The sequence below is a fragment of the Nuphar pumila genome, chromosome 2 (genome assembly GCF_984573655.1).
Source record: "Nuphar pumila chromosome 2, dmNupPumi1.hap1.1, whole genome shotgun sequence".
In the NCBI taxonomy this organism is placed as follows: Eukaryota; Viridiplantae; Streptophyta; class Magnoliopsida; order Nymphaeales; family Nymphaeaceae; genus Nuphar; species Nuphar pumila.
This window is the reverse complement of record NC_143250.1, coordinates 146731257-146803345: the sequence shown is the minus strand read 5'-3', so window position 1 is coordinate 146803345 and position 72089 is coordinate 146731257. Positions and strand designations below refer to the sequence as shown.

Here is a 72089-nt window from a genome sequence, read left to right as displayed (position 1 = left end):
GGAAGAAGCTGCTGGAGAATGAACGACACCAGGAAGCTCCACCGGAACGGGCAACCACTACGGGCAGCTCGGGCAGACCATCCGAACCCACCTTCACTCCTTGCTCAAAAAATAAAACCAAAAAAATCAGAAAAAAATACAGAGAAAATCGAGACCCCAATTTCCCCTTCGGTTTTGCTCTTTCTTTCCATCTCTCTACCCTCAATTTACACTTCTTTAGTGCCCAATTGGTTATTTTCCCCCAAAAAATCGGTTTTCTAGTGTTTTCTGGTCCAAATTGGGGGATTTTCTAGGGTTTTTTGGTGCAGTATTAGTTTTTTTCCCCTTCTGGTTCGTTGTAGAAATTTTCTGTCTTGATTGTAGAAGAAACGATTGCGCGCTGATTCCCTTCTAGGGTTTCTGCTTCGTATTACCCTCAACACGAACTCGTTTCAGTAGAAATTTTGATCGGATGGCTTCTTCTTCTTCTCAATTCCACGTCCTTGGCGGCTGCGTCTTTCCTTCTCCGGCGAAGAAATCCTCGTCTTCGAGCACCGTCTTCTTCGGACAGAGGCTTTCGGTAAATTCCTTCTTGAATTCCTCGCGCTCGGCGTTTTTGAAGCTCAGGCGGGACGGGAGGGATGCCCGAGTTGGTCCGGTGAAGGTGGCGAGCGAGAAAGTGGTCGGCATCGACCTCGGGACGACGAACTCGGCGGTCTCGGCGATGGAGGGAGGGAAGCCCACCATCGTGACGAACGCCGAGGGGGCAGAGGACGACTCCGTCCGTGGTGGCGTATACGAAGAACGGGGATCGGTTCGTGGGTCAGATTGCGAAGCGCCAGGCCGTGGTGAATCCGGAGAATACGTTCTTCTCGGTGAAGAGGTTCATAGGGAGGAAGATGTCAGAGGTGGACGAGGAGTCGAAGCAAGTGTCCTACAAGGTTGTTGGGGACGAGAACGGGAACGTTAAGCTCGACTGCCCGGCAATTGGGAAGCAGTTCGCCGCGGAAGAAATCTCTGCTCAGGTTCGTCTTTCCCCAAATTTCTGGTCTTACGCTTCTTTCATTGTATACTTAATTTAATTTATGGAGTGTTTGTGTGGGAAGAGAGTGAGTATATGGTTCTATTAAGAAATAATTCATGAATGTTGTGCGGGGGAATGCTGTAAAGTTATTAAAATTATTCTTGTATCGCGGTTTCTTTAATTACTATCCTGCTAATTTTGTGAGTGATAGAGACTTATCTTAGGAAGCGTAGCGCATAGCGCAAGCGATGTTGGTCGAAATTTCATTTGTGTTTTTCTCTTGTTTCTGTAATTTTTGTCGATTCATAGTTGGTGTAGGTTGGTACTTTTTAAACTCTTTACAGATTTTGTTGTGAACCATATTTGTTTTGAAGGATTAAGTAACGGAATTATCAGGCAAATAGACCATTACCATTCTTTTAGCTGCAGACAAGTTATATTAATTTGGTCATTCCACATGGTTCTTGGTGTACCAATGGAGAAACATGTATTTTTTCACTTTTCTAAATTGTCAACACCACACCGGAGGGTGGTGTTTTTGATATGTCCTTCGGGAAAGTATGCGAAGAAGATGTTTCCCTCTTTAACTTGTTCTGGTGGTTCTTTTAGAATTCTCAGTTTGCTGCATTTTACACCACATGTAGAGGAAGAACTTAAGCATGTGCTGATTAATGTGTAAGGCACACAACGTAGAATTCCCTTTTTTTTATGACTATTGGTTATTTATATAGTTGAATTGTTCCATTTCTTTAGGTTTTGAGGAAGCTTGTGGACGATGTATCAAAATTCTTAAACGATAAAGTTGAGAAAGCAGTGGTCACAGTGCCTGCTTACTTCAACGACTCCTACAGAACAGCTACCAAGGATGCTGGGCGAATTGCTGGCTTGGAAGTTCTTCGTATCATTAATGAACCAACTGCTGCTTCTTTGGCATACGGATTTGAGAAGAAGAACAATGAGACTATCCTAGTTTTTGATCTTGGTGGAGGGACATTTGATGTGTCAGGTAGTCCCATTGCACTGTAGATGTTGCTTACCACCATATTTGCATTTCATTCACTGATAGATCTTTTTGTTGAATATTACCTATCAAACGATTGATGTTTGCCATTGTAAAGAAGAGGCACTATCTGCTTCTTGGTTGGTTGACATTGTGTTTCTATCATTTCATCATGCATTAGGGCTAGGTCCCTTCTCTTTGATTAGCTGTCTCTTTGGTCATTCCCTGATCACATAGTTAACTGACCCTACTCTTTGTTGAAACTGTGTTGAGCTGTGCTGGAATTAACTAAGTTGGTCAAATTCTTCTCATGTTTTGTCATGATTTCCCCCTTTTTGAGCCATCGAGTTATTTTCTATGGGCTGGGACCACTGATAATGATTCATTTGAGATAAACTTTGATCTTTCTATGTTTCCTTTCCTTTTTCTCTTATGTCTATTCGTTTTTTTATCAGTTATATTTGTTTCAACATAAATGCAGTTCTTGAGGTTGGAGATGGCGTGTTTGAGGTGCTTTCAACTTCTGGAGATACTCATTTGGGTGGTGATGACTTTGATAAGGTTCAATCATTTGCATTGCTGAGATGACTTTTGTTGTTTGCAGCATAGTGAATTATATATGTATATTAGTTGTTATTGACTAATATGAATGCTTTGAACCTCACCGAGGACATGGCATTGGATAGAAATGATTGGAGGAGAAGGATTCATGTGGAAGACCCAGAATGATTTTCTTTTTTGGTTCATATCGCCGACCCCAATTGTTTTGGGATGAAGGCCTAGTTGTTGTTGTTGTATTAGTTGTTATTGACTACAATTTCTAATACTTAATAAAACAGAGAATTGTAGATTGGCTCGCCTCTAACTTCAAGAGGGATGAGGGTATAGACCTATTGAAGGATAAGCAAGCTTTACAGCGTCTGACTGAAACAGCGGAGAAGGCAAAGATGGAGCTCTCATCATTGACTCAAACAAATATAAGGTTTTGTTATATGTTAGAGTTCCTTATTCTGCTTTCCTCCCCCCACTTTTAGTTCTTTCGATTGACTGACACTGATTTCTTGTACTGCTTGCCTTTTATAACTGCGACTGCTGAAGGTCCCAAACATATCGAGACAACCCTCACAAGGGCCAAGTTCGAAGAGCTGTGCTCAGATTTGCTTGATCGGTAAATATTTTTGGTTCTTTCGGATTCTCAATTCACGTGTTTGCAAATCTATGATCATGTTGGATAGAATTTAGCGCCAATAATGGCAAGTTCAGATTGGACTTTGTGGAAGATTAATCTCCTTTGCAGGTGTAAGAGTTCTTCTAGTAATTTGTAGAATGGGAAAACTTCAGTGAGATAGTTAATGCGTGGTTGATATTTTCTAGATTGTGTTGTCTGGGTCTGAAAGAAATGTATACGTAGGTGGGCTGCATGCTGAGTTACTGTTGACTAATCTTATCTTATTTCCTTCAAGTTGTTACGGGGTTTTGTGGGGCCTACTTCATCCTGATCATGCTGTGCAACTGGCATGCTTATCCCACGGACATTTAGAAGTTGATTGTAATGTATGTAGATCGGATACCTAACAACGAGTTGAAATAAGAGGAAAAAATTATTACTCGACTTGGTTTTTACACTTGGGGGGCAAAAGAGGTTTTCTATAGCTGTATACTTTTTGCTAAGAATTTCTGCTATCCTTGTTTCATTATTTGAGTAATCTGGGTGCACCTCTTAGGTTGAAAACACCTGTGGAAAATGCACTGAGGGATGCAAAACTTTCATTCAAAGATTTGGATGAGGTGATTCTTGTTGGTGGATCGACAAGGATGCCAGCTGTGCAGGAGCTCGTGAAGAAGATGACTGGCAAAGAGCCTAATGTGACTGTCAACCCTGATGAAGTTGTTGCTCTTGGAGCTGCAGTGCAGGTCAGTCTACGGTCCATGCATTTGTGCTATGATACTCTTTGGCATCTCACACCTCTTATGTTAATGGAGTGAGGAGGTTCTTTGTTCTGCAACCAAATTACCTGGCTTCATTTCAGCACTTGGTTCAGAGGGTTGCCATGAAGTTCTTTGGTCAGTTTTATATTTCAGACTCGATTGAACTGATAGTGCTCTATATGTCAGGCTGGTGTTTTGGCTGGTGATGTCAGTGACATTGTTCTTTTGGATGTGACACCCTTATCTCTCGGACTAGAAACACTGGGTGGTGTTATGACAAAGATCATCCCTCGAAACACTACGCTTCCAACCTCAAAGTCAGAAGTCTTCTCCACAGCTGCTGATTCACAAACTAGCGTGGAGATCAACGTGTTGCAGGGGGAGAGAGAGTTTGTGAAGGACAATAAGTCCCTTGGTAGCTTCCGGCTCGATGGTATCCCTCCAGCACCTCGTGGAGTTCCTCAGATAGAAGTCAAGTTCGACATCGACGCCAATGGCATCCTTTCAGTTACCGCCATTGATAAGGGCACAGGGAAGAAGCAGGATATTACCATCACTGGTGCTAGTACCCTGCCTAGTGATGAGGTATGCATAAAGCTCCCATTTTTGGCACTTCTCAATTGTTTACTCCTCAGCCTTTACCAGATCATTAGCCTATCCTAGCTTGGAAACTAGTGCCTGTGGGTTCTTGGTTATCTTTGGTGAACTGTTGGATTTGTTTGTGTACTCTTCGGTGATCGATCTCTAAAAGGACCCTTCTCCAGGTTTTTGTGGCTTTATATTCGGGGAATTTGATTGTCATCCTGTTTTGCGAGTTAGATGGTTTGCCTTCCCAGTTTATTAATTTTGATCATTATGGGGGTTCAAGCTGTTGGTTGGTGTTGATCTCCCTGTTCCGTGACCGGGCATTGTATCTTCTTTGATTCTCTCGGTTGTGTTGCCCATTGTTTGTTTCTTTATGAGGTTTTGATTGCTTCAGATCAATACTTTTAGTCCTTTTTGCTTTTGAGCATACTGTGCTGCAAAGTAGGCTCTGCTTCTCTGTTCCTTTTCTCAGTCTTGTTTCCACGAACCGTGGTGTTTTGTTTGATGTGTTGCACATTTTATTGTATTTGTATGTACTGTAGACTCGGCAAACATCAAATTCTTTGTGGCTGGTTGTGGTTTCTGGTCCTCTTCTTTTATCTAGCTTTAAAGTTTTTCATTGTCAAAGAAACGGGTTTCATGATCGTCTTTGCTTACACTGGAATGGGTTGTTGCAGGTGGAAAGAATGGTTAAGGAGGCCGAGAAGTTCGCCAAGGAAGACAAGGACAAGAGAGACACCATCGACACGAAGAACCAAACCGAGTCCATTGTGTACCAGACAGAGAAACAGCTCAAGGAGCTAGGGGACAAGGTTCCTGCTCAAGTGAAGGAGAAGGTGGAGGCCAAGCTCGGGGAGCTCATGAGCACCATCTCGGGTGGCTCGTCGCAGGAGATAAAGGACAAGATGGCTGCACTGAACCAGGAGGTGATGCAGTTGGGTCAGTCCCTTTACAACCAACCGGGTGCGGCTGCAGGCGGACCAGCCCCAGGTGCTGGTGCTGGGCCTGGCAGCAAGGGCCCAGCTGATGGTGGTGATGTCATAGATGCAGATTTCACCGACAGCAAGTGATGAGTTAAACAGAGTTTTGGGAAACCATACACGATCTTTGCCTTTATTTCTTTTTCTTTTTTCTTTTTTTGGTTTGTGGGTGTGGGGAGCGTTTTGTGGTTTTGGGTGAGATGGGTTGTAGATAAAGTTTTATTTTTGCTAGTGTAAGATATGGTTTTGGCTGAAAGTAAGAACCTGTTTGTTTACTGGATCCAGTATCACCATATAAAATTCGGATGTGATTCTTCACTGGATCTTCGTCAAATCCAAAATCAAGTTTGGATCTGTTTCTTAAAGTTTGAGTTCAGATTCTGATCAGACATTCCTATCGGATCAGTTTGTACGCCCGACTACTTTCCATATTCTTGGAATGGATACCTGACCCACATCTTGTCCTTGTTTCAGCTGTAGTAGTAGGACTGGAGCTTCTGTAGAGTGGAGAGAAAATGAACCAAGAGGGGGCACCAAGGGGTTTGTAATAGTGGGATGGGACTAGGCTGCTAGGTTCAAAACCCATGATCATCACTTTCTTTGTGCAAACTGAAGCAAGACTCATGGAATTTTACGCTATCAGGACAGCGACTGTAAGTACATGGCAGGCAGAGTCAGTCGACGAAAAAAGCTCCACCAAAACGGGCAATCGCTATTGGCAACTGGGGCGGATGATCCAAACCAGTGGGAAGGGGACCCTTTTCTTTTCCTATATGTTTTAGAAACGAACCTTCACTTCCTCGTGCTAAAAAATAATACCTAAAAACTCAAAAAAACAAACAAACAACGTTTTTATGGTATCAAGATTTTTTTACTAACGGGGGCCTCCGCTTTTCTGGTAGGAGCAGCTAGTGGACGCTACCTTGTATTGAGACGCTGTAAGTTTAAATCCCCAATGGTATCGTTGTGTAACTGGTAGAGGTCTGCCTAATCCCAGTTTGCCTTAAAAAACATATAATTCACGATTTTTTCACGAGAAATTTGTATTACGCCCAATATTTTTCACAATCGTGTGTGCATCAATGTCTGTCGTATTATTCACATCAATCTGGCAGCAGATTCGGTGACCAACCGAGGTGTAATAGAAAGAAGATCAGACCAATGTTGGCAGTCTCAGTATCGGCCATGAATCGTTTAGCCACCGATTCAGCTGTCTCAGACTGACACCGATACTCAAGTGAATCGTTCTGTATCGGCTAAAAAATAATAAAAAATTATTACATGTCAATCATAATGTGACACGTGCTAAAATAGTTAAAATAAAGCACCACACATTGCACGCGAGGAGAAGCTGGCTTACAAGTAAACAGGCACATGGTCACCGCTTGCATTTATTGTCTCGTCCTATCGTGTTTACATTTTTTTTTTAATAAAATTGATGTTTCCTTGTGTTTGGTTCGACCCTGAAAATGTATTTTTTAATAAAATTGAGCATAAAATTTACCATGGGATGTAAGCTTTACTGTCTCTTTGCATTTGCTCAGACCCAGACCCAGGTGAAACCAGCGTTGGACCAGATTTTTGGATATGGTATCAGATTCAGACCCGGGTCTAATCATGTCCACTACAAGAAAAATCATACCTTGACCCGATAAGAACTACATGAACCAAACCCGGACAATAACCAGTAAAAAACATCTTTTTTTTTTATCATTTTTACATTGAAAATTTGCGGGCTTTAATCAGAACTCAGGTCGGGTCCAGGTTTTACAAACTATACCTGGGTCCATGTATTAATCGGACCTTTAGGTTCAGACCCGGGCCTTAATCGGGTCCTCTTATTTATCACCATACCCGGACCCTAAAGGGTTTGGTTTGGGTCAAATCCGGGTAAACCAGGCCCCTTGACACACCTACTCATGATAGGCCTTAGAGGTTTTATCAGTAGCAGCCTACACCAGGGCTGGCTGGGTTCACGCTCACCTCAATTGCAGCCAATGCATGAGAATCAGGTTTTCGTCTTAACCTTTTTTTTTTCTTTTTCGGGAAGGCAAGGTGGGGTTAGGCAGACCCACACCAGATACTATTCAACGTACCACTGGGGTTTGAACCTGCAACGTCCCACCACAAGGAGACGTGCACCAACAGCTCCTACCAACCACTCGGAGCCCCAGTTGGTTGGTTTTTCTCTTAACCTAACAAAAAAAAAAGTTGCAGCCAACGAGAACCTGGTTTTCTTTTAGGGTATTAAAACAAAATCATTACTTATACATGTTAGTTGGGGGCAGTCTTTTCGAAGCCAAATTCACAAATCAACTGGTCAAATATAACATATTTGAGCTCCTCATAATTTATGGGCATCAATGAGTTAGGTTTGATCCGAATCCAACCCATACCAAACCCTATAGGGTCAGGGTTTGTTCATAAAGAAGGAGGTTCAACTAGAATCCAGTTTATACCCAAAGAATCCCAATTAGTATATAGAGTCGGATATAGATTGTGAAATTTTATACTAAAGCTGGGTCTGACTCGAGTTACAAATAAGACCCATGATTTTTTAATGTAAAAAGAAGAATTATTTTAGTAAGTATGAAACGGGTCTGGTTCTTGTAATCTTTATACAATCCGGGTATGGGTTTTCTTACGGTAGAGACCGATCAGATACTGTACCAGTTCCACAAAGTCAAATTCAGGTTCGGACCCATTTTAGTCTGAACCAAGTCCGACCGATTAACACCCTAATCTACGCACCAAGAAGGGATGGTTTGGACTTGAATGTTGTATATGTTTTTCTTGATAACCTTTTCTAAACAATAGCTAGAAAACGATTTCAGCGTGTGCTTTACTCCAACTCCAAGTTTCGAAAGTCAACGTTTGGAAGTTGGGTTTGAAGGAAATCCATGGGCAGGCATTCTCTGCCTCGCTTTTTCAAAGCTCTATTCAGGCGTGACTTTCGGAAGACGGAATTTAGGCTCTGTTTGGGAGGCCGAGTGGAAAGCGGCGATGGGGATTTACCAAATCCCTGTCAGTTTCTGCCGTTTGGTGATGCCGATTTGAGATGAGTAGCCCTAAAATTCTTCTAAAAAACATGTAATAATTTTAAAAAACAAAACCCTGTTGTAACTAAAACTAAGCATGTAAAATCAAGTTTAATGTTACTAAAATGAGAAAACACAGAAATACCTAAATGATAATTAAAACAATACAAAGAACCCTAAAACCTAATGAAATTTAATAGTTCATGCTATTTAAAAAATAAAAAACCTAAATCCTAGACAAAAGTCATTCACATATATAAGCTAATTGAAGAAAACCCTAAAACCTAATTAAATACACATGCTTTTAAAAAACCTAAATAAAACCCCTCAATTCTAACAAATATCATTTACAGTTTTATAAATACGTCAATTGAAACAAAAAAATAACAAAAACCCCCAAAATTCTAACTAAAATCAAGCATGTAGTATCATGTCTAACGTTGATGGAAGAAAAATACAAAATAACTAATAAATATCTATCTTATTAAAAAAACAAAATGTTAATTGAAAAAAAAAAAGAGCCTTAAAACCTAATTATTGATATGCAACTATTTAAGAAAAAGTAAATAAAAACCTAAAATCTAAATCTTAACAAACACTAGTATTAATTTCATATGATAATTGAAAAAAACCAAAATAAAAACCTTAATCAAATGATAATTGAAAAAAAAATCACAAAAATCCCAAACACTAAAAAAAAACACAAGTAGAAATCTCACCGTCTACTATGCCAGAGAGACCGTTAGATAGCGGATGACCGAATGCAACCACACACAGGCCACTGGTACATGCATCACACATGACCCCGAGCAAAAATTCAAAGAGAGAGGACATGCGAAGTCGTGCCTTGTAGCAGCAAATGGCCAGAACCATCCTCTGGTAAGATGACGTTCCGAGAGATAGGCGAAGTCAGGGTCAGTTGAGAGAGAGAGAGGGAGAGCGTGGTGAGGCCGGGGTCAGTTGAGAGAGAGAGAGAGAGATCAACATTACCACTCATGAAGATCAACAAAATGTTGAACCCATGAACCAAACAATATAGAAAACATAACTAAAATATAGAGAAATAAAAAGCTAAAGAAAAAGAAACTACAAACAGATATCAACAAACAACAAAGCCAAGATCAACCAGGATCCGATGAATTAGAATAAACCACCGATGAGTGAACGTTGTTCAGAGGGAAGGAGAGGTCTCTAAGATGCATACGTAGAATCACATATACATCAACCAGGATTTTATGGACAAGAATATTAAGGACGATCGGAATTTGACGGAAAGTAGCATCATTGCGTGCTATCCAAACAAACCACCAAGTAGTAAGCAACCACATCTTCCAAATCAGTCTCCACCGCTTGCATCGTCTAATTCCAATAGGGCCCAGGAGCAAATCAAGCCCAAAAGACTCCTCTTTGACAATTACGTCCAGAGATCTTCACGTCCTATTAAATAGGGCCACAAAGATTAGGTAGAACCAGAATAAATAAAAAGTAGTTCCTTCAACAGCTTGACAAAACACACACCAGCTAGGTAACTGAAAACCCAACTTCTTTAAATAATTGTGAGTCTGAACCCTGTCATGCAAAATTAACCAAGCCAAGACCCGAAATCTTGAGGAAGGACCCTTAGCCCATAACACACACTCAAGTAACCAATCAGCCCCCGGGAGGAGCAACGATCTATACACTTTGTGGGTGAGAAACTCACCATTTGATGCAATCGCCCATTGCAATCACACACACATAGAGAGAGAGAGAGAGAGAGAGAGAGACGTGGGGTCAAGGTCGAGATGGGCGAGAGATAGACAATAGAGGGTGAGAATTGGGGTTGGGGCAGGGCACACATTGTACCCTGAACTTTGGTCAGGCTGGTGCTCACATTCTTCTTTTAGAGACCATGCTTTCAAAAATTTGAAAGTCGTTTTTGGGCTTTAAAGTTGGAATAACTAAAATCAGTAACTCAGTGATCAGAGATTGACTTTGGGATAAGGAATCCTGATGAATTGGGGAAAATATCTACCTAGTGCTTATTAACTAAACATTTGTCGAATCACCCTACCTTAAATTTGGCTTCAACTTGCTTGTTATACCAGGTAAACATTCAGCTCCTACAGCTCGCATTGATTAATCATAGAGTTGAAGAGAGCACTACCAGTATGCTCAAATTGAGAGCCAAATCTTTTTATCACACTTCTGGTACAATTTCAATCACTTGAACATCCAAGAAAATTCTTGCGGATGCACTAAAATTTGAGACCATAGAGAGGTGTGATTTCAGAGCTCATTATTCCCATAGACACTTAAGACTAAGCATAAAGAATTACCCTTCTCTACAAGCGCTATGAGCATTTGGAGAGATTTGTGCCTAACATAAACTTTGATCAAGGTTGGATCCCAAACACAAACGATTCTTGTTTTAGGGTCCTCTCCATGGTTTCCCTGCAACTTCATTCAAACAAAGTCGCGCTCATCTTCTCAATTTTAAAGCCGACAGATTTAGTTTCCAAAATGAATGGTAAATTAACATTGTTTCTTCTCATGATTTTTGAAATTTGAGGTCGAGCCCATACACGACCTAGATCTCTAATGTTTCAAAAAAGAAACTTCATTGAAAATAGATGGAGGATAAGAAAAAGGAGCCCAACTCACTTGGCTTCACTGCTTTCGGTCCCGCCTTTACCAAAGGTCGAGTCTGTGTCATGTGGCTTGGGACTTTGAGAATCCAGGGGAATTCTATAGATGAGAAAAAAAAAAAGAAAAATCCTTACTCGAAAGAGATCTTAAAAATGCCTCTGTTGCCTGTACAACCAAATTCTCGAACAACAGTTTATACCAGAGAAGAGCTACAGAACTAAACAAGATTCATAAAAGAAAATACATTGTATAACATCGCTAAGCCGAATATTGAGCATCAAATACATCAACTAACAAATTACAACTCAAAATTAGTTGTAACCTAAAAGAGAACTAAGACATCACATCACACAAATCCTTAGCTGCCTAGGAAAGCAAAACAGTACTACCTGGAAATGGCATTGTCTCCCCTATGTTATTCCCCAGAATACTTACTCAATAACCTCTTTTCTTCATCATCAGTTTCACCTTCACCACGGCTATCAACCTCATCTGCCTGTTTTGTAGCCACTGTCCCATGCTGTGGAGGAGGGGCTCCAGTAACAGACTGCTGGTAAAGAACTCCACCAACAAGCGTGAAAAGCAAGCATAGCAAACCAAATGAACTAGCATGCTTGTCCCAGATCAAAACGTTAATAGCCACTGTAAGGAACTTATTGACAACACCTGTGACAGTAAATGCAGTAGCTGAAATTGCCTTCCTTGCGGCAAACCCAAAGAAGCTGATGGCCAACCCAAATGCACAAGACAGTGGGACCGCAAAAAATGCGCCAGGTTTGATCCAGTGGCCCTTCTCCAACCCATTAACAGCCAAATACACATCGTTATACTCTCCAGTTATGAACCAAAACAGTGGTGCCATCATCAACGACAACAAATTGTTGTAGAAAACAAAACCCCAAGTGTTCAACCCAAGATTTGTGACCATGTGCTTGATGTACACCATCTCTGTGGTGATCGTAACCAAATAAGCAACTGCCCATGAGTATGCGGTAAGGGTGAAGCCCGAATCTGTGGCAACATACCCCACTGCACCCGCCAAGATTATCACCAACGATGCGAAGGTAAACTTAGATGGCAATGGCTGTCTCCTAAAGACAGTGTCAGCAACGGCAACCAAGAGAGGCGTTAACGATCGGAAGACAATGAATGTATCCACATTCGCATGGCGGAGAAGATTTGTGTTTGTGAAGATTGCCAAGTAGAAAACGAGCGCAGCAGGGAGGTATCTTTTGGCAGTCTCAATGGAGAAAGGATCATGGTAAAGAAGCCCCAATTTCCCCAGGATCCAAACACCCAATGCAGATGTGAGGTACTGGAGGGCTGTCAATAGTCCAGGGAAATCAAACTTTGTGATGGCATACTTGTTGATCACAGCAAGGAGGCTAGAGCAAACAGCATAACCAATAACAAGACTACTTGTGGCATAATACTGCTTGGAAGCCTCAAATTTTGATGTCACCATTGTCCGAGTTCCCACCTCCAAACTTGCAACCACCAAACCCTAACCTTAACCCTGAAAAACCAACATCATGAGGCAGCAACAAAACTCAAGTTTACCGATAGTGGGGGGAGGGGGGCAAAAATGGACCCAAAATCATGTACCCAACCAAAACTGCAGGTAATAAGAGATGGTACCCAAAAAATGTCAATGATTAAAAAAACCCCAAATCAAAATCACGAATACTAACCCCACCAAAACCCAAAAAACCATGTAACGCACCCAAATTCAAGCTAATCTAAAGATGGGTGTCTCCAGATTTGGCAGGTGTTCACCATTGGTGCAGATTCCTATCATAAACGTATCAGAAATCTTCATCAACAGAACAGAATCTCTACAAAATACCCACATAAAGCTGAATCAGAATCCTACACCAAAAGAATGGAAGAATGGATATCTGAAAATTGGAAAATGGGTAAATTTAATCCCACGATTTCAGCTAGATGAGACATCAATATATACACAAAAATTGAGTGGAAATTCAGATGGGGTAGATTAGATGCTTACCCCCACTGTTGCTTAGGTTGAGTCTTTTCCCTTACCCATCTAAGAAAAAAGACAAAAAAATCGATTCTCTTTTTTTTCCCACCACCACCTCAATTTCGATTGGAAGGTGCACTCTTAGTCTCTTCTCTCTGCTTCCGTCGGTGGATTTCTGGTACCTGGTGAAAGGAAACTACGAAAATGCACATGGATTACTGTCTGTGAGACATCAAGGGGCCTCATCTATTCTCTTTTTTGACCAGCAGACTGCTTGAGTTCTGACTTCTGAGGGTTGCTATGAATGGGTCGGACCCTGTGGAGACAAGTTCCCAGGACCACATTTATTTTGCTGTGCCTTAACCTGTCCCGGATTAAGACATCCAGTATGGTTGAACATGGGTCTAGTCTTTTTTTTTGGGGGGGGGTGGGGGCGGTCTAATTCAATGAAAAAAAACCCATCAATGACTGGTTGGTAAAACTCTTTAAGGTCTCCCCTCCACACTGAGTACACCCAGCTTCACCCTTGTGATAAGGGTTTCCATCAATGGGTTTCGAATTTGTCACGTCTCATCAACTTGGCGACATTAACAAGTCGTCACTGTGAGATGAGCAAGCCCTAGTGAGTAACTACATGGTCTAGTTTTTTTTTTTTTTTTAAAGACAAGCTGAGGTTAGGTAGACTCCTAATAGATATCTCTTAAGCTTCATGTTGCAGAGGATTCGAACCTGGGTCTTCAGCATGGCACATGATCCCGCTTACCACATGGGATACCACCTCAGTGGTAATACGGGTTTAGTTTGTATGTGATGCAAATATCTCTTTTTTTAAAGCATGTTATTCGCTAGTAGGGATGGCAGTGGGGCTCCACCCCCGCCCCGCCTCAAGATTTTATCCTCCATCCCGGGCGGGGATGGATTTTATCCTCCACCCCGGCCGTCATCCACGTTTCATGTCCTCCATCCCTGGTTCAAACGGGGATGAGGCGGGGCGGGATATTGCGGGGAAAAGTGGTCGGAGCGGGGTTGGGGTGGGGATCGTGGCGGGGAAAAGTGCACGTTCATCCCCACCTCCATCCCCGGATGGGGATGAATTTTAACCTTCGTCCCCGCCTCCATCCCCGTTTCATACCCTTCATCCCCGGTCCAAACAGGGCGAGGCGGGCCCGCTTTCCCCCAGTCCACTGCCATCCCTATTCGCTATCGTCTTCATTGGGAAAATGTGTAGCCCTGACTACATCTGCCGGCACTTGACAGAAGTTTGTAATTCTAAATTAATTAAAATATAAAAAGAATACAATAAATAAAGTGATAAAAAAATATATGAAAAACAATGTAAATGTTTTTTCTTTATAATTTATTATAAAAAACATAAATGTTGGAGCTATCAAAAAAATTTTTTTTTTCCTTTGTGATGATGAAGCTTCCTGCTGAAGTGGGTAATCTTGGGGTAAGGTCAATGACACCCACGCCCTTACAGTGCTCACTAGTGAAAGGCAGGTGTACACCCGGTAGGAGTAGAATCTGAGATAAAGGAGTCAGCACCTTCTCCAAAAGTGCACCACCACTTGGGTGACGCTGGCAGGTGTAATGTTTGTACTATCAAAGGGCAGAGGCTAGAATCTGAACTAGGGTGGGAATAAATTCTAAGGCTGGGAAATGACATGAACAACTTGTCATTTGGCTTGGCTCTGCTTGACTCATAAATTTAGCATAGTGAGCCAAGCTATTAGCTAGCTTATTTTGGTAAATGAGCCGAGCATGAACATGTCCAACTCGATTGGCTTGACTCTTATAAGTCATTTTACATATTATATATTTATATATATTTTTATATTATATATTTATACATATATTATACATGAATTAAATATATATATTATATATTATTCAGATTTAAATAATGCCTAAAAATATTTATTTTTTAGGCTCTCAAAGAGCAAGGGTGTAGCCTTAACTAGCCAAGCTCTAACAATCCAAGCTCGACAGCCTAGCAAACCCCTTCATGAAGGGATTCTTGGGTTTAGAGAGAAAAAGAAACAGAGAGAGAGAGAGAGCAAAGAGAGAGAAAAAGAAAGAGAAAAAGAAAAAGAGCACGTAAAGATCAGGGTGAGCACTACCCACCCCTGACCTGATATGAGTGTGTGTTTTGGTCAGGGTGGGCACTGGGCTCACCCATCTGGTGCTTATGCTGTTTTGACATAAAAGAGTAGGGGTGTAATGGTGTCAGGTTTTATGGGACCTGATTTTGAATTGGGTCTAAAAGTAAGACCCAAACCCAATCCAATTTAATTCGGGTTTGGGTACAGCTAAAAATTGTAGACCCATATGAGTTATTGGGTTTGAGTATGTATTATGTTGGGTCTTTAATAAACCCGTTTTGATTTGGGTCGGGTTTGAGTATGGGCATGACTGAAAAAAGCAAACCCATATGGGTTAACGGGTTTGGGTTTCAACTTGGGTCTTAATATGATTGGTATTCTAGACCTCATTACATGTCAATAAAAAATTATTTAAATTAATGAAATCGAATGTTCATTAAAAAAATATATGCTAACAAATGAGAAGATTATTAATTATTCTTAATAATGCTAATTTAAATATAAAAAGAATATTTCTATAATAACCAATCATTTCTACTTGAAATAAAAATACATCAATGATATATCTTATTCAAAATGTATCAAATTCAATAGCTTTTGAGTATTATTCTTTAGAATTAGGATTCACTTTAACCAAACAATTTTCACGATAGAAGGAAAATAAGAATTATATGCAAAAAAATAAATTAAAGCTTTGATTACTAAAATATTTATTAGATTATATAGCATAATATCTATCATCTGTTCTAGTTATTTCTTCTTACTACCAATCATAAAACGGCTTTGGGTACATAATCGGATTGGGTTTGGTTATGAAGCCAGTTTGGGTTCAGGTACATAATCGGTTCGGGTCGGTTCTACAATATGGGAAACCATTTGGGTTGGGTATAAAAAGCGGGTCATGTCCAATTGGGTTCAAGTCTTCAATTGCAAAACCCAAGACCCAACCTGTTTTCATTATGGGTTTATATTTTGGACCTCACTCAAACCCATGGGTCCACTAAAATTTGATATAATCGGTTCAGACATCCTGTCGGGTATACCCGACCCAGTTACACCCCTAATAAAGAGTCGTCTAAACATATTATTTTTTATATTTTCCTTTTGCAAGTGACTATAAATGAGGGAATGTTTGTTTCACCACAAAACATGGGAAACAGGGGCTCCCTGTTTCCTAAGGGTGGTGAAATAGTCGCCTTGTTGTAGGACTGCAAGCAGATTGAATATGGTTGGATATCCTAACCAAATTTGACATTATTTTTGGCTTTGGATCCTTTCAGTAAATTCCAAATGTGAATTGGGATTGGATTAGGATCTGTTCAATTGGATTATTTCTGGATTTGTATTACTTTTTATGTTGGATTAGGAATTGATCCGAATCAAAATCCTACCAGATTGCAAATTTTTTATTGTAAATAGCTTGTTTGTGTCTTATTTTTTCAGGATCCAGTATTAATTACCACATGTATTTCAATTTTGAATTCAAACTTACCATATTGGATCTTATTTGAATCTGGATCTTATTCAGGTTTATTGCTTAGATTTTTTATTGTGATTTGGATGTAGCAAGATCTGGACTGAATCCGACCCGTTTGCACCCCTACCTTGTAGGTAACGTGTCACAAAAACCATCTTATTGATATGAAAGCCGCATCACGCCCCTCCTCTTGGGAAGTGTTTTCCCATGCTGAGGCTTTCACACGAAATGTCATTTCTTTTGCTGTAAATAGCTTGTTTGTGTCTTATTTTTTCCAGATCCAGTATTACCACATGTATTTCAATTTTGAATTCAATTGGATTATTTCTGGATTTGTATCACTTTTTATGTTGGATTAGGAATTGATCCGAATCAAAATCCTACCAGATTGCATTTTTTTAATGTAAATAGCTTGCTTGTGTCTTATTTTTTCCGGATCCAGTATTACCACAAGTATTTCAATTTTGAATTCAAACTTACCATATTGGATCATATTCAGGTTTATTGTTTACATTTTTTATTGTGATTTGGATGTAGCAAGATCTGGACTGAATCCGACCCGTTTGCACCCCTACCTTGTAGGTGTGTCACAAAAACCATCTTATTGATACGAAAATCGCATCACATCCCTCCTCTTGGGAAGTGTTTTCCCATGCCGAGGCTTTCACACGAAACGGCATTTCTACATCCTCTACTATAACAAACGCCCCCTTCAAGAAAATGCTTAGTCATGCATAGAGGTCACAGGGGTTCCTCCTTAAAAATAAGAGAAAAAATTGAGGGCTTCAAACGGTTGCATATCCCATCCAATTCTGACATGTTTTTTGGGATATGGATCCTTTAAGTAAGATCTTCATCTACATTCGGATCAGTATTTTAAGTTGAATCTAGAATTGATCTGATTCAAAATCAGTCCCGATTGCATTTTTTACACGTAAATAACTTGTTTTTGTTCAAGTTTTTTTATGGACATGCATTTCAGATTTGGATTCAACCTTACTTCCTTGCATCTGATTGGGATCTACTAATTACATTTTGGATTCGAATCTAACAAGATCCGGCACAAGTTTGACCCGTTTGCACCCTTAGAAAAAGAAGGATGTCACAGGTAAGGCTAGTAAACTAACAGATCTGCTCGTGACTCGGCTCGGTTCAGCTCATCACACAAACTCGTTAGTGATCCGTTCGTATAGTTGGTGAGCCAAGCCATGAGCAGCTCGTTTAGCTTAAACGAGTCAGCCCAAACACAAGGTGTTCATCTCGGCTCAACTTGATAGTGCTGGTATAAATAAAATACATATATTTTTATAAAAAATAATTATTTTTATAATATATAAAAGGAAGAATGCATAAAATATATATAAAAAAAAGGATGAATGAAAAATATATACATAAAATATAAACTATTAAGTGTAATTTATAAAAAGTTATATACATCTTCAAGTATAATATATAAAAATATATATATTATGTATAAATAATATGAAATGTTTTTACATGAGCAAGCTCATGTTCAGCTCAACTCATTCAAGAACGAACCGAGCTTGAGCTTGACTCTACAACTCGGCTGAACACCAGCCGAGCCATGAGCTCAATCCACTGGTAAGCGAGCCGAGCCCGAACATGTGCCTTGTTCATTCTGGCTAGTTTACCAGCCCTACTCATAGAGGTTATCCTTTGAGAACTCTTTCCTTAAAGAAAGCCTACCAAGAGGGTGCTTTCATGAATTAGTACGGGCCCGGTGGATAGTCACATCAACAAGCTTGTGCCTGCCTTTGCAACGAGTGCAGATCAAGTGATCTGACCGTCCACAATGTACATAAAACATGTGGCATGTGGGATGAAACAATGGACGCGTGAAGATGTTAAATCATTTTTTTAAAGTGATTTGACAGATCACCTGATCTGCTCTCTTTTGCAGGAGCTAAGGAAGCAGAATAAAGATCAGGTTATAAAGAATCAGTGTTGTGAGAGGCGTACGCCTCAGAGGCGAGGCGCACGCTCAAGGTACTGAGGCGTTGCTGTGATGCGCCCCTCATCAACCTCCGACCAGTTGTGACCACCGACCACCGGAGTTGCTGTGCTGCAGCTGCTGCTCAGTCTTCTCCGACCACCAGACGACCGGCATATCCCTCGCTTCCATACCAGCTGAGCGGGTGCTCCTTATCTTACTGCCTCCCCTCCCACCGCTTCACTTCCATTCCAGTCGTGAGAGGTCGCTTCGCCTCATCGCATTTAACAACCTTGATAAAGATTTGTGCATTAGCACCCCCTCCATCCTAGGGACAGACCTCAGGTGTGGGGCCTGAGACTTGATGGAGGGCGATCGAGTGCTTAATGCTCATTTTTTTTTGCAATCACATTGCATCCGATCCGGACTGGAAAAGGAAGTGATTGATGAAAAGAAAGAAAATTCCTTTGCTTTCAGTTTCGGTTGGAGAGAGTCATTATTTCACCCCCGAATGAAAACAGTCACCTGCAGAGGAGAGGACCTCTAGGATATTCCTGTTTTGCCCCTGTAAAGAATGCATGACACTCCCCATCCTCTCTCTCTCTCTCTTTTCATGACTATCATGATGTGGGTTATTTTTTTCTTCACGTATAAATGAGTTTGTTAGGCCGGAAATTACTGCCATATCAGTTGTCTTAGCCAAGGTTGTTAAATGCGATGAGGCGAAGCGACTGAGGCCTCTGAGAGGTACGCCTCTCACAACTGGAATGGAAGTGAAGCGGTGGGAGGGGAGGCAGTAAGAGAAGGAGCACCCGCCCAGCTGGTACGGAAGCGAGGGATATGCTGGTCGTCTGGTGGTCGGAGAAGACTGAGCAGCAGCTGCAGCACAGCAACTCCGGTGGTCGGTGGTCACAACTGGTCGGAGGTTGATGAGGGGCGCATCACAGCAACGCATCAGTACCTTGAGCGTGCGCCTCGCCTCTGAGGCGTACGCTTCAGGTACTGAGGCGTACGCCTCTCACAACACTGGTCGGAAGGACAGATACTCTCCCTCATCTTTGCCTCTTTTATTCTTTTCTTCGTTTTCTTGTCCGTTCTGCCTCATGATGTAGAAGTTTATTGGGGAAGCAAAAACATGACTTTTCTGCGAGAAGATCACTAATTGATCACCCTTCTGCTATATCAATGCTGATTCATAGTGATACCTAAAAAGCTTATTGGCCATAGGCCATTTTGTAATATATATATATATATATATATATATATATATATATATATATATATATATATATATATATATATATCAAGAATATGTCTTTGCTTGTTAGACAATGGAAAGTGCGGCATTGCTTTTATCTTTGTTTTATTAAATGAGGGAAGCAATTACTAAGATACCCATCATGGCAATTCATCCTAGTTCATAAAGATGATTGAAATGATGTCTATCAAGAATAAAACAGTTTGGATGCACTTTAAAAACAGTAATTCTTTTAGGTTGTATCACGACATCCCAGAAACTATTAGATGAATAAGATGGTTGGCCGTAGATGGAACTAAGCTGCTGCGGATCGTGTCAAGGTACGGTTTCTTTTGTTCTCCGGCAGAGTTATCGTGTTGTTGACTGAGTTTTCTCAATGGAGCTCCTCTGTCTTTTCAAACAATTCAGCAATATTGATTCTTTATAAGTGCCTGTGATGATGTTATCTTGCTGCATACCACCAACTTCCTAAGTAGATTAATGTGTGTTTTTCAGACCATTTATTTCTCAGATTATCTTAGTCCTCTTTAAAAAACATATTTACACAATTTTTTTGCTTAATCCAAACTTGTAAATGTGTTTATGGTTGCTTATTTACTAAAACCCATGTTTTGGATTGAATCAGTTTAACAAAAATTCTTGATTTTTAGTTAATCAAGTTTTTGATGCAATATATATTGTTGATTTTTTCATTGAGCTAAAAACATATCTAAACATCAAAAATGCTAAAACTAATAATTATTTTCTACTAAATAAAATATAGAGATCACATCTATGGGTTTATATTAAACGAAAAATACATTCTTGCATGTTTTATAAAAGGGTCTGGGACAGTCTGGAAAATACACATCACTCTCATTTGGTGTATTTGAAACATTATTAGTTTTTAACAATTTTTTTTTATATAAAGCTGGAGTTCTTTAGTTTGTTTCATATATTGCAATTATGGATGTCTTTTGTTACTGTCAAAATATGAGATGTGATCTGGTATGGTATTTTCTGTTGGAAAAAAATGATGCTAGGGTATATCTAAAGTTAGCCGATTCACTCAGCAACATTCTTTTACTTATTCGTAATGTATTTTCATGCTGCTGCACTGAAAATATGTTGAAAGGCACAGAATGAAGTTTTAGAATTTTGGTTTTTTCTAAGAACACAAAATGGTTTTGTTGAATATACTTGTGATGATTGGTTACTGTTCTTCCCCTTAGCATCGGATAAAAGTTGGTGGCTCCTTTTGGCAGGTTGTTATAGTAATGAAGATGAGAAGTTGAGGAATCTATGAGAGTGATCATCATACAGCCTGTATTTTCCTTATCTCTTGCTCTGCTGTTCGTTGCTGTTGAGGAAACAACTTTCAAACCATGGTACTGATGGTGCCTGCATTCTAGATAGTAAGACATTTAGTTCTGTTTTTTCTTTTCTCTTTTCCTTTTATTCCATGTAAGTTGATTCTTTGACTTGTTACTTGGGAGATTTTGCCACATTCACTTCACCTTTGGAGGCCATATTTTGTGCTGACATTTGCAGCCTTTATGTTTTCTATTCCCTTTTAGTAGCTCTTTTCTTTGTAAGAAATGAGCAATGAGGAAAGTCCCAGGCCTTTACTTGTATAATATCATAATGGCCGTGCTCTTGTGAGAAGTTGTGGAACGCCATCAAGGCATGAGCTTTCAAATTGGCCAATCGGTCCTTAAGGATGTAGAACTGATGCTTTTCTTTCATATATTCACATTGTGCATGATTTGGCAAGCAACATCCTTGTAGTGACTTAACTTGCTCAGTTGAAAGTTCTGGACAGAACTTGGGAATAAATTTTCAGGAGTATGTAAATTATTTGTCATACCAGTTTATGAGGAAAAAAATATGATTTGTGGGAAGAAATTTTGACAATTTGATTTCTTACAGCTTCACTTTTTCCTTTTATCCTTTCATTATTAGTTGTTTGCTTGCCTATTGATTGATAGACTTCTGTCCATTCTGTTCATAATGACCTCAAGCACTCATTTGTGTGGCTTCATATGTTCTAGTGCGAGGTTCTTTGGTGTTTAAATTTTTCTGATTGTTAGCTAGTGAAACATAGTCGTTAATGCAAGCAAAAACATGTCTATAGTTGCCATGTTACATTTGTTTATTCTTTAGTTGTTCCTAATAATGTCTTGGCAGTTCATTGCTGATATATATATACTATTACTGATTTTGCTGTCTTGAGTTGCACCCATTTAACTTTTTGACACTGGTCGTGGTCTCAATATTGTTTGCTAGTAGATTGTCATACAGGTGATGTTTAACTGTTCAAAATTTTCTGCATTTCTGACCAATTCATATACAATTCTGAAAGAAACTGATGTTTGGAAACAGGGATTACAAATCAGTTGTCCATTTAACGTTATTTTCATGATGACCTTATTTTTCTTTTTCCTGTGCATATATTGGACAATGTTCTTCATCAGCCTTTGATTTATCCTGCATTATTCATTTTGTGGTGTTCATTTAATTTGTGGCCTTTAAAATTTTTAATAGAACTTGAGCTTATGAGTATTTAACTGTCAGTCACAGTGAATTGTTAGTGATTCATTTCATTTATTGTATGGACACCATTGTGTTGAAAGTTCTTCTCTTTGGGTTTTTGGACAACATTTGATTGGCTATCATCAGAAGTTGATTGGCTATCATCAGAAGATGATTTGAAGATTTTTTCGCTTAAATTCAAACTCAATTAGGAAACTGGTGCAAAAAAATAGGCCGGTATATTTTTTTAAATGTGCACAAGGTATTGTAACAATTTCTTACCTCTGGACATACAGCAGACTTTGATCACAGTTTTCAAACAGAAGCTAGACTGCCCCATTGTGTAATCACCATGCATCGAAGAAAACTGAATGCCAGATGAAACTGATGGCTCTATGAACTAATTTATATATGCGTTGGGCACTTAGGCACTTTTTGAAATTACTAGACCTGTGCATGTGTTCTTAATTCTGTCTATTATACTGAATTTTCCTGTTTGCCTGAAGCCCAGCTACTCTTCATCAAAGTGTTGAATACGTGTTCATATCTTCTAGTATGTAAGTGGCTGGTTCATGTAATATCTCAGGTGAAGGAAAGAATATATTTTTGGCTTGATGCAGAAGTATAGGGAGAAGGGTGATTTGGAGGTGTAGAGAAAATGGATGGATGCTTTGGATTCTAACTTTCAGGAGTTGATTTCTCAATGAATCCATGCAAAATTTTGCTGACATGAAACCTATGGTTCCATATTTATGAAGGCTCTGCAGATTCATGTGAGCCTCCAACCCGGAGATCCAAACATATAACACTACGGCTTGGGTGCCTTTCCATACATGTGTTCTGCAGCAAGCTTTTAAGGCAGTGTTCTTTGCTTGTTCCAAAATTCAACTTGTTCACAAGAAAACCAGTTTTGTTGTGAGCAGCATGAATGGATTCAGATCTGAAAGTCCAAAGCCATGGAGTAACGCACCAGGTGCAGGTGTATCAGAAAGTGCCAATCAAGAGGCTCCATGGAAGAACTTTTGCAGCTCTCTAAATTCTCTTTCTTTTGGATTTGTTGCAACAGCCATATTAATATCCATGTTTCTTATCATGGCAATCTTTGAACATTTGCTCCAACGAAGAACAATGTTTGCTAGAAATGCTGCTGATAGATCATTAGATTCTACCCCCTCAAGGACTCAAATGCATTTGCTGGAGAAACTTGGTCATCCATGCACAGTAAGCCCTTAGCCCCCTCTTCATTCAATTCATTTTCTTTGTATCTAGATTGAATAATTCTCCATACCAAGCATTGTCTACATAGATGGTTATGTTGGTTACACCAGCCAACTTTTATGAGCATGTTTGCACAAAGACGTTGTATCTTGGTATTTTTTGTGGGATGTGTTTGTAAACCTCTTTATCTGAAAAATGAACTAACAAGTACATAAGATTCTTCTAAACAAAAGGAAAAAATTGGGCTTCTTATTTCAGGCTTTGATTTTTTAATTTTTTTCCTTCTCATTAAGCAGGCCTGTTTGTGGGCTGGAGATTCTTTTTGCTCCCTCTTCTGTAGGTTTGATGTTCTGATTTTTTAGAAATTGCGTATTAAGTTTGATGTTAAGTTTGCTGAAGATTAGTTAGAGCACTAAAATCTACTTCAAAAAAAAAATTCACAGTCTGCTGTCCTAGAGGCTATAATTTGATTTGAGCACGTTCTATGTTGTTCTCCATTCTGCAGTAAATGATTTTTGTGGGGCTGTATAACAGCCCATATCTAGTTACAGTTGATGATGATGCATGCCTTGATAAGTTAATATGCGTTCAGTTGTTGAGAGATCATGCTCTATATAACTATCATTTGACTGTATTTCCCCATCTGCTGGTTAGGCACTTGAGTGCTCGTGCATAGGTAATTAAATAAACTATTAAGAGAAATATCTTTGTGCTCATGCCAGTTTCTTGCATGGGGCACATTTACTTGGCTTGGTTCACATGGTAAAGCTTTCTGATGCCTGAATGGTCAGGGGTCCAAATTCCCTCCCCAAGTGCTCCCTTGTAGAATTGCTAGATGAAGATTTGTATGTAAAGACTGTTAAATTGTAATACCAAATCATTGTAATCCTATATATATTTTATATATATAAGAAGATGCATGCACATATATATTTCATATATATATATGTATCTACCTACGTATATATAATATATATATATATATATATATATTTATTTATTTCTTGTAATAGTCGTACGGGTATTTTAGTCATTTGGTGCATATTCATATTATTGAATATGTTGTAATTATTTTTTTTTCTTTTTAATATTAGGATATCATGTACCTTGAGGGGCCCACCTTCTAGTTGTTGGGCCCCTCCAACGGTCACATTTGTGACCGTTGGAGGGGCTCCAATGAGTAGAAGTCGAGCCCCTCCAAGGTCTCCACTTCTCTATTTAAAGGGGCTCTCCCCTTGTATATTTTTATGGCTTTGAGACAAAGCCCAAGCATTATCTAATAAAGTTTTTTTATTTCTTTTTAAGCCTTAGTGCATTTGTGAGATATCGTGGGTTGTGCCTTTGTGCACAAGTGTTCTTATTATGCATTTGTGCACACATTTTTCATCAAGAACTTTGTATCTTGATTGTAGTGTCTTTTTGACGACACTTTTACATGGTATCAGAGTCAGGTTTAAGAAAGAAGATCGTGTGGTTTCTTACATTTTTCGGGTGCCTCGAAAAACGTTTCCTCAAATTTTTTGTGATTAGCGCGGATTCTTCTCTTCGTCCAATATTTTAGAAGCCTCTTTTACTAAGAACGATCTAAAATTCTTTTGTGGTACATATCTCTTTCTTTCATTTCTCCTCTCTAATGGGTGAAAAAGACTCCCATTTCTCTCTTGGTTTTAAACTCAATGACTCAAATTATCATATTTGGGCAGGAAACATGGAGGTCCATATTAAAGAAAAAGGGCTTTGGGGCTATGTCCAACGCTCGATTTCAGAATCGGAGCCTAAAATCACATTGATGGAAAAAGGAGAATTAAAGATCCTTGAAGGAGAAAAAAGAGCCAAGGCTCTTGAAGACTATAGTAAAAAACATGAAGAATGGGAGATGAGGAATTTCAAAATCCTATCATGGATCTTCTCATCCGTTGAGATAAGGATTAATGCCAACATCATCAAGTTCAAGAAAGCCTCTCAAGCGTGAGAATACCTTGAAAAGATGTACACTTCAAGGGATTTGTCCCACAAGTATTATCTTCAAAAGAGGGCCTCGACCCTTTAACAAAACGAAATGACTATTAGAGAGTATTTCGCGGAATTATCTTCTATTTGGGATAAACTTGCTATGCTTGAGCCCAAATGGAGTGGAGAGGCTATTGAACTTAGACATAAACAATTAGAGGATGATTGCTTTTTTAACTTTTTGAATGGGCTTAGACCTGAATTTGAACAAATTTGATCCTCCCTTCTATCCTCTTTCACTTCCCCCTCTCTTGAAGATGTAATTACAAAACTAAGTGGGGAAGAGACTCGTATGGGTATAAGCAAAAATAACCCAAGACCGGGAAAAAAGTGAAGGCATTAATGTCGTCTCAAGACCGGGAAACAACTTGAGAACCTACAAACCTTTTCACTTCAAGAATCAAAGCCATGGAGCAAGTAGTCAAGGCGGAAAGAGAGATTATAGCAAGCTTGTGTGCCACTTTTGTAAGGAACTAGGGCACATCAAACCGATTTGTCCAAAATAGAAGAAGTTGCTAGCTATGCTACCACATCTCAACCTCAAAAGGAAGAGTGCTCGTCACCTTCAAATGGAGCTCTCTCGTTACAACAAATTGTGGATGCACTTTAACCTCTTCTCAAGGGGGCAATTTTCGGAGCCGCCATGTCAACATCTTCACCTCCCGGTAAGACCTCTTGGCTCTTAGATTCGGGTGCTTCATTTCATATGTCCCCAAGTATTAGTACCTTTTCTGAATACTCAAACAATCTCTTTCCATCCTTTGTTTCAACAACGGATGAAACTTCTCTTGAAGTAAAAGGAATTAGAAATTTTGAAAAACAAGGGTTCTTTATCCCAAAAATTAGATTTATACAAAAACTAAACTTAAACTTGCTTCCGGTTTCTCAACTCTCAGATCATGGGTGTGAAATAAATTTTTCATCTAATAAATGTTGGATACATGATTGTCGGTCCGGGAGGTTGATTGGGGAAGGCTCTAGGAAGGGAGATCTATACTATGTCGATTTCCTTCAAATTCTAAAGAACCATTTTTGAAATGTTGTCCAACAAAAAGATATTAATGTATGACACGAGACTTGGACATCCAAATGTTGTAAAAATTTTCTATTTACCTTTTGTTAAACACTTATGTAAAAATGATTTCACTTGTAACAATTGTATTCTTGGAAAAATAAAAAAATTACCTTTTTGTTAAAGATCTATGTTTACAACAAGACCTTTTGAAATTGTCCATTCGGATGTATGGGGACCGACACCAGTTTTATCAAAAGGGGGTTTTGCGTATTATGTAATCTTTGTTGACGACTATACAAGATATTGTTGGATATTTTTTCTTAAGCACAAATATAAAGTTTTTTCGACTTTCAAAACCTATCATATGATGATTAAAATTCAATTTAATGGAAACTTAAAAATCTTTAGAACTGACTCTAGGGGAGAATATCTTTCAAGTGAATTAAAAAATTATCTTGAAAGTCATGGTATTTTTCACCAAAGATCTTGTCCGAAAACTCCTCAAAAAAATGGATTAGCCGAAAGAAAGCATAGACATATTATAGAGACAACTCAAACCTTTCTCATTTCTCAAAACATCCCGAAAGGTTTTTGGGCCAAAGCTGCTTTAACATCTATCTACCTTATAAATCGACTACCATCTAAAAATTTGAACAAAATCTCGTCTTTCGAAATGTTGTATACCAAAGAACCTGACTATAGTCGGTTGAGAATTTTCTGTTGTAAATGCTTTGTTCTTACTGACAAGAACGACACGCTCTCACCAAAAGCCATTACATGTGCTTTCCTTGGATACTCCAAAACCTAAAAAGGGTTTCAATATTATGATGTTAAGAATGACAAGTTATATGTTTCTAGAAATGTGAGCTTTTTGGAAAATGTTAATGGTTTTTAAAGAAGTGATCCTTATAAAGAAAATATGGATTATTCCTTTTTATTTGAGCTGTTAGCTAAAAATGATGATAGTGATGATGAACTCACTCATAATGAGGCTAGTGATAATGAAGATGAGGAAAATATTTCCTTTCATCCAGCTACCTACCAACCTAGTGACGAAGGAGCATCGAGAGATCCTATAACATATACTCATAGAGATAGAAGTAGTTTTAGAAGTGCAATTGAAAAATACAATGAACCTAGTGGCTCCACTTCAATAAATGAAGAAAACCTATGAAGAACTGAGAGAAATAGAAAGGTACCTTCTAGGTTTATCTCATATGATACAATTCTTTTACACCTAAACATAGTGCTTGTTTCAGTTCCATTCACTCTTATGTAGAACCCAGAAACTTCGAAGAAGCCAAAAAGAATGATGAATGGTTAAAAGCGATGGATTGTGAACTTAAAGCCCTCAACAAAGCAAAAACTTGAGAATTTCAAGATCTTCCCAAAGGTAAGAAAACAATAGTGTAGATGGGTATTTAAGGTAAAAACTAAAAGCGACGGATCTCTTGAGAGATATAAAGCTCGGCTAGTTGCTAAGGGATATAGTCAAGAATACAGGATTGACTATGAAGAAACATTTGCCCCTGTGGCCCGAATGGTCATTGTCAGATGCATCATCACTGTTGCTTCAATTAACAAATAGAACATCTATCAAATGAATGTGAAAAACACCTTTTTAAATGGTAATCTAAATGAAGAAGTATATATGGATGCTCTGCAAGGAACGAAGAGTCCCAAAGGAGAAAGGTGTTTCGTCTTTGAAAAGCACTTTATGGTCTAAAATAAGCCCCCAAGGCTTGGTATGATAGATTTAATTCTGTAATGTTAGAAAATGGATTCTCATCCTGTTTCACTGACACTGCTTTGTTTGTTAGAAAAACCAATGCAGAGATATTAATACTGCTTTTATATGTGGATGATATGCTAATAACTGAAAGTGATACTAAAAGAGTTACAAGCATAAAATTAATTTTAAAGGATAAATTTGAAATGTTTGACTTGGGATTTCTAACCTATTTTTTGGGTATTGAAGTGACATACTCTCATAGAGGGTATTTTTTTATCTCAAACTAAGTTTGCCTCTGAGATTCTTGACAGGTCAGGTATTACAGATGATAAAGTTTGTGAAACTCCTACTATAGTAGGAGCCAAAATGAAAATTGATGATGACATTTCCCTCACAGATCTCACTCCCTATCCCTAGAGACAGCTTGTGTGATCATTGATGTATCTAAGTATTACTAGACCAGATATTTCTCATGCAGTTCATACTGCAAACCAGTTTCAACATGCACTAACATCTGTTCACATGAGTGTCATTTTGCGGATTATCAGATACATAAAGGGTACATTAAATAAGTGAGTATTGTTATCATCTTCCTCTGAATTGAAATTGATTGCTTATACTGACTTTGACTGGGGAGGTGACCCAAATAACCGTCACTCCACCACTGGTTTTTATGTGTTTTTAGGAGACTCGTTGATCTCATGGAGATGTAAGAAGCAACAAAAAGTGTCTTTATCCTCTACCGAAGTTGAATATCGAGCCATGACAACTACTACCATGAAAATTGTATGGATTCATCAGCTATTAGAAGACATGGGGATCAATGTAGAAGGGCCCACCAAGCTATGCTATGATAACAAGAGTATAATTTATATTGCCAAAAATCATACATTTCATGAGCGGACTAAATACATTGAGATGAACTGTCACTATGTTCGAGAAACATATCTGAAAGGAGTCATAAATCTTCCGTATGTAACTTCAGAATATCAGTTGACGAATTTCTTCACCAAAGCACTGTGTTCTCCGCGGTTCAACTTCCTTCTTGGCAAACTTTCGGTCATTATGCCCTAAGTTTGAGGGGGGGTGTTAAATTGTAATACCAAATCATTGTAATTCTACATATATATATATATATATATTCCTTGTAATAGTCGTAGAGGTATTTTAGTCATTTTATGCATATTCATATTATTGAATATGTTGTAATTATTTTCCTTTTTCTTATTTTATTTTTATCTTTTTTTCTTTTTAATATTAGGATATCATGTACCTTGGGGGGCCCACCTTCTAGTCATTGGGCCCCTCCAACGACTAGAAGTTGAGCCCCTCCAAGGTCTCCACTTCAGAACTTCTCTATTTAAAGGGGCTCTCCCCTTGTATATTTTTATGGCTTTGAGACAAAGCCCAAGCATTATCTAATAAAGTTTTTTTATTCTGTTTTATGCCTTAGTGCATTTGTGAGATATTGTGGGTTGTGCCATTGTGCACAAGTGTTCTAAGTGTTCTTATTGTGCATTTGTGCACACTTTTTTCATCAAGAACTTTGTGTCTTGATTGTAGTGTCTTTTTGAAGACACTTTTACAAAGACTGGGTTATATCTTAATACAATTTAATTAGCGATTGAGAACCAAACATGTATAGCTAAAATGTGGTTGTCTGATCCTAGCATACTCATATATCGTAACTGAAATATGGTTTTCTAATCACATCAAAGAAAGAGTCAACTTAGAGTGGTCTGACTGTAAATAATGGATTCTATCTTGATTGCATACTTGTGTATTTTATATATTGTGTGATCCTTGCACAGCCTTTTATTTGGTGTCATTGTTAGGATGGCATGCTCAAGCTCATAATATGCTTGTTGATTAGCTGAATAGGAGCCAGACACTCCTAGATTGAGCAGGAGATTCTTGCAATTGCGGTTGTTCTAGTTAACATGTGATCACCTCTGATAGGTAGGCGACTCTTGTCTGCTTTGGAAACTAATAATTTATTGTCAGTACAAGAATATTTTCATTCACTTTATAGTCAATAGCAACAAATACCCCAAAAAATAGCAATAAATATCACATTCATAAATCTCCAATAGACAATAGGTTGATATAATCATTGCCTAAATATGCTGTCACTGAAATCCATTCCTTTATTTTAGTGTTCTTTCCTTATCTTTTAATTTGGGTTCTTTTTGTACAGTTTCATCTCTAATGTAAAGATTAGATCGATGTGCTGGCTGTAGGATGTGTAAAGGAAAGTCATCTAATTCCACTATGCTGTAATCTTGGTTTGTACTGTTTGTAGGCAGATATCTGTTTGTTCTAGTGTGTGCTGTTAGGCTGAACCTTTGAGGATGCCAGAGATTAGTTTGTCAGGTTTTGTCGGTACGATTAGGACGCATTATGTGATTCTGTGCTTCAAGAGCTTATTCCTTCTGTGAACTCATAGAAGCACATGTTGGGCACATCACGTATTGATCATCTATGCTCACTTACAGAGAAGCAAAATCCGTAGAGCCATAGAACAGATGTTTGATGTGCTGTAATTAAGAAAGAATGACAGAAGCCATTGTAATTCTCTTATCATCTTAGTTTATCTTGTCTAAATTTTCAGATAGTCTTAACAGTTATGAAGAGTCTTAAATTAGTCTATACTCTATAGAGCATTAAAATTCTTTCTTGGATTTAAAATACTCTTTGATTGAATTATCTGATTGTTTGCTTCCCGGATATATCCGTTATTTTCTGTGCTAATTAGTACCACATTGTGTACTATCCTCCGAGGCCACTTTCATTTATGCAAGTTTAGTTGTGTGAAATGCAGATGCCAACAATGCACCAGGCAAATTTTTGTGTTAATGCCAGGACAGCAAGTTCCTACTTTCATAGCCCAGCCAGCTCCTCTTCCATGTCCAAGAGAAGGTGTTTCTTGGCCTTCTCATGACCATGGACTTAATGTTGTTTAGTTAGCAAACACGCTTGCATGTGATATATATATATATATATATATATATATATATATATATATATATAGATAGATAGAGAGAGAGAGAGAGAGAGAGAGAGAGATGAATCATGTACAGAAGCAAGGACAAACCAATTTTCATACTAGTGCTTAGGGATTTTACACTGATTTGACATAGCAAACTGATCATAAGTCTTAATTGGAGAAAAAGATGTCTGCAATGGCGAGAAGTTACAACCTGATCAAAGTGATAACTTCTCAAAGTGCCTGCCTTACAAGTCATCGAACTGAGCCGCTTGTTGAATGTATAATGAGAAAATTGAACTAGCTAAATTAGCATGTTACCTTTGCTATTGCATTTGGATGCACCCACTTATCAAAAAGGTTGGATGATACGACAGTGTAATAGGTTTCCGCTGACTTGAGTAGTGATACAAGAATCTTGTGGGCAATAAGAGTGCCGGCAATTCTAAGGAATTGGCACAGCATGAAAGATTACTAATGTGGACCAAACTTGGATCCATACTTTGTTCTGTATGTGGAAGAATACACGCATATGTTCTACACTTGGAACTGGACTCAGACCAAGATCTGAAACTAGTGACAAATATTGGTGAGAATTTGAATTTCTCATGGTTTTACCATGAGAATTTGACATGCATTTATCTACAAACCATGAAACCTCACCAAGAACGCTCCTTGCATACACAAGGAAATTATTCCATGACCAACCTCTAATAAGTTTGAAAACCAAGCCCCTACGGTTGGTCACGACACTGTCATCAACTCAAGCTGTTGAGTTTGAAAATTAAGCCTCCACAACCGCTTGCAAAGTGCAAATCTCTAATCATATTTTCCCTTGGTGTCCCCATCTTGCATTGCTAATTCCTAAAGCACCCATGCAATACGTGGAATGACCAAAAAGTTGTTAAATACTAGGGGTGGGCATTGGGCCGGCCCAGCCCGGCCCGGCCTGCTAATGGAATGGGCTGTTGACCGACCCGGTTCTTAACAGGCTCGGATTTGAAGAGAAGCCCATGACCCGGCCCAATGGGCCAATGTAAAGCTGGCTGGGTTCGGCCCCGCCTGACCCAATCCTAATATGCATAAATGCTTGACTGAAATTATGGGTTAATGAGAGAATAGCAAGTTTCTATGCAACTAATTCTTAATTAGTTCCACTAATTAGGTAAACAGTAATATTTAACATATAACAAGTTTTCATGCAACTAATTAGGTAAATATTATTAGTTATTCAAGTTACTATGTAATAGTTAATTTTTAAAAAAATTATGTTATTAAAAAATTAATAAATAACTCAGGCCCATCAGGCCGGCCCAAGCCTGGTCCACGTATATAATGGGCTGCGTTTCAACCCGATACCTAACAGGCTCGGGCCTAAAATCATGACCCAAAGCTGGTCCACGGCGGGCTAGGTCGGCTTGGCCAATCGGACCGTCGGGTCGGTTGCCCACCCCTATGCAAGATTTTTTTTTATATTTACACCGATAAACCACCGCCAAGATCGGATCTAGCTGTGCTGGCTCAGCCTGCCGTAATTACAGCCGCTGTCTTGGGAGCTTAAAACTCCACGGGCTTACCCCTTGACCACGGAGAATGCATGATTAAAAAGGCTTCCCGTTATAAAAAAAAACAGATGAAAAAAAAAGGCATATGAAAAAGTGAATTACAAAAAGAAATGGCAAACAACTGTGGGTTAAATTTTATAACAAGAGGTCAAAAAATGGTCACCTATATATAAGGTTTTTTCTTAAAAATCAAGCTATAGGAACTATGGGCATCAAATTGAAGACTCAATGTGATCTAAACCCTAGACCCAATAAAATCGGATTCATAATTAGGTTTATTGCAAAGTAATTTCTAAATGTTTTTTCAAGGAATCATTTTTCAAATGTAAATTGCAAAGTAATTTCTAAATGTTTTTTCAAGGAATCATTTTTCAAATGTAAATTGGAGCCTGAAAAAAGGTTAAGTTCTTTTCGTTTTCAAAGTTTTATCAGTGTTAGGCTAATTATGAGCAGTAAAGAAAAGCAGGCTACTACTTGGGTGAAAAGATCAGGTGCAATATGATTGCACAAATATTTGTGCATTAAGCACCTGATAACCCTCCCGCTTCACCCAAAACTACCCGTTTGGCTTCCACTCGACCAACTCAAAGGGATAAAGCAAAGCTTTTAAGAAGCATAACAAGGTTTCACATAGATTTTCCAGGGATAGTAACATCTACAGTCACACTGTAGTGATAATACAGAAATTCTTTAAGCAATTCAGACTCCATTCTCACAAACTTTGTCACAAACTCTTATGGCACACGAACACAAAAATTACACCACGACAACAGGCCCATCCTTCCTAATCAAAGACGCAGGTGCCGGTTTCTTGTCCCGATTTGGGCTGGACAAATTATCCTACTCCTCATCATCTGTTGTGATTGTCAAGAGAGAATACCTTACATTCAATGAGATCTTACCCCTCTCCACCATCAGCCTCGCCCCAGTCACCACCCAATATCCCGGAATATCCTGAGGCCCTTTCGTCATCTCTGTCATATCTACAAATTTCAACATCTTTGGTGCTTGGACGGGAACAGGCGGCCCTCCAGGGTAAACAGCTGAGTTGATATTAACCTCTTCCGGCCTCGGTGGTGGCCGTTGCACAGTCGTGAAATGGGTACTGATCAGTGTAGATATGATCCCAGACTTTTGTGCAATGCCCGGCGATCCCTCCCAATCTGATTTTCGCACGCGAGCTCCGACAACTAGTGAGAAATGGAGTCGCAAATACAGTACCTTCTTAAATCCAACATCACCAACATGGAACTGTGCACCGGTGACAATCCATGGATCATCACCACGGTCCACTGGAGCTGTACACACATGAGAGAAGCTCTTCCACTGGACAGCTTCATAATACTTGCGATTCTTGACAGTCTCATCCACATGGAAGTCAGGGTCATCACTGAGCTCAAAAATCTTTGGCAGGGTACAGAGGTGCTGGAGGTGGATGGCTAACCGATTGTTTTTCTTTCCTTCTAAAAACAGCCGAAGTCCTGTTACCGGTCTCTTACCCACATCAACCTGCAGTATATCACAGTCAGTAAATTGTAATTAAAGAACCAATTCACACTTCAAAGGAACTGGGTTGATAACTGTACAACTGAATAAGCAGAACCAAAACCAACTATCGGATAAGCAAAGCTTATGCATGCCATAGAAAACCCAACATGGCATTACCAAGTTATCAGAATAGAATTGCCACGGTTGGAAAGTGTGCTTCTTGAAAGAACTTGCCGAACTAATTTGAAAATTCAATTCCTGTTTGGAAGTTAACTTCCATGGAGATGTAAAATGACAGATTTTATTTATCAAGAAAACACCAACTCTTTCTGCATATAAAATGACTCATAAGAAGGCAGGTTGTTTGTGTTGAAAATCAAAAAATGGGAATGGTAAAGGAGCACCTTAAGGCAATAAGGTGCAAAAAGATCTCTATTAGAGGATCGAGCATACCAGGTCAGTGTTAACGTAAAGCTTGGGACCCAGTAAACTGAACTGGAGAGAAGCATTGCTCTGCTGTCTCCTTTGATGACCGAGGGCAAGCTCGCTAAACACCGGTGCCCATTGCCTTGGCAGTTGGAATTCAAAGAACTGGTGAAGTTCTTCAATTGGAGGCTTATCTGCATAGAACAAAGCTTGAAAAACTTCTCTCAGAGATTCATGCATTATAAGACTGAGCAAAATATTCTAATGTTGCAACAAGTTTTATGATAGTTGTCTTATGAACGCAGATGCACAGGCACACACATCACTCCTCATTTTTTTGGGATCAAGAGGGCAAGGGGATGGTGGGGTGAGTGGAGAGAGAGAGAGAGAGATCATCCACATATTCTTTTCCTAGTTTAAAAGGAAAAAATAGTTGGATTCTTCCTTTCCTACTCGTGATATTATTCTGCCTACGTGACTAAAAAGCTCTCAAATACACAACTGAAAAGAGAGAAAAAAACAGCAAGTCAAATTTGCACCACTATCCCCACTTTAATTGGTCACCACAAATCTAAGTGTGTGTAACTCTGTGTGGGTTAACTAAACTTAATAAAATGGTAGGAGTCCATAGGTGGCCCGTTCCATCCTATGTGACTCCTTTTTAAGTTTAAAAAGATAAAATGAAAGTAAAACTTGAAATTTATAAAGAATTTAAAAAGAAAAGTCAAAACTTACCTTACTTCTACTAGAAGCCTCCCAAGAGGGGGGGGGGGGGGGTCCCATCCTAGAGCTTTCTAGGATGGGGTTGGCTGGAATAAGGAGAAGAAAGGAAAAAAAGAAAAAGAAAAAAAGAAAAAAAAAACATAAAAGAAAGACTAGTCAAGTTTGAAAATTGAAATATAGAAAGGTCCAACCCCATGGGGGTCAACCAGCCCATATTATATTTCAATCAACATAGTGTAAAGCTACTTAATGTGATATATATATATATATATATATATATTATAACCTAGGCTAATTAGACCACCTTCATTGCATTTGTCAAGCTGGAAAACGGTATGCTCTCACCTTTAAAGGTGACCAGGGTTTTATTTCATAAACCGTCCTTGTTAGTTTCTGTTAATCCATACTCTCTCACAGGGAAGAAATGTATATTAGTTAAAGAAAGAACCATCTAGACTTACAGCAGAGATATAAATTGATGGCATGACTCAGGAAGCAAGTAACTTTTTTTTTCGAAAGAAAGGGATCAAGTAATGTATTAGTTAGAGAAAGAACCATGTAGACTTACAGCGGAGATATAAATTGATGGCATGACTCAGGAATCCACTCCCAGGAACTCCATTCAAGAGGGATGTAATGGGAACAAAACTCATTGAGATCACATCAGGGTCAAGAGGGACAGTAGTTAACCATTGGTTATGGGGTAGGTTCTTATCACTGCCACCCCTTCTCTTGTAAACAACCACAAAACCCTGCGTAGACACGAACAAGAGATTGAAGTTCCCCCATGAAAAATCAAATTGAATCTAAAAAATAAAAAATACTGAATCCATTTATGCAAGAAAATCCTAAAGCACCTCCTTGCTTGGTGGACACATTGAGGTACTGCAGATCTGAAAATTTGAAAGGTTCTCCAGGACATCATGCTGCAAAATAAGGCATGGAACGAAATAAATGAGAGCTTTAAATAAAAAATAATGCAAATTAGCAACAGAACATGTTAAACCCAGTATATGTGCACTATACTTGTTTTCAGCATTTTAGGGAGAATAATTCTCACTTCGTCTTTTCTCAGAAAAAAAGAAAAAAATTCTCACCTTGTCCCTTCTGGAAACTTCTTCAGAATCAAGGCTATAACGTCCACTTGCATCTGAAAATCTCTGATCAGCTATCACCTTTATATGTCGTTGAACTTCAGCATGCTGAAGATTTGAGTTATGCTGCTGTTTCACAAAAATTACATCTTTCCCACCCATTTTTACACCGACCACAATATGTGTACCGTACTTCTCAATAAATCTGAAAAAAAAAGTTCAAATAAGACAGCCAAAAGTTGCAATCAGGCTTTTGTCGCAACTTCCTCAGCTCATATGCATCACCCAACTCAACTAGACTAGCCTCTGATATTCCATATGCAATCTACTGCAGTTTGAATGAGCAAGATGGGATAAAATTGTTAATATATATATATATATATATATATATATATATATATATATATATATATATATATATATATATATCTGTCATTTCCATTTTACGCATATTCTCCTTATGAATATGATTGTATTTATTTTTCTCTTTTTTGTTTTTCTCTTTTTTCTTTTTTGAATTCTTTTTTTTGCCATTGAGGGGCCCACATAATAGACGTCGGAGCCCCTCCAACGGTCACAATTCCAAGGTCTCCATTGTGTATATATAGGGGTTCAACCTATGTCACACGGACTCGGCTAAGGAGGTGCCGCACCCGAGTCGACACGCCCCGACACGGGTGCGGACTCGGGTGCGGCTTCGGACTCGGCCCGGACTCGGTCAACGCCGAGTCGGACTCGGTCAACGAGTCCAGGCCGAGTCCGTCCACATTTTGGACTCGGTCAACTTTGACCGAGTCCAAAAATGTCCCTAAAAAACTAATTTTTTATATTTTTTATTTAAAAAATATATATATAAAAAAGGCACTGTGACTGTGCAGTCTTTGCAGTGTGCACAGTCACAGACTGTGCACAGTCTGTGACTGTGCACAGTGCACAGTCTTTGCAATGTGCACTGTGCACAGTCTGTGACTGTGCACAGTGCTGTGCCTGTGCACAGTGCACAGTGCTGTGCCTGTGCACAGTGCACAGTGCTGTGCCTGTGCACAGTGCACAGTGCTGTGCCTGTGCACAGTCACAGTCTGTGACTGTGCACAGACACCTGTGGCATTTTAAAAATAAAATAAAATAAAATTATATATATATATATATATATATATATATATATATATTTTTTTTTTTTGCCGAGTCCCCGTGTCCAAAAATTTTAAAATTGTGCCGCACCCGTGTCGCACCCGCACCCGCACCCGCACCCATGTGACATAGGGTTCAACCCCTTGGTATTTTCTCAAGCTTTTAGCAAAAGCTCTCTCCTCTTTAATAAAGATCCTATATTATTTTTATACCTTTGTGCATTTATGATCTCTTGTATGTGTTGTGCTTTTGTGCAAACTTGTTCCAAGTGTTCTTGTGCCTTTGTGCACACATCGCACATTGAGAACTTAGTGTTCTTGTGCATATAGTCTCTTTCAAGACATTTTCACATGGTATCAGAGCAAGGTCTCTAGAAGAAGAGATCGGGTATTGCGTCGTCACGGTGGTCACCTCGAAGAACATGCCCATTCCTCATTCTCATTCTTTTGGCATAAAAAACTCTTGCAAATCAATTCAAGTGAAGCGCAATACATCAAGTAAGCTCAAAAAATATCTATTGTGGTAAGATTTCAAATTTTGAAGACTCTTTCTTTCTCATAAAAGCATTTTCATGTGAGAAAAGGATTCTCATTTTTTCCTCGGATTTAAACTCAATGGGTCCAACTATCATGTTTGGGCCGGCAACATGAAAGCCCATATTAAGGGAAAAAGTCTTTGGGGCTATGTCAAAGGTACTATTCCCGAACCCGAACAAAAAATCATCATTATTGAAAAAAGGTAAAATTAAGGTTCTTAATGGGGAAGAAAGAGAAGGCATTTGAAGAATATAATAAGAAGCATGAACAGTGAAAAATGAAGAATTACAACATCCTTTGATGAATTTTTTTCAGGGTGAAAACAAGGATAAATGCCCATATTTTGAAATTTAAAAACGCATTTCAAGTTTGGGATTATCTTGAGAGGATGTATACCTCAAAAGATTTATCTCATAAATACTATCTTCAAAAAATGACATTGACCCTTCAACAAAGGGAAATGTCCATTAGATAGTACTTTGCCGAATTATCATCCATTTAGGATGAACTTGCACTCCTTGAACCCAAATGGAGTGGAGAAGCTATTGAACTAAGGCATAAGCAATTGGAAGATGATCACTTTTTCAATTTTTTGAATGGGCTTAAACCCGAATTTGAGCAAACTAGATCCTTGCTTTTATCTTCTTTTACATCTCCACTTCTAGAAGATGTTCTCACTAAATTAAGTGGATAAAAAACTAGATTGAGAATGAACAAAACCAATCAAAGTGTGTTGGCCGTTCCTTCTAAAGATGAAAATGAAGGAGCCTATGCCGTCTCTAGACCGGGAAATAATGTGAAAACATACAAACCCCCTCATTTTAATAAATTCCAAAATCAAAATCAAGGAACAAAAGAAAATTGTGGCCAAAATGGAAGGTACCAAGGAAGAGACTATAGTAAAATTATATGTCATTTTTGCAAAGAACCAAGACATATTAAACTTGTGTGTCTTAAATGGAAGGAGATGGTGGCTATGTCGACAACATTTTAACCACATAAGGAGGAGGGCCCATCTATATCCAACAATGAAACATTGTCTCTAAGTTAAATCATGGAAGCTCTTCAACCTCTTATCAAGAGATTAGTTTTCGGAGCCGCAATGTCAACCTTTTCTCCTCCCGATAAGACTCTTTGGCTTTTAGATTCGGGTGCCTCTTTTCATATGACTCCAAATATTTTGGCCCTTTCCGAATATGCAAAAAATTTATCTCCTTCTTTTGTTTCAACTACGGATGGTGCTTCTCTTAAAATTAAAAGAATTGAAAATTTTGAAAAACAAGGTTTTTTTATTCCTAAAGTTAGATTCATTTCTAAATTAAATTTAAATTTGCTTCCGATCTCTCAACTATCAGACCATAAGTGTAATATCAAATTCTCATCAAATAAATGTTAGATACAGGATTGTCGGTTCAGAAAGTTGATTGGGGAAAGCTCTATGAAAGGAGATCTATATTGCATGGAGTTTCTCCAAATTCCAAAACACTATTTTTGTAACATTGCCCAACATAAAGATATAAATGTTTGGCATAAGCGTCTTGGGCATCTCAATATTGTCAAGCTTTCTTATTTACATTTTGCTAAAGATCTATGTAAAGACAACTTCACTTGTAACAATTGCATTCTTAGAAAAATGAAAAGCTTACATTTTGGACAAAGAACTATGTTTACAACCAAACTTTTTGAAATTGTGCATTCGGATGTATGAGGACCGGCACCAGTTGTATCTAAAAGTGGATTTTCTTACTATATTATTTTTGTTGATGATTATTCTAAATTTTGTTGGATATACTTTCTCAAGCATAAACATGAGGTTTTTTTTATGTTTAAGACATATCACATGATGATAAAAAATCAATTTAATGGTAAATTAAAAATTCTTAGAACCGATTCCGGAGAAGAATATCTCTCAAATGATTTTAAAAATGATCTTGAAACTAATGAAATTATTCATCAAAAATCATGTCCCAAAATACTCAAACAAAATGGCTTAGCCGAAAGAAAACATAGACATATAGTTGAAACCACTAGGACTTTACTTATCTCTCAAAAAAATCCTAAAAGATTTTGGGTCGAGGCGGCTCTTGCATCCGTCCATCTTATAAATCATTTTCTTTTAAAAAACTTGAATAAAAAATCACCTTTTGAAGCCTTGTATCAAAAGGAACCCGAGTATAATAGACTAATTTTTTTTTTATGTAAATGTTTTATTCTTACCGACAAAAATGATAAACTTTCACCTAAAGTCATTTCTTGTGCATTTCTTGGATATTCGAAAACACAACAGAGATTTAGGTGTTATGATGTCAAAAATGATAAACTATATGTTTCTAGAAATATAACCTTTTTAGAAAACTTAAGTGGTTTTGAAGAATATAAACCCCATGAGGATAGTGTCGATTATTCTTTCTTGTTTGAATTATTGTCTAGAAATGATGATATTTCCAGTTATGATGAAATGATATTTGATGCTTCTAATGATATTTAAGAAAGTGAACGTTTTTGACTTCTTGAACACACTATTGAAGAAGGAATATCTAATGAACCAATTACATATACACAGAGATAAAAGCACTTTTAAAGGTGCAATTGAAAAATATAGTGAATCTAATGAACCTTCCTCAATAAACAATCCTCGTACAACCGAGAGAACTAGAAGAAACCATTCTAGATTTATATCCTATGAATCCTTCTCACCTAAACATAGAGTATGTCTTAGTGTCATTCATTCACATGTGAAACCTAATTTTTTTGAAAAAACTAAGAAAATGATAGAACGGAGGGATGCAATGGATAATGAACTTAGAGCTCTTAGAAAAGCTAAAAATTGAGAAATTTAAAATTTACCTAAAGGAAAGAAAATAATAGGATGCATATGGGTTTTGAAGGTTAAAACTAAGACTAATGGGTCACTTGAAAGATATAAAGCTCGTCTAGTCGCAAAGGGAGATTACGATGAAACATTTGCCCCCGTTACGCGGATGGTTACTGTTAGATGCCTAATTACAATTGCCTCTATTAAAAAATAGAACATATATCAAATGGATGTTAAAAATGTATTCTTAAATGGAGATTTAAATGAAGAAATCTATATGAATGCTCCTTCGAGTATGGATGTTCCTAAGGGTAAAGTTCTTCGCTTACAAAAAACTCTCTATGGTTTAAAACAAGCTTCTAAGGCTTGGTATGATAGATTTAACAACTTAATGATAGAAAATAGTTTTATTTCATGATATACTGACATTACTTTATTTGTCAAAAAATCTGATGCAGAAATTGTGATTTTGTTATTATATGTTGATGATATGTTGATCACAGGTGATAATACCAAAGGGATCAAGAGTATCAAGTCTGCATTAACAGAAAAATTTGAAATGTTGGACTTAGGTTTTCTGACATATTTTTTAGGCATTGAAGTTGACTATTCTCACAAAAGTTATTTTTTGTTTCAAACTAAACTTGATTGTGAGGTTATTGACAGATCAGGCATTACAGATGATAAAATCTGTGAAACTCCTGAAGTGGTAGGAACAAGAGTGAAAATCGATGATGGGATTCCTTTAGAAGAACCTACTCCTTACAAGCAACTCATTGGATTATTGATGTATCTTAGCATTACCAGGCCAGACATCTCTCATGCAGTACATGTTGCAAGTCAATTTCAACATGCCCCTACATCGATTCATATAGGTGTCATTCTTCGAATTATCAAATATCTATGTCACATGGGTGCGGGTGTGCGACACTTTCAAAAACCTTGGGTGCGGGGGTGCGGGTGCGGCAAAAAAAATAAAATAAAAATAAATAAATATATATATATATATAGAAGGGGGTTCCCCCGACGTGGGTCCTCTCTCTCGTACAAGTGAGCGTAGAGCATGCAGTAGCCGGCCCGAGGCCATCGCAGCCCCGTTCACATGTACGTCCAAATATTTAGCAGCGGTTGTAAATTTACTGTTGTTTGATGGGGGCGTGTGGGCTTCACTGAAAACAGTTCTCCCCGCGCAACTTCTGCCCCCGTTTTGAAACATGCCCTAAAAGTCTACAATTTTAGCAGGATTCAGATTCAGACCCGAATCGAGTTGGGTAGGGTAACATCTCCGAACAAAACCAGACTTAAACCGACACTTGTACACCAAGTAAAAGAAAGTGGATCAGGCTAATCCTCTAGATGAATGTTGTCAGTATCGGGCCAACGATTCAGGTGAATCCGCCGATACCAACCCTTAATTGAATCGCTCTGAATAGGTTAAAAAATAATTAAAAAATATTTCATGTCAATCAAAACGTGACACGTGTTAAAACCATTAAAAAATATTAAGAATTAATTTTTAGCGTTTTTTATATTTATTCAAAAATAGCTGATTCAGGCTAGTATCATAATTGTATCTATTTTCTGCTGACACCGACAACATTGCTCTAGATGTCGTCAATCTAGATTAATCTGAAAATTGAACGGCTGAAAAACATTTCGTGGGGCTCATCTATATGGTTGATTCTTGGACCAAGCTGCATATCCCAAAATGTTTCATTTTTTGTTCATGAAAGAGCCAAAACTTTTCATAATCCAGCCTTAGTGATGTAACATTACCAAAACGCGTGGTTCCAATTGTCCCATCAACGGACGCGTGGCATCAGTTCATTGGGCTGACTACCTTTCAATGTACGCTAGGCCCAGAGCACCTTTTAGGCATTGCCGTTTATCTTCTTCTTTCTATAGTAATAGTATAATACCCTGCAACCTATGGATCTTTACCCTCCTCAAGTGCAGAAATAAGACGGGCTGAACTCTCTCTCAGAACCCTTCATCTACTTCTCTTATGGAGGAGGAATTCAGAGAGTATTCCTGTGCTTTAGAGGAAAGGACACACGAAGGGGTTTTGCAGGACACCTCTATGAGGCTTTCGTTCAGAAAGGCGTTCATACGTTCATTGATGATGAGAGACTGGAGATCGGAGAGGAGACAACCTGCATACCCATCTTGTCCAGAAACTATGCCAAATCAAAATGGTGCCTCAAGGAGGTGGCCAAGATGGTTGAGACCAATAAGATGCTCATTCCCATCTTCTACGATGTCAATCCTTCAGATGTACGAAAACAAAAGGGTCCCTTTGAGGCAGCGTTTAATAAACATGAGCAATGCATTGAAGAGAAGATGGTAAAAGAATGGAGGGAGGCATTGAGGCAAGTCAGTGAAATTAAAGGGTTCGATCTTCAGATTGCCACAGATGGGTCTCTCTCTCTCTCTCTCAAATTTCAATTTGTCCCAAGGCACAATATTTTTGCATTCTTTTATATATCATTAGTTTAACAAAAGTGCTAACTTTACCTGTAACCAAGTTTATTGAGGCCAACCCCCCTTCACTCCCTCAGGCTCAAAGTTCCAGCCATTTATATTCAAAGTGCCAGGCCTGAAAATGGCCCAAAATGATCTTTTCTAAAAAAATTGGTTTCGTCTGAAGATTTTCCAACCAGCCACCACCTAAAAAAATGTCACGGCCTGAACGTCTTTATTGATGATGGTACCAGAACAACCATTTTTTACATTCCGCAGCCCATTTCCCAGGGCAATTTTTTTAAAAAAAAAATCCAAAAATGGACCAAAATGACCCTGGGTGCGTTGACCACGCCCAAGGACGGGTTGACCGCACAGGGTGCCGCACCCGCTCCCGCACCCGCGTCGAGTCGCGTCGATGCGAGCGCGGCACCTGACTGGCCGAATCTCTGTGACATAGTCAGATATGTAAAGGGGTCTATAAACAAGGGAGTATTTTTATCTTCATCCTCTGATTTAAATTTAATTGCATATAGTGACTTTGATTGGGGAGGTGACCCAAATAATCGTCACTTTAACACTGGTTTTTGTGTCTTTTTAGGCGAATCATTGGTTTCTTGGAGATGCAAGAAACAACAGAAAGTGTCTCTGTCTTCTACTGAGGCTAAGTACCGAGCTATAGCAACTACAACCATGAAAATTGTTTGACTTCGACGGTTACTGGAAGATATGGGGGTTCATGTTCAAGGGCATACAAAGTTGTGCTGTGACACCAAAAGGGAAATATATATTGCCAAGAATCACATATTTCATGAGCGAACGAATCATATCGAAATAGACTGCCATTATGTTAGAGAAGAATACCTTAAGAAAGTCATTGATCTCCTTTATGTAACATCAGAATATCAACTGACTGACTTCTTTACTAAAGCACTATGTTCCCCTAGATTCAATTTTCTTCTTAGCAAACTTTTGGTCATCACACTAAGTTTGAGAGAGGATGATAAAATATAAAGACAATATATATATATATATGTATTATAATACCCGATAAGGGTAAATCTTCATTTTCATTTTATGTATATTCTCCTTATGAATATGATTGCATTTATTTTTCTCTTTTTTGTTTTTCTCTTTTTTCTTTTTTGAATTCTTTTTTTTAGCCATTGGGGGGCCCACATAATAGACGTTGGGCCCCTCCAACGGTCACAATTGTGGCCGTTGGAGGGGCTCCAACGGCTATATGTGGAGCCCCTCCAAGGTCTCCATTGTGTATATATAGGGGTTCAACCCCTTTGTATTTTCTCAAGCTTTTAGCAAAAGTTCTCTCCTCTTTAATAAAGATCCTATATTATTTTTATACCTTTGTGCATTTGTGATCTTTTGTATGTGTTGTGCATTTGTGCACACTTGTTCCAAGTGTTCTTCTTGTGCCTTTGTGCACACATCACACATTGAAAACTTAGTGTTCTTGTGCATACAGTCTCTTTGAAGACATTTTCACAAAAATGTGGGGGTTGACTGATGTAAGAAAGTGAAAAATACGCTACAACAAATGTCTCTCAACAAGTTCTCACAAATACATCATAAGAACCACAAAGGTTCACAAAGAGAACTTAAGAATACACACAACCCGAAACGGGTATAAAAATGAAAAATAAACAATTTTATTGATTTGAGATAAAAACCCAAAACAAGAGTAAGTATTTACAAGGGGAATAGCCCCATATTTATAGAGAGGTAGAGAGAAGCCTTAAGAGAGCTGTTGGACTCTCCAACGGCTCTAATAGAGCTGTTGGGGAGTCCAGCTCTTTTTGGATTTACCTTTTTGACTTGGTTAAAAAGGTACCTTTTTGACTAGTCAAAAAGGTAAAGGCCAAATCAGTCCAATGATGGACTGGTTTGGCTAATTCTAGTTGTATTTTAACTAGAATTAATTAAACGAAAAATCCTAACTAGAAAGGAGATAAAACATTACATGTCTATGAGATTACATATTTTAACACTCCCCTCAAACTTACGATTGGATAACCGAAAGTTTGCCTAAGAGAAAGTGAAACCTGTAATGAAAAGAGGCGGAAGCACCAATAGAGCAAAAGTCACTCTTTAAGAGTGATCACTAGAGCCACGCACACCAAATGTGCACACACAAAACTCTCAAATATAGAAAATGACTTAAAGTCATAAGTTGGATATTATTAAAGAAAAGAAGAGAAGGGTGTAAAAACCCATACATTTACAAGGGGGAACCTCCTCTTTTTATAGAGGAGGAAAGCATTAAAGGAGGACCATAAAGGGGGCTCCCTTCTAGTCGTTGGGAGCCCCAACGGTCATAAATATGACTGTTGGGGCCCCAACGACTAGATAGGTGGGGCCCCTTTATGGTTCCAAAAAGTAAAACAGAAAAATTAAAAAGGAAAAAGAAAAAGGGGAAAAAAAAGTACATGTGGAATTACCAAAACACCCCTATCGGGTTTTTGGTTTATACAAAACAGGAAAAAGCTATATTATTATGTATATATACGTATATATACATATATACGTATATATACTTATATATATACGAATGTATATATATATAAGTATATGTATATATATATTTATATATACATAATTTAACATGCCCCCTCAAACTTTACGGGGAGAAGACCGAAAGTTTGCCAAGAAGAAACATGAATCGTGGAGTTGGGAGCGCCTTGGTGAAGAAGTCAGCCAGTTGATACTCTAAAGTGACATACGGCAATGTGATGGTCTCTTTGAGATATTCGTCTCGAACATAATGACAATCCATTTCGATATGCTTGGTCCGCTCATGAAAGGTGTGATTGTTGGCAATGTATATTGCACTCTTGTTATCACAACAGAGCTTGGTGGGAGTGGAAATGGGAACGCCCATGTCACCAAGAAGACTTCTGAGCCACACAATTTCCATAGTTGTCATCGCCATAGCCCGATATTCAGCTTCAGTAGATGATAATGAGACCTGCTGCTTCTTGCATCTCCACGAGATGAGAGATTCTCCTAAAAAAATGCAAAGACCCGTAATTGAGATACGATCATTGGGATTTCCTCCCCAGTCAACATCAGTAAAAAAAGTCAATTCAAGAGATGAGGAAGAGGATAAGAAGAGTCCCTTAGAGATGGTATTTTTGATATATCGCACAATTCTCATTACGGCCGCCATATGAACCGTAGTAGGTGCGTGCTGAAACTGGCTTGCTGCATGAACTGCATGAGCAATGTCTGGACGGGTGATGGATAGATAGGTGAGAGATCCAATTAATTGACGGTAGGGGGTTGGATCTTTGAAAATAACATCATCTTCAAGTCTTAGTTTCGAATTGATAACTTCAGGAGTCTCAACTTTCTTTTCATCAGATATTCCTGATTTGGTACAAATTTCTGCAGCTAACTTCATTTGAGATAAGATGTATCCTCGCGCGGAATAAGCAACTTCAATTCCTAAAAAATATCTCAAATAACCAAGATCAGACATATCAAAAGTATCTTTTAACATAGACTTAACATCATTTACTCCCTTTTGTCATTTCCAGTGATGATCATATCATCAACATACAGCAGAAGCATAATAATGGAGTCACCTGTCCTTTTAACAAAAAGAGCAGTGTCAGTATAGTAAGAAGAAAATCCTAAATTGATTAATACATTACTAAACCTATCATACCAAGATTTAGGAGCTTGCTTAAGTCCATATAAAGCCTTCTTTAATTTCAAAATTTTTCCATTTAAGTTCATACCTGGAGGCGGTTCCATATAAACTTCTTCATTTAAATTACCATTCAAAAAACTGGAGTGTTGTGCGATCGTAGAATGCCATTGCGGTTGAAGAGAAAGTTTTATAGGACGACTATTAGACCCGCTTTACTATATGGTACGGAATGTTGGGCTGCCAAGAGACGTCATATTCAAAAAATGAGTGTAGCTGAGATGCGGATGCTTAGATGGATGTGTGGAAATACAATAAAAGATAAGATTCAGAACGAGGAGATACGTAAGAAGGTAGGTGTTGCACCCATTGAAAATAAGATGCGAGAGAATCGTTTACGGTGGTTTGGACATATTCGGCGAAGGCCTAATGATGCTCCAGTTAGAAGGTTGGAGAAATGGGAAAATACATTAGTTAAAAGAGGTCGGGGTAGGCCTAGGAAGACTTGGATGGAGATGATAGGAAAGGATATGAATGCTTTGAACCTCACCGAAGACATGGCATTGGAGAAAAAGGATTCATGTGGAAGACCCAAAATGAATTTCTTTTTTGGTTCATATCGCTGACCCCAATTGTTTTGGGATGAAGGCGTAGTTGTTGTTGTTGTTGTTCAAAAAGGCATTTTTGACATCAAGTTGAAAGATTGGCCATTTTTTAACGGAGGCTATAGCAATAAGAGCTCGAACACTAGTCATTCGAGCAATTGGGGCAAAAGTTTCATCATAATCTACCCCATATTCTTGGGCATATCCCTTGGCAACCAACCTAGCGTTATATCTTCCCAATGAACCATCACTCTTAGTTTTTACTTTAAAAACCCATCTACATCCAATGGGTTTCTTGCCATTTGGAGGATCAATGATTTCCCAAGTTTGTGCCTTTTTAAGAGCATTAAGTTCAAGTTCCATAGTTGCATTCCAATGAGCATATTGCTTAGCATCATTGTAATGAGATGGTTCATGAAAGGAGTGAAGAGCAAGTAGGCATGCTCGAAAGTTAGGAGAAAAGGAATCATACGAAACAAATCTATTTGGTATTTTGGAAATCCGATTTGATCTTCTTTGAGAGGTCTCTTCGATTGACTCACTTTGGAAAAAATTTTCAAGGGCACAAGGAGAATTTCTTTCATTCCTTCTAGAGTAGACTTGAATTTGTCTTGAAACATTTTCTTCTAAATTTTGATCATCACTTGGATGTTCAAAATGATCTTCGCTAAGGGATTCACTAGGATCAATATGATCATCTATGATGTTTTCTTGAGGCAACAAGTCAAATAGAAAGGAATAATCAATATTTTCATTTGATTGGTGCGAAAAACCATTTTCCCCTTCAAGGAATGTGACATCTTTAGAGATATAAAGCTTGTTCTTAAGTATGTCAAAACATCGATAACCTTTTTGTTTTTCGTCATATCCCAAAAAGATACATTCAATAGCCCTAGGAGAAAGTTTATCATTTTTGTGAGTTAGAACGAAACATTTACATCAAAAAATTCTTAGTCTTTTATAATCGGGAGACATATTGTAAAGTTTTTCAAATGGAGAAAGATTTTTCAAAGAGGATGAAGGAGTTCTATTGATAAGATATGTAGAGGTTAAAACTGCTTCGGCCCAAAAGGATTTTGGAATATTTCTTGAAATTAATAACATTCTTGTAGTTTCTATTATGTGTCTATGCTTTCTTTCCGCAAGACCATTTTGTTGCGGAGTGTTGGGGCAAGAACGTTGGTGACAAATTCCATTTTCTTTTAAATAGCTTTGAAAATCATTGGACATATATTCGCCTCCCGAATCGGACCTAAGAATAGATAGATTTCCCAAAAATTGATTTTTGACCATTGCATGAAATTCTTTAAAGAAGGAGAAAACTTCGGATTTGCGACTTAGGAAGTAAATCCACGTAAATCGAGTGAAGTCATCTATAAAGACCACGTAATACGAAAAACCTCCTTTAGACAAAATAGAGGAAGGTCCCCACACATCGGAATGAATAAGTTCAAATGGCCGAGTGATAAAGAAACTTCTTTGAGGAAATGGAGTAGCTTTAGATTTCCCAAAAATGCAATCTTTACAAGTCATGTAATTGTCTTTACAAGTATTGTTCAAAAACGGAAAAAGAGACATTTTTACAAAATTTGGATGACCAAGTCTCTCATGCCATATTCCAATACTTTTGTCTTTAACAAGACTGCAAGATGACTTAGATGGAAGAGTCAAAAAATCCATAAAGTAGAGGTCACCCCTTCTATGGCCTTGCCCAATCAGCTTCCCTGACTGGAGATCCTGCACGGTGCAATCTTTAGGTGAGAAAGAGACTTGGCATCCATGATCGGTGATTTGAGAAATGGAAAAAAGGTTTAAATTAATTTTAGGAACGATTCTTACTTTAGGCACAAAAAAGTTTTTAAAATCAAGTGTTCCAATACTTTCAATTTTTAATGATGTACCATCGGCCGTTGAAACACAAGAGGATATGGGTTCGGAAAAAACATTTGAAAGAGAGTTTTTATGAGATGTCATATGAAAAGAAGCACCGGAGTCTAGTATCCACATACCTGGAGGTGATGAAGAGTAGGCGATGGCGGCTCCGGATGTTGAAGGAGAAGTCTTGAGAAGATGTTGGAGAACTTCAGAGATGTGATTTAGAGTTTCTTTGATATCTCCTTCTTTGGTACTTTCTTCCTTCTTTGAAGAATTTTCCCCAACCATTGCAACCTTTCCTTTGAGTTTTGGACAAACCGGTCTAATGTGTCCCGGTTCATTACAATAATGGCATATTATTCCCTTTCTAGGCCCATTACTATTTTTGTTAAAATGGGGAGGTCTATATGCTTTAACATTCGATCCAGGCCTAGTAACGGCCAAAACTTCATCACTCTTCATGCTCAAGCCAAATCGAGTTTCTTCTTGACATATCTCGGCAAGTGCATCTTCAATAGGTAGGGCTTTGCTTCTATGAAGAAGAGATGCCCTTGTTCAAATTCCGGGCGAAGACCATGAAGAAATTGGAAAAAATGTTCATTTTCAATTTGTTCCCTTCTTAATTCAATATCTTCCGGGGCCACCCACTTAGGCTCAAGAAGAGCAAGTTCATCCCAAAGAGGAGTTGGAGAACTAAAATAGTCCCGGACACTCATATCCATTTGTTTGGTGGAACGGATTTTTTATTGACAAAAAATTTGTCGAGCAAGATCCTTTTGGGTATACATACCCTTAAGGAAAAACCAAACCTCATTGGCCCTTCTAAATTTGGCAATATTAGCACAATTTTTAAGGTCAACATTATTCATAAACCATGCCGAAATTTTGGCATGGTTACTTTCCCAATCCTCAATTTTGGATTGATGATCATTAATAGCTTTGATGCGCTCATCGCCATCTAAAGCCTTTTCAACTTCATTTTCGATTTTGGTGAGAACAAGAGAGGGTTCGGGAGTAGTTCCCATAACAAAACCCCAAAGTTTCTTACCTCTAAGATGATTTTCCATAGCGGAGGCCCACATGAGATAGTTGGACCCATTTAGCTTAAAAGAAAGCTCCACTTTAGAGTCACGTTCCATCGGCACCAAAAGTCCTTCATTTCTTCAAAAATTGAGAGGCACACGTTCCAAAGAAAAGCCCAATCACCAACCGTGCTCTGATACCATGTAATGAAAAGAGGCGGAAGCACCAATAGAGCAAAAGTCACTCTTTAAGAGTGATCACTAGAGCCACGAACACCAAATGTGCACACACAAAACTCTCAAATATAGAAAATGACTTGAAGTCATAAGTTGGATATTATTGAAGAAAGGAAGAGAAGGGTGTAAAAACCCATACATTTACAAGGGAGAACCTCCTCTTTTTATAGAGGAGGAAAGCATTAAAGGAGGACCATAAAGGGGGCTCCCTTCTAGTCGTTGGGAGCCCCAACGGTCATAAATATGACTGTTGGGGCCCCAACGACTAGATAGGTGGGCCCCTTTATGGTTCCAAAAAGTAAAACAGAAAAATTAAAAAGGAAAAAAAAGGGGAAAAAGGGAAAAAAGAAAAAAGTACATGTGGAATTACCAAAACACCCCTATCAGGTTTTTGGTTTATACAAAACAGGAAAAAGCTATATTATTATGTATATATACATATATACGTATATATACTTATATATATATATATATACGAATGTATATATATAAGTATATGTATATATATATTTATATATACATAATTTAACAAAACCTAGGAGCAGCGAGAGGCTTGGTGAAGAAATCGGCCAGCTGATATTCTGAAGCAACATAGGGAAGATTGATGGTGCCACGCAAAAATTTCTCTCGAACATAATGGCAATCCATTTCTATATGCTTAGTGCGTTCATGAAATGTCTGATTGCTTGCAATATAGATAGAGCTCTTGTTGTCACAACACAGATTTGATGCTTTTGGACTTTCAACTCCCATATCGGAAAGTAGACGTCGAAGCCAGACTAATTTCATAGTAGTTGTAGCCATTGCCCTGTATTCAGCTTCAGTTGATGAGAGAGGGACCTTTTGTTGCTTCTTACATCGCCAAGACACCAAGGATTCTCCTAAAAAGACACAAAAACCTGTAGTTGAGTGGCGGTCATTTGGATCACCACCCCAATCTGCATCAGTATAAGCAAACAATTCTAAGTTAGAGGAAGCAGATAAAAATAATCCTCGAGAAATAGAATTTTTGATATATCTAATAATACGCAAAACTGCTCTCATATGAACAGAAGTTAGAGCATGTTGAAATTGACTGGCTGTATGGACCGCATGTGTAATGTCAGGTCTTGTGATAGATAGATACGATAGAGCCCCAACAAGTTGCCTATACGGAGTCGGATTCTTGAGTGGCTCTCCATCATCAATCTTTATTTTGACATTCACAATCTCAGGAGTATCAACATGTCTTTCATCTGAAATACCTGACCTGACAACAATATCTAATGCAAACTTAGATTGAGTTAGCAAGTAACCTCTAGGTGAGTAGGCAACTTCTATACCAAGAAAATATTTAAAAAAACCCCAATCACTCATTTCAAAATGTGTTTTGAGAAATTTTTTAATATCATAAACTCCCTGTTTATCACTTTCAGTGATGATCATGTCGTCAACATAGAGTAGAAGGATGATAATACCTGCATCAAAATTCTTAACAAACAAAGTTGTGTCAGTAAGACAAAATCGAAAACCAAAATCAAGCATAACCTTACTAAACTTATCATACTAAGCTTTTGGAGCTTGCTTGAGACCATATAAAGTCTTGTTTAGGCGAAGTGTTTTCCCTTTAGGTATATTCATTCCTGGTGGTGGGTCCATGTATACTTCTTCAGCTAAAGTTTCATTTAGAAAAACATTTTTAACATTCATTTGAAAGATATGTCATCCCTTTATTGATGCAAGAGCTATTAGGATTCTAACAATGGTCATTTTAGCTACTGGGGCAAAGGTCTCTTCATAGTCTATTCCATATTCTTGAGAATAGCCTTTTGCCACCAACCGGGCCTTGAATCTTTCAAGAGTGCCATCACTCTTGGATTTCACCTTGTACACCCAACGACAACCAATAGGTTTCTTGTTGTTTGGAGGATGGTCTTGAATGGTCCAAGTATTGGCTTTTTCTAAGGCTTCTAATTCGACTTTCATAGCCTTGACCCATTCTGGTTGATCCTTGGCTATATCATAACTGGGAGGTTCTTCATAGGAATGAATTAGAGCAATAAAGGCTTGATGTTTTGGTGAAAAAGACTGATATGACACAAACTTTGCATGAACCCTCGAGATCCTAGTGGATTTTTTAGATGAAGAGGCAGATTCATGTTCCCTTGTGTATTTATCTAGGGCACACTGTCTTTTTAAATTTCCTCGTCTAGAGTATTGAATACAATCTTGACTACTTCTATGAGGATCAGAATCAATCACATCCATCTGATCATCTAGATCAATTTCTCTTTCACTATCCTTTAGAACTAGATCCAACAAGAAGGAATACTCATCTATTTCAGTAAAAATTTTGTTTTCAAAAAAACTTTCATTTTCTAGAAAGGATACATTCCTTGAAACGTATAACTTGTTTTTAGGGTCAAAACATCTGTATCCTTTTTTATTATTTGCATATCCTAAAAAAGTACAGGGTATAGCACGGGGAGAGAATTTATCATTCTTATCTGTAAAAACTTTTCAGTAGGAGAAATATTCTTTATTGAGGATAATCAGGTTTTTGTTTATAAAGCTTTTCAGTAGGAGAAATATTTTTTATTGAGGATAAGGGCATCCTATTAATAAGATACACAGCAGTTAAAATAGCTTCGGCCCAAAAAACTTTAGGAACTTGATGTGTGATAAGTAGTGTTCTAGTTGTTTCTATAATGTGTCTGTGTTTTCTCTCAGCTAACCCATTTTGTTGAGGGATATAGGGACAAGATTTTTGGTGTGAAATTCCATGTGAGTTCAAATATTCTTTAAATTCAGTTGATAAAAATTCTCCCCCTGAATCAGTGCGAAATATTGAAATATCATTCTTAAATTGATTTTTGACCATATTATGAAATATTTGAAAAAAAAAGAGAACACTTCAAATTTGTGTTTGAGAAAGTAAATCCAGGTATATCGTGTAAAGTCATCCACGAAAATTACATAGTATAAAAACCCACCTTTTGATGTAACTGGTGCAGGACCCCAAACATCAGAGTGAATTAATTCAAGTGGTCGAGTGGAGACAAAAGTTCTTTCTTGAAATGCTAGTCGTTTCATTTTTCCAAGAATACATTTTTCACAAGTGAAAGTTTCAAAATTACAAATTTTTCCATGTTTGGAAAGTACTGAAGCTTGGATATACAAGGGTGACCAAATCTTTGGTGTAAAAGATCCAAGCCTACTTTTTGAATATTGCAGCATAATATTTTCTTGGGTAATTCCAAAAAATCCATGTAATATAAGTCTCCTTCTCTATGGCCTTCCCCAATCAGCTCCCCTGACTGGTGATCCTGTACTTGACAATCATGAGAAGAGAAGGAAACATTACACCCATGATCAGTTAATTAAGAAACAGATAAGAGATTTAGATTAAGTTTGGGGATATATCTAATCTTTGAAACACAAAATCCTTTTGAGTTTTGAGAGTTATTTTCGAAATTTCCTATTCCTTTTATCTCAAGGGATGTTCCATCCACAGTAAAAACACTCGATCCACTTGAGTCATAACAATGCGACAGTAATTTTAAATTTGGTGTCATGTGAAAAGAAGCACCAGAGTCAAGAAGCCATAGGGGTTTACCTGGATCGGAGGTGCCAACAGAAGAGATCGCAACTCCAGTTGAGGGAGAAGTTCCTTTAAGAAGAGGTTGTAGAGCCTCCACCAGCTGAGACAGAGACATGTTTCCAATGGATGTTTCATTTGATTCTTTTGATTCAACAACAGCTACCTTCTTCTCATAAGATTTTTTCAACTTTGGACAGTAAGTTTTAACATGTCTGGGTTCATGACAATAATAACAAATAACTTTTCTCCTTTCAAAATCGCCTCCTTGCCTTTCATTGTTTATTCTCCCAATATGTGGAGGTTTGTATGTGCGAATGTGATTACCTGGTCTAGATATAGCTAAAACTGTATCATCATCGCTTTTGTCGACTCGTTTCTTGAGTCTATTTTCTTCCATACTTAGTTCTTCAATGGTATCTTCAATAGAGGGAACATTTCCCCGATGTAGAAGAGCGGACTTGGTTGACTCAAATTCGGGTCTCAACCAATTTATAAATTGAAAAAAATGCTCCGCATTTACTTGATTTTGGCGAAGCTCAATGTCTTGTGGACAATGCCACTTTGGTTCAAGAAGAGCCAACTCTTCCCATAGTTCGGATAAGCTATTGTAGTATTCTCTAATACTTCTCTCTCCTTGAAACATATTCTGAACCTTTTCTTGTAAGTTACATATATGAGCAATATCTTTAAGAGAATACATTCTCTTAAGATATTCCCACGCATCATTAGCATGTTCAAATTTTGCGAGACTTGAACACTTCTTTATGTCTACACTAGAAATTAGCCAAGACATGATCTTAGCGTGACCCATTCTCCATTCTTTCCATTCCTTTTCATATGTGGAGATGGCCTTAGTTTTTTCCACCTCCGAAAGAGGTACTTCTCTTCCACCTTCTTCTTTAGTGAGCGTTAGTTTAGGTTCCTTATCGGTTCCATCAACTAAGCCCCATAGACCCTTTCCCCAAATAAGATGTTTCATGATTGAAGCCCATGTTACATAGTTTGAATCGTTGAGTTTTATGGACTTAATGGTGACATTATCATTGTCATCCATTTTACAAGCTTGGGAATGAGAGGGGAAGAAGAAAAGCAAGTGGGAAGAGGAATATTTTAACCACAAAGATCGAAAATAAGTAGCCTTCCACGCCCTTCAAGGCTACACACGAGCACTCCTTCAAAGAGACTTCACTTTCTTGAAGAGTAGTTGCATGGCACGCTTCCCAATACACGTCCATCGACCTTGCTCTGATACCATGTAAGAAAGTGAAAAATACGCTACAACAAATGTCTCTCAACAAGTTCTCACAAATACATCATAAGAACCACAAAGGTTCACAAAGAGAACTTAAGAATACACACAACCCGAAACGGGTATAAAAATGAAAAATAAACAATTTTATTGATTTGAGATAAAAATCCAAAACAAGAGTAAGTATTTACAAGGGGAATAGCCCCATATTTATAGAGAGGTAGAGAGAAGCCTTAAGAGAGCTGTTGGACTCTCCAACGGCTCTAATAGAGTTGTTGGGGAGTCCAACAACTCTTTTTGGATTTACCTTTTTGACTTGTCAAAAAGATACCTTTTTGACTAGTCAAAAAGGTAAAGGCCAAATCAGTCCAATGATGGACTGGTTTGGCTAATTCTAGTTGTATTTTAACTAGAATTAATTAAACGAAAAATCCTAACTAGAAAGGAGATAAAACATTACATGTCTATGAGATTACATATGAGATTACATATTTTAACAAGTGATACCATCAATGTTTTTAAAGGTTTTTGATGGGCATTAAGGGTGTATAACTTGAATGCCCTTCGTCACAAACCACCATGAGGCTTACACTTCTATGCTGGATGGTGAGACTTACATATCCGCATCATAGACCCTTCTAACTTTTTGTTGTTTTAAACTGCTAGGGCCCTCTAAAATCAGTACATACCACTATTTGGTTACCTACATAAGTTACTGTTGTTTTTCACCATTTACCTTCTTTTATATGTCCATTTGCACCTTTTCTGGCCACTTAGATTACACATTTACACTTGCATGCACTTAACTAGTTGCTAAAAAAAAGGATGCCATTAGTAGGCCTCTATGTTTCTCCAACATCCTGTTGCTATGTTTTAATATTGATTTGTTTTTACTATTTAAGGTTGTTACTTATTTCTAATTTAAAATTAATGAATAAATATTTTATTGTATTAGTTGTAGATTTTTAATAATTTTCAGTTTAAACCTTGAGAAATATTGAGGCTTACGACTCACTGAGCCTCGAGGCTTATGCCACTTTCATATTTAAAAAAAAAAACACCTCATATGCTTCACACGTTTAAAAGCCTTGGGTACCATTACCCCCATTTAAGCTGATGGGTCTTGGTTTTAAGCCTCACCAGAAGCCATCTCCCACCTTTGACTGGCCAAGGCTAGCAACTTATCAATAGTTAAGATATAGAAAAAAAAACATGACACTCTTGCAATTTACAGTCCAACTTTTGCAGGCAAGCCCTGTCACTAAAGACAGAATATTCAAGACTAGTAATATTTTCAGAGAACCAATGACCTTGCCAGAATCAGCAAAATACCAAAGCCCGAGTTTTGCAGGGAATAGTATTGCTGCATATCAAATGTAAAGTTTGTGCAAAAGATTATATAAAAAACTGTATATTAGAAAGGAAATTTACCTAGCCAATGCAGCAGGATCCCATGAAGATGGGACTTCCTTCTTAACATGATCACGCAAAACTATCTGGGATCTTGTTAATGCAACAGTGAAGAGGGTGATGAACCACCCATCAAATGCAAGACTTTTGGTACCAGCTGCATCCTTTGGCCAACAACCAGAAAACTCAAACATGGTATTGAATAATCCAGATGGGATTTTCCCATTGAGTGATAATTCCTGATTGAACTGCTCTGACATCTGCAAATAGTATCTATTCATCAGAGAGCACGGTGGTAGCTTACAATAAAAAGTTTGACAGTCTTGGCATTTCCATATTAATGGAGCAACTTGCACATAATCATCAACAAGGTACAATCTGTCACTGAATGGAACAAAGAGACTGAAACTAGTCTAAGAAAGAATACAGAAGGAAATTATAAACTGAAGCTGAGAAAATATTTTTCTGAATAAGGGATAAAAAAAGGAAAAGAAAAAGAAATGTCCTAGCACTAGATATACCCAACACAGGTGGTGAACTGGGTTGCATGATGAAATTTCTACAATACCTCAAAGTGTGCTGCACCATATATAATTCACAATTTATATGATAATGTAAAGCTCACCACTAAAAGTTTCATTTAGAAACAATTTTGGAGTTTCCATGTTTGATGGGTCCAACAATGGAATTCTCATTGTGTTCATACCATAATCACAAATATCAGTATCTGCTATATCTCGGCAAGGCTATTTCTCGCATGATTATAGGTTTGGTGATAAATCTCGGGGCTTAAAAATATAAGAAATAACAAAAATAAGCAAATATCATGTTTAGACAAAAAATACATAAATAATAAAAGAAATAAGTAAAAAATGTAAAAGAAAGAAGAAAACATATTTAAAATGTGAAAAATAAATAAAAACAGTAAAACTAATTGATAATATCACAAGATTATAGTGATATTCTCGTGATAATATCGCAATAGTATCAAATTGGCCATATTTTGAAAATACCGCGATATTATCACTGTAAATTCAGCGAAAAATACGTAAGTAATAAAATAAATAAGTAAAAAATGTAAAAGAAAGAAGAAAACATATTTAAAATGTGAAAAATAAATAAAAACAGTAAAACTAATTGATAATATCACAAGAATATAGTGATATTCTCGTGATAATATCGCTATAGTATCAAATTGGTGATATTTTGAAAATATCGCGATATTTTACCTATATTATTGTTTGCTAAATTTACAGTGATAATATCACAATATTTTGAAAATATCATCGATATCTGTGACTATGGTTCACACCAAGGTTCTCTGGCTATCTGGACAAAATATCTGAAGAACAGACACCCACTGCCAATAAAATTATCGTGTGAAGAAAAACAATATGGACGCTACCCATGTAGAGTGAAGATTAGATGGGTAACAAACTGACCCAGATGGTTGAACAACAGAGGGATATGACAGAAAAAGAGAATGCGTTTGAGAACCAATTTTCCTGCTAGAGAGAAAAGATCATCATTCATGGACAATCTCCAACCAGCTTCTGCTTCATAACATTCAATTTGATGGTGGAGAGAAATACTCTATATCTTACGTGTCTTAAGTTGAGATCCAGCTTGACCTATTTCAAAATTTTAGCAGTTTCATTAAAATCCATGAATTTGGAGCTCCAGCATATGCCAATGGGAAGGAAGACAACAGCACCAAGATTAGCAAGATTGGAAAGACCAAATTATTTTCTTTTTTTATAGAAAAGTTGGGGATAACCCCCGCTGGGATTTCAACCCAAGACCCCTCGGCTATGATAGTGCCACCTAACCATTTAACCATCTCATTCCTAAAGCTCGAAAGTATTTGATTCATATCTCCCAAAAAAATGCTATATAACTAAAAAAGAAACAGAGCATGCAAATATGCCAAGTAAAAACCTAATGAAAATCCAGTGAACATAATAGTCCACCAAAATTCCACAAAAAGAAAAAAGAAATCAGTCAACCAATTACTATAATAATCCACCACAACTCCACAAAAGGAAAATAAATTACATCAACAATTACTCTAACAATCGACCACAACTCCACAAAAGAGAAAGAAATTACACCACCAATTACTGTGACAATCCACCACACCCCCACAAAAAGAAAAGAAACCACACCACCAGTTGCTGTAATAATCAGCCACAACTCAAGAAAAAGGAAAAGAAATCACCCCATCAACTCGTCTTCGTAAATTTTCTTACTGAAGAATACGGCAACCTAAGCACCTCAATCGATCAAAGAAACTTCAGAATTCAATGGGCAATGCAAAGAATACCTGCTGAAAGGACAGCACGTCCGATCTGAACCGCATCCGCTCTCCCTTGTCACACTTGATCGACCTCGGAATATTCGCAACCGAGATCCCTCCCGGCAACGTGACATCCTGGACCTGATCCTCGTCGAGCTCAATCAGGCGAGGATCGGGCGAGTGGAATTTGCAGTATTTGAGCCGAAGGTCGACTGCAACGTCGTAACCGAGCCCTATTGCCCCGATCGCCATCTCCACGGCACTCTGTGGGGATGCCCTATGCGCCATTTCTGGAGCATTCCCCTCCAATTCCGAAGAAGCGTGCCAAGATCAGTCTCTCCTGTAAACCATCCGCAAATTCCCGATCCTACAAAACCCTAAAATCCACGCAAACCCCAATTTTCCGGCTAAACACTGAAGTGAAACCCTATACCGCAAACACGAAAAGCAGACGAAAACCCTAGCATTCCTGCACCTCCAGAAAGATCCTGAATTCGCGGCTCAGACCGAAACTCTTATCTCCTTGAACGCTCGAAAATCAAACCTCTAGCCTTCCACGAACCTCCGCGCCGAGAATTCAGGATCTCTAAATTCCACTCAGAATTTCAGCAAAACGCCACAGAATCACCCTTTCCCCAGCTCCTCTGAAGAATCGGAAACCAAGTCCTAGCTTTCCCACCAACCTCCCCGTCGCTTCCGCTCCAAAATCCTAATTTTCACTCAGAATTCCACCAAAACCCCCACAAAATCACCGTCTCCAAGAATCTAGCTATCCACAACACCCAAGAAAACACCGAATCGATCACAAAACAAAAAAAAAAACCTAAAAGAACTCTTCCAAAGAGCTACAAAGCTGCTACCTCCGCGAGCAGAAAACGGAGAAACAAAAAAAAACGACCCAAAAAATAGTGGAAAAAGACCCTCCGAGAGTGAATGGGAGATCAAAACCACTAGTTTTTTCTCCCAAAGTCCGATCCGAGAAACTACGGAACCCTAGATTTTCTTATATGGGCTCCATTTTTGCGCGAATTTTTATTTTCTTATTTGATTTTAATAAGAGAGGTAAAAAAAAAAGATGATGACATTTACCTTTCCTCGGTCAAAAAATAAATGTCGCGGTGGGGAATCTTTTTTTTTTAACTAACTGTGATTAATTCTATAAAAAAAAGTGTAGAACAAATAATTACGGCAGCTCCATGGCTGCCAAAAGGAGATAAAACTACTATAATACCCTTCATCTTTATGCTAATGAAGTCAGCGATCAAATATCTGGCTACTTTCGGGTGAATCAGATCCGGATCTGGGAAAATGGGATTTGGATCATGACCGGAACTTATAGCTTTGTAAAGGCCACTCCCTGTGAAATGTAATATGGATCTCGGTAAGATCCAACTGTGGTCATGGCTTTTTAACTTTTCACCATGCAAAGTAAGTTTGGATCTGGTCCAACCATAGGCCATATGCATCATTATTCATATTTGGATTGCTTTGTCTGAATCCAAGCAATATATATCCATATAGATTATTACGAATTATATTTAGTAAGTATATAATTAAAGCAATATTTAATAATTTGAGAGAAATTTCTGAAACTTTTTGACTGTAGTTAAAAAAGAAACATTGCATGGGCAATATTTTCAAGATCATGAAAAAGGTCACGATATATTGAAAATATCTTGTATTATTGTTTCTACATTATTATTACCTTTATTTTTTTATCAATATTATTATCGTTATTTAATTCATAAACATCTCTCTCTGTCGGTGGGGGTGCGTGCATTTTATTTATTTATTATTTTGAAATGTGATTTTGTTTATTCTTATTTAAAATTATTCTGAAAATTACAAAAAAATAAATTTCTTGAAAATCACAGAGGAAGCCACTATGTTTGGATAATGAATACTCAGTTTTTGACAAAAGGTCAACGGATTGGTTCTTCACTGAACCCAGGTGGGTTCAGACCTGGTCTAACCCTGAAGTGCTAGACCCTGCTACGTACCTATCCTACCAAAGGAAAATCCATACTGAGGTCTTACGAGGAAACTTAAGCCAGACTTAGTAAAACACTAATTTTTATATATTTTTGAATCAGACCGAGAAAGGTCCGACCCATTTAAAGTTTTCCTATGTCAAAAACCTTACCTTCCAACAATTTTCTTACCAGGTTTTGTACTACCAAATTAAGACAAAATCTGGATGTGATGCATTTTTAAGTTAAACCCGGAAATCCACTCTGAGGCTCAGTGCACCAAAGTTCAATTCCATACTGGGATCAACCGTATTATGGGCCTATATCCGGATTACGAAACCAACTTAGTTGCAGTGTCTAAATTGGGAAGTTGGACCAATCTGTGTATTTTTTTTGGAAAATTTTCAAATACTCCTCAAATATTTCGGTCTAATTCATGCACACACCAAAGCTTTTACCCGAGTTAATCAAATGACCTCAATCTTAAACTAAGGATTGATCTTGGGTTAATCTAACTCATGTTTCGACCTAACTCTCTCTAATATCAACTGTTTTTTTTTTCTTCTGACCAGGTCAAGAGAAAACCTTTCCATCACCGATGGCACATCTAATTGATAAAACCAATGTTGTCAGTATCAGTGCATATAGGCTTCACCCTTGAATCAGCTATTTTTAGTAAATAAAAAAATACTTAATATTATTTTTTTAATGAATTTAACATGTGTCAGAATGATTCGACTTAAGTATCTGTTTCGGCCGATTCACCTGAATCATTGGCCAAACGATACAGGGCCGATACCGATACGAGACAATATTGGGTAAAACCTTTGAAGCCCTCCCTACTCACTGGAAAGTACACCCAGCTTTTACCTTGCTGCAACAGATGCCCCCATGGGTTTCGAACTCGTCACAGCTCGCTCAACTAAAGTTTTTGACACATCATTGTTGGTGACTATATATTAAAAACCAGTGATAAAAGTTTAAAACGGCAATTTATCGGTCATAAGCATCTTAAAAGATTTTGCAAAATATTCATTTAATCGGGTATGTCCGGCAAAGTCTTGGGCAAGAATAAGTACGTCTATCAAACTTCAAAATATCAGCACGATTTTTTTTTTTTAAATGTCAGGGTGATAAAAACATATGTATTGACATTTTAAGCAATATAAACTTAAATGTCAATTAAAAAAACATATCAATATCAAATGATAAAATAATAAATTGTAAAATGTTGTGATTTTATCACGCTTTATCAATTACCAAAATATCAAATTTTTCAAAGAAAATTTTGAAAATACCGCGATATTTTTTCCTATGGATCCAAGACCATGCGCCTCTTCTTCAACGTCGCCCCTCCTGCTAAAGTACAAAGACGGGAGTCACAAAGATACTGAGACGATTCGACATGCGACTCGAGTTGGACTTATATACAAACATATAACATACAAATTTAAGATTATTGAGGTAAAATCTTATTATTTATTAAAATAGAATAGGTTTATATAAGATTTAGCAAGGTAAATGAGATAATAAATAAAAGATCATTCAAGTGTCACTTCGATCCATTGTTTATATTTTTAATAGGTTAAAAACATTATTTAATAATTTTAATAATTTTGTTGGTTAATAACATGTCGTCTCGTGATAAAAAGTTGTCGACTCACAAACAATTTGATTCGATTCAAGGGTTATTTTAAGATGCCGATTCACCTGATGAAATGAGTGTCACATCAAATAATCGTCTCCGATTACACCACAAATACTCTGGTAACAAGCTCCCAAATAGAGCTTAATAAATATAAGATCATGTCATTGTTTAATAAATAAAAGATCATTCAACTGTCACTTCAATCTATTTTTTATATTTTTAATAAGTTAAAAACATTATTTAATAATTTTATTGCTTAAATAACATGTATCATCTCATGATAAAAAGTTGTCAAGTCACAAACAATTTGATTCAATTCAAGGGTTCTTTTAAGAAGCCGATTCACCTGGTGAATCTATTTTAACATTGCTTCAAGTAAAAATAGCTAATTTGGGTTAGTTTTTTTTTTTGATAATCCAATAAAAAAAAATAACCATCGAACCTTGGTTGTTGGCCTAGGGTTGGTAAAACTCTTAGAGTATGTATGTTTGATGGCTCATCCCTTGCATCACCCTCGATGAAAAAATATCGAGAACAATGTTTTAACAAACATTGAATGCAGCGGATAGCGTTCTACGCATCTACCACATTCTCTCTCTTGTGTAATTTTTTATTCACCTCTCCTCCTGTTACAGAAAGAACAAGAACGGAAGGAACAAAAATTACTTCAACGGGTGTGTTTGACCTTCCCGCCATGGATCTCATCACAAATTAGTATATCATGTTTTTTTGTTTTTTATTTTCTATAACATTTTTCAGATTTATGTGAAGATTTTACCTAGATTTTTCTAAAAATTGTCAAATATCACAAGGATTTTCAGTCAAGAAAATTCACATACGAGATGTATGGCCATGCTTTGAAATTCTACACTTGAATATAGTGTTTGAACAAAGTAAAATCCATATCCTTAATTATGCCCTAGAACTTTGAAAAATAAATGTTACCACATTCTGCAACAAACCTAAGAGAGAATTACATGCAAACAATCAAGCAAATATTCTGGGTATTCCATCAACATGCATAAAGTTAGACCAAGTGCATGCAAGCAACAGAAAGCAAAGAGACTACAAAATAAATAAGCATTGCTAACTAATGTCAAGTATACATGGAGATCGTCTCAAAATATTGATTTTGAAGAAATGCAGGATTCAGGTTTCTCACCTGCTAAGAATAAAGACTCGATTTTCTCTATCATTATTCCTTCGAGTAATGTAAGAGAAAGTCCAGTCAATGAACATCAATCCCAATTAGATCCGGTTGTTGATGAGGATATACAACAACAACAGGATACAGAGGCTCATTTTGAACCACCTGTAGCACCTATATGGAGGTCCACCAGAATTAGAAAATCTGCTATTCATCCGGACTATGTGGTGTATTTACAAGAGTCAAATGATTTCATAGACATTGATGAAGATCCCTTCACATTTGCAGAAGCCATTGAAAGTGAAAGATCAACACATTGGATCAATGCCATGAAAGAAGAACTTGACTCTATGGCAAAGAACCAAGTGTGGGATCTTGCACCTCGACCTGATGGAGTTAGACCTGTTGGTTGTAAATGGGTTTATAAAACAAAAACAAACTCTAAAGGTCATGTGGAGAGGTACAAGGCTAGGCTTGTTGCAAAAGGTTTCACACAGATAAAGGGCATTGATTATAATGAGACTTTTTCTCCTGTCTCAACTAAGGAATCATTGAGGATAATCATGACCCTCATAGCTCATTTTGATTTAGAGTTGCATCAGATGGATGTGAAAACTGCCTTCCTGAATGAGGATCTGGATGAGGAGGTATACATGCAACAACCTCCTGGTTTCAGTATAGATGACTCAAATAACTTTGTTTGCAAATTGAACAAGTCAATTTATGGACTCAAACAGGCCTCCCGCCAGTTGTATAAGAAGTTCAATAAGGTAATAATGAACTTTGGATTCACTGAAAACATTGTTGATCAGTGTATTTACATTAAGACTAGTGGGAGTAAGTTCATAATTTTGGTTTTATATATTGACGATATTCTTCTTGCAACTAATGATTTGAGTCTTTTACATGAAACAAAAGACTTTCTTTTCTCTCATTTCGATATGAAAGACATGGGTGAGGCCACTTATGTCCTTGGAATCGAGATCCGTTGTAACAGAACTAAGGGTGTCCTTGGCCTATCTCAAAAATCCTATATCCTTAAGGTTCTTAAAAGATATGGGATGGAGAATTGTTCTCCTAGTTCTGCACCTATAGTGAAAGGGAATAAATTGAGCTTAAAGGACTGTCCTCAAGATGATATTGCGAAGGCTCAGATGAATGCTTGGTAGATATCAGTCAAATCCAGGCATTGCGCACTGAAAGACAGCGAAGAAGGTCATGCGCTATTTACAAGGAACGGAAGACTATATGTTGACCTACAGGAAAGCTGACCACCTAAAGGTTGTTGGATACTCTGATGCAGACTTAGGAGGGTGTATTGACAGTAGAAAATCCACTACTGGATACATTTTCCTTCTAGCGGGTAGTGCTGTCTCATGGAGAAGTGGAAAACAGTCTACCACTGCTGCTCATACCATGGAAGCAGAATTTATTGCTCTATACGAGACTTCATCACAGACCATTTGGATAAAAAACTTCATTATGGGTTTTGGTATAGTGGACTCTATTGAGAGACCACTAAAGATCTTTTGTGACAATGAAGCAGCCGTGTCCTTTTCAAATAACAACAAGAGCTCAACATCGTGTCGACACATGGAGTTAAAATATTTTGTTGTTAAAGAAAGGACTGAGAATCATCTGGTATGTATTGATATAATTGGGACGAAGGAAATGACTGTGGATCCCCTTACTAAAGGGCTAGCACCGGGATTCTATTCCCAACATGTAGAGGGGATGGATCTTTTTTATTCCTTCTAATGTATGACAATACATTATGTGATCACATTTGTGTTTATGTTTTGATTCTCTAAGGTTTTGTGTTATTGTTGATTTTGCATAAAGAATCTCTCATATGGGTTAGAGAGAATAGCAGAATAAAAATATTAAAGGACCAATAGAATAGGTGAGAGACCAACCTATTCATAAAGGTAATTTCTTTACATGCCTAAGCAATGAAGGTGAATTGTAGAGTAGTACAAGGAAATATGACATTTCATAAAGAAGTGCTCATATCCTTGACTCATATGATTCATCCTTGTGATAAAGGGTGGCATGTGAACCCACATAAAGAATTAAATCGAGATAACGGTATACACCTCGATTTAGTACACTTTTGGTGTCAATGGGTCAAGTGGGAGAATGTTGGACATTTTGGGTTTAAGGGTCCAACCCACAATGTGACCCGGTTTGACACAGCCAGTAGTGGGTCACATTAGTGGCCAAATAGTGGGGTTAGTGGGTGGGAGTTACGTGAATGTGGAGAGACCACATTCACGTAACTGCCTTATTCCCCCATTATATAAAGGGTTAGGAGGCTACGAAGATGATGAGTGTTCGCAGCATTTTCCTGCCAAAATACTGTTCTGCATTTAGACTTAGCAGAAAGGGTTCTGCTCACCGTCGACCTAAGGCCTGGGCTCAATGTGGGCGTCGACCGACTGAGGAGAACACCGAACTTCCTACACGAACTATGGCAAATTCAGGTACGCTCTCTGTCATGTTGTTTTTTACAGGGATTCACTAACAATTATAACTACGGTTGGCAGACCTTTTTTTTTAATATTTAAAAGGATAAAACACCCTTAGGATAGAAGACTTTGCTGCTGCGCTGGCTTTGCCCGCCAAACTTATTTGACTTGTAAAATGCTTTCAATATTGATTTGTTTAACAAAAGACTATAAGATGATATAAGATGATTTGTTTGATATGAAAAAGATAGAAAGTTGTATACCTTAAGCACCTATTTGAAATGCACTAACGCAGGGGGTGTTAGCCCCTTATTTGGTAAGAGCTGTTAGTGCAAGTCACATTGTCTTGGGACATTGCAAGTTCAAAACCCAATGGCACAATGTATAATTGGTAAGGGTCTGCCTAACCCGAGCTAATCTATCAAACAAAAAGTATTTGAAATGCATTAAGTAGGGAGCACGGATTCCCATCATTAGACATAGCGTAGGGATGACAGTGGACCGGGCCGGGGGGTGGGGGACAAGGTCTCCACTCCCGCTCCATTTCAAAATCTGAACCTTCATCCCCGCCTCCATCCCCACACGGGGATGAATTTCAACCTCCACCCCCGCCTCCATCCCCGGTCCAAACGGGGGCGAGGCGGGGCGGGGCCTCTTTTCCCCTTAGTCTATAGTCATCCCTTAAAGGATTGGAGATGGGGCGGGGCTAGGCGGGGATTGGGATGGGACGGGGTGGGGAAAAGCTTAAGTCCATCCCCGCACGGGGATAGATTTTAACCTTCATCCCCATTTCATGCCCTTCATTCCCAATCCAAATGGGGCAAGGCGGGGCGGAGCCCCATTGTCCCCCAGTCCACTGTGCCATCCCTAGACATATGATGGGTTACATCCTACATCCAATCTTATCTGTTCAATCAATGGTTGGGATTGGTCCAGTTTTTCACTTTTACGTGGATTGATTAGCCATTCAGATGCTCCAGCTAAGTTGGACATAGGATAGGATGGAACTAAGGGTGTCAACCGGTGGGGTTTATCCGGACCCGACCTATAGGGTCCGAATATGGTGACAATTAAGAAGATCCGATTAAGACCCAGGTCCAGACCCAAAAATCTGATTAATACATGGATTTGGGTATAGTTTATGAAATTTTATACCAGACCCAAGCCGAACCCGAGTTCTGATTAAGACCCACAATTTTTTAGTGTAAAAATGATAAAAATTATTATTTTACATGGTATGGTTCGGGTCTGGTTCATGTAGTTCTTATCGGGTCTGGGTATGATTTTTCTTATAGTAGACCCGATTAGGGCCAAGTTTGGACCGGATACCATACCCAAAAATCTTATCCAACTTTGGTTCCAGTGGATCTGAACCAAACCCGATTGGTTGACACTGGAACCCATCCTATGTCAAAAGATGGGATCCTTTTTTTTCTTAAATAGGCAGTTAAATATAGTAACCTAAATGTAGACAGCATTTTACAAATAATTGATAAATTAGGCTGCATTTTTGTTATGGCCAAATGAGTGGTTGCCAACCTCATTCCATCAGTTTGTGATTTGACATTATATTGAACTAAATTCTTATTATATCAAATACTGACAGAAGTCTTTATTCTTCACCAAAGTTCAGTAGTCATCACCATCAAGGCTGACTTTCGTAATAAATGTCTTGAAAACAAATCACATCCTCCTTTCTTTCTTTCTTTATTAAAAGAAATGACTGGAACGTTTCCTTATATGGCATTAGGACATGTAGTTGAACTGCAGGTATCAGCGGGTCAGGTATGACCCAATCCCAACTCATACCAAATCCAATAGGTCAGGGTTTGGCAACAAGGGATGCAATTAACTATTTGGGTCGAACTCATTATGTACGTTTAGCATATATAACCAGGTATAATTTATGAAATTTCATACAAGACCTAGGTCCAACCCAAGTTCCAATTAAGATATGTAATTTTTCAATGTAAAAAACATAATTTTTTATTTTATTTTACCAGGCATGGACCTGGTCTGGTTTACACAATCCTTATCAGGCCTGACTGTTGTTTTTCCTGTGATAGATCGTACCTGATTACCAACCCTTCTTAAAGAGATCTGGGCACAAACCCACCCAGTTCCGGCAGAAATCTGACCCATGGGCTGAAACAAAGTGTACTCCTGACAGGCGAGAAGGGACCTGAGATTTTTTTACCAATGAGCTCGCAAGTGAGGGGGGTGGTTTTCCTCTATTATATTTGTGTATAGTTGCATACATGAAAAAAGTTCCAATCACCAATGGAGCGCTCCAGTTGTCTCGCAAGAGTTGTAAGTGCACATCACCTTATGGATGTTGTAAGTTCAAATCCCAATGGTATGGTTATATAACCAGTGGGGTTTCTGCCTAACCGTAGCTTGCCTATCAAAAAAAATGGAAAAGAAAAAGGTTTCCATCACTCATTAATGAATTAAAAAACAATCCCTAAAAGGACCATTGAAAGATTTTAGACCTTAAAAGAGTTTTTTTTTCATGCCTTTTCATATGAAAGCAGCCTTCTTTCATAGGAAATCGGACCTCTTTTATACAAAGGGTGAAACAAACATGTCTCTGAGAAAAATATGGTGGAACCTACGTAACAAATGCAAAAAAGCAGCTTTTCTGTCAAAATGGGTTCATACCGCCTTCTTAAAAAGCACTTTCCCTCAAAGGTGACCCTTTCAAAGGAAAGAGGCTTCTTGAGTGAGCATAATAAACACCCCCTAACTGTGCATGTTTTCTTAATCCAAAACAGTTAACCATGTAGATACTCCTATATCTGTAGTCTTTTAATTGTTTTTCATGCTGTTGGTGCCCAAAGTCGAGCAAGTTTGCTCAACTTTTAAAATTCTTCAACTTGATTTAAGTTGTATGTTGGGTCGACTGTTATAGCTGGATTGGTAAGTCACATTATCTTATCTGAAAGATTTTGATCTGGATCTTGTCGCAGCTATCATCTAAAAAACAAAAGAACAAAAACAAAAATAAGTCTAAGTTGAACAATGATTTTCCACCTTTAATCGCTGAGAATAACTAATGGATTTGCCTACAAGAGCTCTCCTCATCTGGGAGGGGCTACTTGTGAATGTCACCAAGTTGATGGGATGCCACAAGTTCGAAACCCATGGAGAGAATCCCTTGCCGCAAGGTCGAAGCTGGGTGTACTACCTAGTGGGGAGAGGCGGGCGTGGTTTGTTTCCCTTGCCTAGCCCAAAAAAACAAAAGGAAAAAACTAACGAATTGGAAAAGATTTCGCATGCAATGATATTAGGCAGATATTTCATTTTTTGTTTTTGTTTTTTTGGATAAAAAAGAAAAACTCACTCACTCGCCAACTCATTAGAGTAAAACCCCCAGGTCCCCTTGTTGACAAAGGAGTACAACTTGCTTTGGTCTCATAATTAGGGCTGGTAAACAAGCTTTACGAGACGATCTTGAAGTGTTCAAGCTTGACTCATTCTTGTAGTAAGCCAAGATGAGTTGGAGCTCACAATCAACCCAAGTTAAACCAGGCGAATTAGAGCCAGCTTGTTTATAGAAAAAATACATTATTTTCCAATTCAAAGAAACACTATTAAAAAAAAAAAAAGCCGTAAAATATATTTAAAATGTATTTCTTACTAACTAATGAGCTTATACGAGCTGAACCAAGCTGAAAACCTATTGTTCACATTCAGCTTGCTAAGTCTATTTTACTTGTTTGAACAAGATCTTTACAAGCTGAACATGAGCAGGCTTGTTTGTCAGCCTTACTTGTGAACATCACCATGATGAAGGAACATCATGAGTTTGAACCCTCTTCTGCAGATGTTACAAGTCTATTTTACGAGTTTGAACCTACTGTTCTATTACAAATGAGCGGAGCTGAGTACCAAATGTTCATATTCAGTTTTTTTTTATATTTATAGAGAAACCACCCTGGGAACAGACCTAGCCGTGACAGTGCCTGTCATACTTACAATCACTGTCCTGGCAGCGTAAAACTTCGTGGGCTAACCCCTTGCCCCCAAGGAGTCGCCACTCTGTCTTGCGCTAGGGGTGACCCATAAGAATTGAACCTATACAGCCTGCCTAACGGCCTAGGCCCCATCCCACTATGCCAAACCCCTTTGGGGCTACTGTTCATATTCAGCTTGCCAAGTCTATTTTCCAAGTTTGAATGAGCTCTTTAAAAGCCGAACATGAACCCGCTTGTTTCCCAGCCCTACTCGTACTCATAGAAAGGGATGCACACCCATGAGTTTCAAACTCATGATGTTCCTTCAGCTTGGTGATGATCACAAGTTGCGTGGGCCTGCCGGATGAGCCTAACCCTCTTCCACAGATGTTACATGTTTTGGCATTGATAAAATTGTCATAATTAGTAATCACAACCAACATTGAAACTGGCCAATCAGCTTCATTTGTGATTGGTGCATGAATGAAATTCAAAAGAACAAAGCCAGCAACAGTGTAGCTTGCAGCTGCATGGTGCCAGGGTATGCTTAAAAAATTAGAACATAAAACTACCTGAACAAATAGCACCAAAAAAACTTGCAGAACTAGAAACAGTCAGAAACGACTTGCCATAGCAATGTTGATTTAGAACTTTTGAGTAGTTTGGACTGCAGAAGATAAAGCTTCTTTCTTCATGGATAAGGATCATAACTAGATTTTCATCACCATTTATGACTTTGGATTTTTATTCTGCTGATGGATATTATAATGTAACTTCTTGAATTAAATGCAACATTAATTCTTTCTAAACAGCTGTAACTGCAAAGGGAAATCGAATCACGGTTTGCAGCAAAATATGTGAACATTCCATATCCTTTTCACTAAAACAAAAAACAATTATAGCATCATTTGGATAAAAAGAAACTGAAAAAACATCGCTACTATTTTCCCTTCGCATTCAAACACAAACTTCACATGGACGATCTACCATAATAAAAGTACCAAATATATATTGCCTCCAGAGGAAAATTTTCCACCCGTTGCCGGTTCTGCAGCCTTGGTTATGATTTCCTCCTTTGGAAGGCCAAAAAGATTGACAAAAAAAAAGAAAAGAAAAGTGAAAAAACAAGTTCAAGGTGTCATGACAACAGTATGAGCAAAGCTAAGGTTACACCAAGAATTCACAACATGAGAGCAATAGTGAGGACAATCCCGTAAGCAAATTGCAGTAACCTATCCAAGATTCGTCTCCTGTATTTCTTCTGATCTTTGAGACTCCATGAACTCTGTAAAGCACACCTATAAAAAGTACAAACAA

The 72089-nt window shown here is 38.0% G+C and overlaps 2 protein-coding genes and 2 pseudogenes across 5 annotated transcripts; 2 read left to right on the top strand and 2 right to left on the bottom strand.

Moving 5' to 3' along the window:
• Positions 1-148: 148 nt before the first annotated feature.
• LOC149847544 (stromal 70 kDa heat shock-related protein, chloroplastic-like) lies at positions 149-5820 on the top strand (annotated as a pseudogene). Its single transcript, XR_016430627.1, has 8 exons — positions 149-1004; positions 1757-2009; positions 2485-2564; positions 2843-2984; positions 3072-3171; positions 3728-3917; positions 4119-4517; positions 5195-5820. The product of XR_016430627.1 is annotated as a stromal 70 kDa heat shock-related protein, chloroplastic-like (transcript).
• Positions 5821-11293: 5473 nt separating this feature from the next.
• Positions 11294-13293, bottom strand: LOC149847543 (GDP-fucose transporter 1 pseudogene; annotated as a pseudogene). Its single transcript, XR_016430388.1, has 3 exons — positions 13172-13293; positions 12887-12998; positions 11294-12679 (listed from the first exon to the last, which is right to left on the bottom strand). The product of XR_016430388.1 is annotated as a GDP-fucose transporter 1 pseudogene (transcript).
• Positions 13294-23367: 10074 nt separating this feature from the next.
• On the top strand, positions 23368-31381 carry LOC149847542 (uncharacterized). The gene is made up of 3 exons (XM_089994202.1): positions 23368-23664; positions 30914-30957; positions 31240-31381. The coding sequence occupies exons 1-3, from the start codon at positions 23368-23370 to the stop codon at positions 31379-31381; spliced, it is 483 nt and encodes a 160-aa protein (XP_089850328.1).
• A 2192-nt stretch (positions 31382-33573) lies between these two features.
• LOC149847541 (MACPF domain-containing protein At4g24290-like) lies at positions 33574-60561 on the bottom strand. 2 transcript variants are annotated; one of them, XM_089997086.1, is made up of 8 exons: positions 59611-60560; positions 57309-57547; positions 36704-36905; positions 36464-36532; positions 36175-36358; positions 34911-35077; positions 34635-34730; positions 33574-34478 (listed from the first exon to the last, which is right to left on the bottom strand). In XM_089997086.1, the coding sequence occupies exons 1-8, from the start codon at positions 59869-59871 to the stop codon at positions 33810-33812; spliced, it is 1887 nt and encodes a 628-aa protein (XP_089853212.1). In that variant the 5' UTR covers positions 59872-60560; the 3' UTR covers positions 33574-33809. The 2 variants fall into 2 exon arrangements, with proteins under 2 accessions (XP_089853212.1, XP_089853213.1); XM_089997087.1 differs by lacking the exon at positions 34635-34730 and having other exon boundaries at positions 59611-60561.
• Between the last annotated feature and the right edge of the window lie 11528 nt (positions 60562-72089).

Bases quoted from the DNA above. Each gene is read 5' to 3' on its own strand.
- LOC149847541 (XM_089997086.1), bottom strand. From the start codon at position 59,871: ATGGCGCATAGGGCATCCCCACAGAGTGCCGTGGAGATGGCGATCGGG. The intron at 57,548-59,610 runs GTATTCTTTGCA...TACTATTTGCAG, and splicing joins ACGTGCTGTCCTTTCAGCAG to ATGTCAGAGCAGTTCAATCA. The intron at 36,906-57,308 runs GTAAATTTCCTT...TTTTTTTTTCAG, and splicing joins GATCCTGCTGCATTGGCTAG to ATTTATTGAGAAGTACGGTA.
- LOC149847542 (XM_089994202.1), top strand. From the start codon at position 23,368: ATGAATGGATTCAGATCTGAAAGTCCAAAGCCATGGAGTAACGCACCA. The intron at 23,665-30,913 runs GTAAGCCCTTAG...GCTCACTTACAG, and splicing joins AACTTGGTCATCCATGCACA to AGAAGCAAAATCCGTAGAGC. The intron at 30,958-31,239 runs GTAATTAAGAAA...TGTGAAATGCAG, and splicing joins GAACAGATGTTTGATGTGCT to ATGCCAACAATGCACCAGGC.